The sequence below is a fragment of the Prosopis cineraria genome, unplaced genomic scaffold (assembly GCF_029017545.1).
Source record: "Prosopis cineraria cultivar Desert tree isolate PC_DT_omini unplaced genomic scaffold, ASM2901754v1 PC3, whole genome shotgun sequence".
Taxonomy (NCBI): Eukaryota; Viridiplantae; Streptophyta; class Magnoliopsida; order Fabales; family Fabaceae; genus Prosopis; species Prosopis cineraria.
The window spans coordinates 35,950,915-36,012,401 of NW_026555334.1; the positions used below are offsets into that span (position 1 = coordinate 35,950,915).

At 32.3% G+C, this 61,487-nt stretch overlaps 3 protein-coding genes and 1 pseudogene across 7 annotated transcripts; 1 reads left to right on the forward strand and 3 right to left on the reverse strand.

The window, feature by feature from the left end:
* Window positions 1-2,605: 2,605 nt before the first annotated feature.
* LOC129306155 (alpha-mannosidase At3g26720) lies at window positions 2,606-11,892 on the reverse strand. The gene is made up of 29 exons (XM_054946556.1): window positions 11,387-11,892; window positions 11,197-11,280; window positions 11,023-11,111; window positions 10,667-10,841; window positions 10,325-10,444; window positions 10,136-10,219; window positions 9,946-10,017; window positions 9,563-9,676; window positions 9,332-9,432; window positions 9,161-9,254; window positions 8,869-9,036; window positions 8,710-8,799; window positions 8,537-8,602; window positions 8,346-8,402; window positions 7,771-7,990; window positions 7,521-7,651; window positions 7,258-7,326; window positions 6,833-6,892; window positions 6,655-6,726; window positions 6,459-6,506; window positions 6,120-6,239; window positions 5,826-5,891; window positions 4,809-4,921; window positions 4,610-4,694; window positions 4,204-4,314; window positions 4,009-4,104; window positions 3,793-3,840; window positions 3,208-3,276; window positions 2,606-3,128 (listed from the first exon to the last, which is right to left on the reverse strand). Exons 1-29 carry the CDS (start codon window positions 11,582-11,584, stop codon window positions 2,886-2,888), a joined length of 3,063 nt encoding a protein of 1,020 aa, XP_054802531.1. The 5' UTR covers window positions 11,585-11,892; the 3' UTR covers window positions 2,606-2,885.
* A 2,051-nt stretch (window positions 11,893-13,943) lies between these two features.
* On the forward strand, window positions 13,944-16,366 carry LOC129306463 (uncharacterized; annotated as a pseudogene).
* Window positions 16,367-29,016: 12,650 nt separating this feature from the next.
* On the reverse strand, window positions 29,017-43,255 carry LOC129306820 (histone-lysine N-methyltransferase, H3 lysine-9 specific SUVH4-like). Of its 4 annotated transcripts, none has more exons than XM_054947571.1 (16): window positions 42,959-43,254; window positions 41,887-42,879; window positions 41,613-41,681; window positions 41,018-41,083; window positions 39,461-39,515; window positions 39,154-39,263; window positions 38,824-38,997; window positions 37,461-37,559; window positions 36,430-36,528; window positions 35,359-35,408; window positions 35,183-35,271; window positions 30,837-30,996; window positions 30,621-30,726; window positions 30,344-30,526; window positions 29,896-30,132; window positions 29,017-29,539 (listed from the first exon to the last, which is right to left on the reverse strand). In XM_054947571.1, exons 2-16 carry the CDS (start codon window positions 42,871-42,873, stop codon window positions 29,426-29,428), a joined length of 2,598 nt encoding a protein of 865 aa, XP_054803546.1. In that variant the 5' UTR covers window positions 42,874-42,879; window positions 42,959-43,254; the 3' UTR covers window positions 29,017-29,425. The 4 variants fall into 4 exon arrangements, with proteins under 4 accessions (XP_054803546.1, XP_054803545.1, XP_054803544.1 ...); XM_054947570.1 differs by having other exon boundaries at window positions 29,023-29,539; window positions 38,824-39,003; window positions 43,164-43,255; XM_054947569.1 differs by having other exon boundaries at window positions 29,023-29,539; window positions 38,824-39,003; window positions 43,052-43,254.
* Window positions 43,256-51,343: 8,088 nt separating this feature from the next.
* On the reverse strand, window positions 51,344-56,844 carry LOC129307360 (N-alpha-acetyltransferase MAK3). Of its 2 annotated transcripts, XR_008592343.1 has the most exons (6): window positions 56,536-56,844; window positions 56,324-56,444; window positions 56,147-56,202; window positions 52,713-53,086; window positions 52,416-52,615; window positions 51,344-51,690 (listed from the first exon to the last, which is right to left on the reverse strand). XR_008592343.1 is itself a non-coding variant. In XM_054948294.1 (4 exons), the coding sequence occupies exons 1-4, from the start codon at window positions 56,722-56,724 to the stop codon at window positions 52,865-52,867; spliced, it is 588 nt and encodes a 195-aa protein (XP_054804269.1). In that variant the 5' UTR covers window positions 56,725-56,844; the 3' UTR covers window positions 52,653-52,864. The 2 variants fall into 2 exon arrangements, 1 of the variants encoding a protein (XP_054804269.1); XM_054948294.1 differs by lacking the exons at window positions 51,344-51,690; window positions 52,416-52,615 and having other exon boundaries at window positions 52,653-53,086.
* Window positions 56,845-61,487: the final 4,643 nt, after the last annotated feature.

Genomic DNA, 61,487 nt, shown 5'->3' on the forward strand with positions numbered 1-61,487 from the left:
CAAACTCAGTCTTTATAGATTGCATAATGGCCAAACTCTTATAAACCTTGAATTACACTTACATCACTTCCATTATTATCACCAAAATGACAAAATGTATAACAACTATTATATAGTAAGTATCACCTTCAATTCATTAATTAGCATATTTTAGAAAAGGCCATGACCATTTATACGTTGTCCTATTATTAGTTTTCACAATGTACTTAGCCAAAAATTCTGCATTACAATAATTTTATTCAGCCACTAAACCTCATTCAAAAGGTTTTTATATCAATTACAAACATAAGCATATAATGATTGAATACCAACAAAAATAATGATAACAAAGAATAATAAGATAATGATCTCAAAATAAAAGAAGATGAATGACTATGCTAGAAAAACTTAGAAATATAACTGTCAAGAAAGTACACAAGAAACCAATAAAAAGGAAAATGAAATGAAAAACTCACACCACATGATATTATATTCATCTTCATTGCTATACTTTTATTTGGATCACAAGTATTAGACATTTTCTATACAAACCCTCATAAATGGTGAATATTATATGCCCATAAAGAGAGAGATAATGCATTTTGAAGTACAGAGAGTCATAGACATATAGTTCAATATATACCAAGGAATTGGCATGGCAAAGAGGCATCCTCTAATGGCTTTTAAAGCATTGGAAAGGCAAAATCAAGGATATGAAATTGGAAAGTGGAATCAAACGGGAAGTTACTGGTCAGATTCAATATTTATACTTGTATGCTATGATAAAAGAAAATAAAAAAGGATGTATAAGGAAAAATGCTAAAGATAGTTCATAATTGAGAGAAGGGAAATTTGCAGTACAAATGTCAATAGAGAGGATAAGTAAAAGAAACACTCCTCAGTGGCTTTGATGTTTTGGTGTGCAATTTCAAGCTTATCTTAGTGGCAATATTTTTCTTTGATAGTTCTGCACTGATTGAGACAATAACAAATTGCATGGTTTCACATTTGATGCAGTAGGCGAGGAGACGATGAAGGAAGGAGTTGCCAATCACCTTTAGTAGGTAGAGGTGGAGGCAATGACAATGGGAGGAGTCTTCGTTGCCAATTATCTTCAAGCTCAGTAGCTTCAAAGGTGTTCCGATGGTTCTCCGATTAGGGCGTGCGAAGAGAAGATTTTACACAAGGACATTTTGATTAACACTAAAAATTGTTCTATGAATATAATGATAGACTTAGGCCTTCAAATACATTTGGTCCCTTAGACCAATTTTGGTTACAACTAAGTCTTTTTGACTAATTTTTCCAAAAATATATGCATTAATTTTTTTGGTAATTTGAATATTTTTAGATAATATTTATATTTAAAGTAAAATGTAACTTAATGGTTAACTAATAGTTGGGTGGATGAAAATGAAATTTTAAAAATAGAGGGAATGTTTATGTTATGTAACTATTTATACTAGAAGAGCTTCCTATATGTTTAAAAATATAAAAAAGATATATGTCATTAAGGAAAAAATAGATGAGAGGCCAAAGTATTTTACTTAAAAATTATTTATTTATATATAACGATGTCAATTAATTTTGTCAATGTTATTCATAAATCATAAATAGCATAGGCCATTTCTTAATACAAGTATATATCTGGTTTATTAGAAATCACATCTTTTAAAATTATAAAAAAAAACGTGACCTACTATTTAAATTTTATATAGAGTTATAAATTTATAAGAGAGGTGTTAAAGAAAATGAGAACAAAAATTTTCAACCATACTTCTACATTTTTTAAAAAAATGATAAATTAGTAAATTACCTCCTAAAATTTAAGTCAAGTAACATTGTAGGTTTTGAATTTGTTTATTATATAAATTATTCTTTCAACTTTTGATAACAGTGCAATCTGGCTCCTGCCGTTAATAAAAGTTAACTTTAATCATTAGTTAATTAGATAATAACAGAAAAGGATAGAAAATGACCTAAAAAATTTATAATCCTTGTCTATAAATTTTTGGTCCTTTTGTATAATTTTTTATTTTCTTTTTTTAATCATATTTTGGTCAACTAACCGTCAAAGTTAATTTTTGTTAACGGTAGAGGTGAGAGTACACCGTTTTTAAAAGTTAAGAGAATAATTTACTTAATAAATGAATTTAAGTTCTATGATACTATTAGACTTAAAGTTCATAAGGTAATTTGATCATTTACCCAAAAGAACAACTTATTAAAATTTAAGATAAATGAACAAATTACCCCCTGAACTTTAAGTTTAATAGTACCATAGAACTAAACTTGTTTATTATACAAATTGTTTTTTCAACTTTTGAAAACCTTACAATCTATTTTTTTCCTCAATTAAAAAAGGACCTTCCTTTTTTGTCATTTTTTATTATTTTTGAGGTCCTTTTCCGCATTCTCTAATCAGCTAAAAGTTAAACTTAACTTCCATTAACAACAGAAGCCACATTATAGTATTTTTAAAAGTTAAAGGAACAATTTACATAATAAATGAATTCAAGATTTATGATGTTACTTGATTAAAAGTTCATAAGATAATTTAATTTCTCTCCTTTTTCCCCCACATTCCCTCCCAACCAAACAAGAGATCAATCCTACGAGAGTGAGGTAGAAAGAAAAATAGAATGAATCAATTAAATAACCTTGTTCCGCATTTCGCTGGAAAGTCTCCATTTGAACTTCTCAAACACTCGAATTAGAGATAATTACATACATAATGTCTATAAAATTAATTATGTATTTATCATTATTTTTTCATCTCAACATTAATCATACGCAGGAAGTATGGTTTTCAGTCTAGTTTGACAGAGCAAATCAAGAACTGTCATTTTCTGGTTCTCCTAGTCACTGCAATTCACCAGCTAAAAAGCTGTTCTCTTTCGAGTTTATTATTGGGAATAGACATCATCATCTCCTCGCTGAGTGACAGTTAGAAGGGGATAGAGGTCGAGAAGGAATGTTCGAATTTCCATGGGAGCAAGTTCAACCACCAACTTCGCAGGATCAACAGGGCCTCCCCTTACCACCTTATGTTCTTCAGAAGAGCCTTGAACCTTCCACTCCAACCTCGTCTTTTCCATTTCAGCTCTTTCTTGATTCGCAGACAAACTCATCTCAGTCACTTTAATTATCTGAAAAGTCAAGGAGTTGATATAAGTAGAAAATACATGAATATGTGGAAAAGTAGTTCGAAGTAGTTACCGTTCCTACCTTCCTTTCGGGAAACAGCTTCTTTAATTCTACGCTTGCCATTACTGAATAATCTTTGTCCTCTCCAATCTACATCAGCATTAATCACCCAACAAACAACATTTACCATAGGTAAGATAAATTGAGATCTCAATGAACACTAAATATTTGATAGCTGAAGATAGATTAAACTACGCATGCACCTCATGCATGACAAATATCATAATCACTTGCATCTAGTCTATAAAATCTCCTTACTTGTATGCTTCTATTCTATGGTTGTAATTCTGCGAACTTGCTACAGATCTCTGACAATTGATACTTAAACATAATGGCCAACATATATGAAGTAAGAAATGTGACTTGTTTAATGTTTATTTATGCTTTTATATTTTAGTTGCAATGCATATCTTAAATGCTTGCAGCAAAGGTCCGCAACAAAACTTTTATTAATCATGCTTGGAAGTGCCAGACAATAGTCCTGCACCGCGAACTATGAAAAGCAGATTTTTCTGTCCTATGCCCTAGAAGTAGCGATGGCAGTTTAAATTAGACAGGTGAGAAGAACTAGGATTTTTTCGCTGAATCAGGGTAAGCAATTACAACCTCATAAAGATGAGCCAATCTAACAAGTACTTTTCCATTGTCAAGTTCCTGCAAAATGTTCATAAAAAAGGAATAAATATACATGACAAGACTAAAGATGCAGGAAAGGTACCAAAAGGCATCCTAAAATCCAATCTTTTGTTTTTCCTTTCAAAATGCCCGGGGATCCCAATATTCTGAACCCAGAACGTACTTCAAAGGCACTTCCTCGCATACCTGGAGGGTTATAAGAGCAGTGTTGTTTGGTAAATTGTATGAAGAATCTGTGCCAGAAAATGTTGACGATGGGAAATGCAACCATTTATCCTCATCCTGCAGAAAAACCCCTCATTAACTTAGTCCAAAAAGAAGAAGAAGAAGAAGAAGAGCTAGCTCCAGCGGAACATACTGTATCTCCTTTCCCTCTTGTACCTGTTCTGTAAAGGCCAATAGCAGTGGTGAATATATTTCCTGGCCTACAGTACGACGCCACTTGGCACCTTCACTGATGTGGTCAATTCTAAGATACAATTTTCCTTGGATCTGAAATTTCATGATATAGTTAAGGCTTTAGTTGGTGATAACAGCGACATTTGCAACACAATTGATGTCTTGCAACATACACTAGAATCCAACAGTGAAGAATATATTTGATTGGAGGAGATCACCCATAATTGCGTACCATGTTTGTAGTTACAAATAGTCAACTTTACTAAAGAGAACTTCGTTAAACAAGTGAAAGATGTCCTCATATGGGTGGGAGAATAAATATCTCACAATATTTAGCAAGTGCTAGCCTGCTAGTAATAAATGAGTTGGTTCATAAATTATACTTAACAGTTAAACCTTCACACTGATCAACAATGCAAACTGTTTCATTGAGTGCCTCACCAACTCCTCTTGAATCATCATGAAGTAACCTCCTGAAAAAAAGCAAGGAAGAAAATCAGAGACCAAAAAGAAGCCAGTTATTATTCACTATATTATAATGTATTAAAGAAATTAGCATGCAGGAACGTATCAGAAATACAATCAACCTATGAAGCATCAGCTCTACTTGACCATCTACCAAGCTTGATCCTCCCACTGAGCGGTCCACCAACACTGAGAGTTCCATACTACGATCTTGCACATACATTCCTAAATTAACCTGCAAAAAAGGCAGGAGCCATGACTTGCATAAATGCATTAATGTCCATTTGAAACATAGAGCAGATAGTTCAAAATATAAGTAAAAGCAAGTATCAAACTTATTTGAAACATTTAGCCTTGTTTCAGATACATTGAAGTTTGAATTAGCAGAAATGTAAAAACCTTAGGAGTTCAATGGACTTGACATCTATTGCAACCCTACTGTTCAGCAAGTGAAAATGCAGAAATAATAACAGAAAAACAGCCAACAAATCCAAGGAAATACTAAGGTTTGCTATTAATACTTCCAAAATGCTAAATCAATGTTACGAAGCCTTCACTGATTCAGAACAAACCCTATTCCTACTACAACCAAAATACCCAAACAATAACTAAGGAACTAAAACACTGCAATGCTCAATGATCATGCCCTCTGGTTTTCGAGAGCCAGTCTCTCCTTTCACCAAAATACCAAAATATGACTTGATTTTTGCTAGGATACTCCAACCACTAATATAAGCCAAAAAGTAACATTCACAGTCTCCAATACTACCCTCAGGCATAGCCCAGACCTATAGCAACCCTACAGCAACTCTAATTGCTTGTTTCTTTCTCCTTAACGTTAGGAATCTCAAGGTCAATGCCCTGATCATCAAAAAGTTGCTTTCCCTTTTCTTGAATCTTCCTAAGTTTCCTCTCATAGGCCATTGCAGCAAAAGTGGTTCTATCAACATCCATCTATAGAAATCTCCACCACCCCCCCCCCAAAAAAAAAAACCCCACACACACCATGAGAAGAAAACCTATTTGCTTGCCAGCATGAAAGCTCAAGGCAATATAGTCTACAAGCTGAACATTGACATATAAGAAAGTCAGAAAGTAGATGTAGGAATTAGGAGGAGCAATTTATTTGAAGAGCATACAGGGTAATAATTTCCAGCAATTGGTTGATTTATTTCTAGATCCCAGTCTGTCCTAAAATCTCGAATCTGCAAAACAAAAGAAAATATCAGAATACAAAAGGGATGTAATCAATAAATCCATGTCTAAATTCAAGTTAACCTTTTCCTTATATATGAATTTTACAATTCTCACCAAAAGTCTCAAACTCCCAATTATAGCCGTTGCTTGGAAGATAAAGGCAACAAATAAACTACATATTCCAATATCAACAACCTATTTTTTTAATAGAAAGACAGCAGATAAAAATATCATACCCTTTTTATGAAATCCCGTCCATTAGAATCTGTGTAGAATGTTTTGTTGGTCTTCATTGCAGTTGTAATTTGAGTAATGATTTCTTTCCCAATGCCGTCATCCACAGGTATAGGCCCAACCTAGGCAAATATGAATATGTTTAATATGCATACCATGAACTGTTGTACAGCCACATAAAAAAAGAGAGAATTACATATAAATCCCACACAACAGTTGTCATTTTCCTTTGCTAAATTGTCAATGGACCTTATAGTATTTGATTGTGTTGTGTGGGACTTCAAAGTAATCCTCCCATAAAAAAAATTGGCTACATCAAATAGCAAGACAAGTTAACCTACTGTGAACTCAACTTCAGCATGCTCCTTTTCCTTGAATATCCTTGTAGTCTGCAGAAAAAAATATGAAAGCTTATGGCCAAAAACAGAGCTTTTACAATTGTTTTCAGGGAAGAGGAGTTGCTTTTTCTTTTTTTTTGGGCAGGGGTTGTTGGGATTTGAAATGAATAGTTGAATAGATGAACAAGAACTAAAATACCTGAGATATCCATGGGTTGAGCTGTTGATGTATTTCATCCAATACTGGACCACGCAGGACAGTTATAGGAGTCTGAGCTCACATAAACAAGCAAAATAAGCATGTTTAATTGTTCTTTGTATCTATCATGAATAAAAAATTAGCATCAAAGGTGAAAAATTTGTGAAGAGTTTGTAACCTGGGGATCAGGCTTTATGAGCACTGAACCATTTGGACGGAAGACATATGCCCCAGAAGCCTTCAACAAAAGATAAAGAAGTTGACAATTTAACAAATATTTTTGGATCATAAGAATGGCTGAAAGAAGTTGTAGATTAAATAAGTAAGAAGGAAGGGTCTTAAAAAGTAGATTGTTCATGTTATACACAACAAACTACAAGGAACTCAACAAAATGAAAAGTACAACTACAATCTAGCAGGACCAACAAGAGCAACATATATCCAGAATCAAGATGAAGGAAAAGTATTTCTTTCTTAATAAAATACAAACCTGCATGGGCACACTAAATGATGTGCCTGAAATTGCCAAATATATTGTATAACGCACAAAGGAATAACTGGGGATTATTGCAAGCGATACTTCAAAGATATAGAAATTAGTACCTGAGGATCTTTATCTGTCCCATCATTTCCAGAATAATAACTGTATGATTGTTCAACTGATGCTGTAACCTTTAGCCATAAACAAGATAAGAAGAAAAAATAAAAAATCTTATCATCACTGACATTATTTGTTCAGGATAAAAATTGAAGAGTGTTGGCTATTCTGATTTGGCCAGAAATCTCAAGTTTTGATATTCAAATTAGGAGCATGCAGGAACAAAAATAAAAGTAGGAAAACCATAATAAATGCGCCTTGATTTTACCAGATTTCTGCTGTTAATGTAATGAGTAAGTTTCCCTTCATCTGCAGAATAAATTAGCTTCAGATTCCCCTGTCCAACTTCGATACTATTATTTGTAAACCCAAATGCTTTTGAGATTATGGAACTTTGTCCTGCATTAATGAGTCAAGGAAATTTTTTCAATAACCCAGATGCAATATTGTGCAGCAGTCCAATTTTACAGAGGAAGAGGGATAGGGTGAGAATTAGGGTTGGAAGCAATATCTGTAACTTGTCTGTTTAGGCCTTGAAACTTTGTAGATGCTGAAACCAAGAGGAGGCACAGACACTGGAAATGCAAGCAAATACTTGGGCTCTAAAGAAGGAGCTTTTCCTATATGTGCTTTGACGTAATGTTTTCTTATCCTCATAGTGGCATTTGATAAAGGCAGAAGCTGAGACTCAATTTCTTTCCCAGCAAAGTCCTGGACAAAAACCTTTTCTATGGAAACCTGAGGCATGTTTGTTTTGGAGTCAGTCACATATAAATCAAGGTTTAAAGTTTCTCAATAGATATAAATAATACATTTGTCTATAAAAATGTTTTTAAGTGTTTAAACAAATCACATCACATCCATGATTTGTTTCAATGTACAATTTCTGCTAGTATGTTTATTGGTTGTGTGCACTGTGCAATTATCCATACACGCATGAGTAGGGGGCGCACACAATAGGATAGAAGCAAACAAACAAATAGAGCTTTTGTAATTAGTTCATTTTAGTCAAACTTGAAAGAACTATCATAATAAGAAACATACAATGTCAGGAAAAATAAAAGAATAAGGAAAAACAATTGAGAGAACATACAGGAATTCGAATTACTTCCTCTCTCTCCCATGCAAGAGGATTATACACAACGACCACCTACAAGAGACCCCCAGATATTGAGAAAAAAATTTTCATAAGAAAGAATCATGTCTCATCAAAGATCAGAGGGATATAATTTTTTTTTTTTAATGGTTGGCAGTTACTAAAATATGATACAATCATAAACTTACCAAGCTTTTCCCGTCAGACAAGTTAAGTTCTGAGGGAGGGCAGTAACTTATATTAAGAAGAGGACACTGCCAACAGATCCACCATAAAGAATTCAGTAGATGATCACAAAAGGTGCAATAACGGATATCACATTTAAACGAAAGGAAATTCTGCAACAAGTATAATGTCTTGCCTGATGGAAGTCTGTCACTTGATTCCCTCCATGCAAACTTAGTCTTTGGTTTACAAAAAAACTAAGAGCAGATGCAACCAACTTCTCTGTCTGGAAATTAAAAGAATTTAAAATAGAAGTTTATGATGTCAAAATTTAAACGAAAAAATAATTAAGCACCTCTGCATAACCCATTGAGATTCGCTTTGCATAATCAGAAGCAACATGCTGTCTTTCTGTACCACTAACTGCATCATGATGCTGAGCAATCGCCAAAGCATCTGCTAATGCATCAGTATTTGGCCCTGATTTGCTCCTTCCTTTAAGGAATTCGAGCTGTCTTGCTGCCTAGAAGCCAACATAAGAAGTAATAGATTTTCCCCAAAGACGAATAAAAAATGATTTTGATTTATGAGAGCTCATGAGGGCATAACAAATTACCCTAGAAAGTAAAAGAAGCCTTAGACTTTACCTGATAGTAACCACTCATCACCCTAACATAACCCTTTAAAGCTGGCCTACTTGTAAAATAGCCAGTCCAATATGCATTTGGATGATCAGCATACCTGGAAATTTGTATCATATTCAAAATTGAGCTCTGTGAAGTCTAAATCTAACAATAAAATATCCAAGAGAAACTCACGGGAAGAAATCATCCAATTTGAGTGGCCATTCCTCATTTGCTGCATATTTTGCGTCAGTATATATAGATGGCGTTGAATATAATGCATTGACACGCCCATCCTGAGAGTATGCCCCAAAAAAGTACCATAGTCATAAGTCAAAAGAAGAAGCCGAACCTATGAATATCACCAGAGATAGGAAAAATGTCCTTGAGAGAATATTTTATGCAATAGCAGTAAAGATAGATTACCAGATTGACATAATGGATAAACTTGTCCATCTGTCTGAACCATGAATTCGCATATTGATAACGGAAGTCAGTTCCCATCGTCCACATGATGTGATTTGTCCTAGTGACATTAGCCTGGAAACAGGCAGACAACTACTTTTAAACCACAATTCCAATGATTTTCAAAAATCCTATCACTAACAAGATAAAACATAACTAAGGACTTAATAATTAATTTACAGTCTCATGGAGAGATGGTGTTTCTGTTGCATCATCAGTCCGCATCCACAGGTTACACTATTAAACTTTAACTTGCTTCTTATACCTCTTATATGCATTTAAGTTGAAATGAGAAACACATTTGATCCAACAAAATGGCAGCTCAAGAGTCAGCCAGATCTTACCTGAGCTAAAGCTGCAGATACAAAGTCATTGACTCGTTCTTGAACATTATAGTCAAACAGGAGAATGTCATCCTTCAATTCACAGAATGGAGAATCTTAGCAAATGTAAGAACAGGGTATTAAATGAATGGCCAAAGAAAAAATGATCAAGGCATTAAACGTTTCCTCTTACTATAAAATAAAATCCTACCTGAATAGGAGGGGAAACATCATTTATCTCAAATGTAAAACCATCAGGAGGATCATAATGCCTAGGAAATATCCCAGTAAATATCTGCAATGAAGTTAGCCACGAAAGTAACTCATGTGAATTGATTTGCAAACAAGTTTTTACAGGAAAATGAAGAAACAAAATTCATTTTTAAGTTAGATAACTCACTTGTGAAGAGGATCCAAGGGACCTGGAACCCCTCCACACAACCTCGAGAGTCTTCTCCTTCAATCGCTTGGCTCTATCTTGGTAATCAATTCTTGCGAAAAAGAGTGAATCAAATCCTAGCTGCAGCAGAAACAGTCACATATTATTTAGAGATTGTATACAAATAAAGACATAGCAAAATGGAAGTCATTTTAGAAAAATATTAAAATTCCAAACCTAAATACAGTCACCTAAATTAATAGTTATAGGAATTGTACAGATATCATTCGATAAGAACCGGTACAGATATAACTTATCTTAAAAAAATTGTACACATATTTCTACAGGTTAATAAAGACATACCTCGGCACCAAGCATATAAGCCTGAACTGCAGAATGGCCAAAAGGATCAATCTGCCAGCCAACTCTTGGAATCTTGCCAAATTCATCTTTGATGAATTGATGCCCCAGAGTTGTCTGATCAATTAGATCAATATAATGCGGGGTGGCCTCATCATGCATACACATGCCCCCATTTCTTCAAAAACAAACCAAAGAAAAGAAAGAAAGGTAGAAAGCAAGACTACTATCAGTCATCGATTAATGTATAATGTAAGAAAGGTTCCATTCTAGAAGTAGAAAGAAACAATAGAACTAATCTTTGATGTCCAAGATAATCAGTAGCTACTGACAGAAGAAATAAAGCATTAGATGATTACATGAATTCCAGCTGACCCGAGTTGACCAGCTCTTTCACCTTAGTTTTCATCGCTTTGCTTTGCTGTCTCCACCACCTCTGGAAAAATGCCTGAAATGGGAAAAGTTAAAATTTACCTTTCAAAACTTCCAACATTTTGAATTAAACAATTATGCCAGTCCCAAAAGTGTTTTACCATCTCAACATAGATGAACTTGCGATTCTTATCGTCCAGTAACGCAGATATCACGGAATCCAATACGTTCTGTACACATGCACCCTGTCCAGCAAACCAAAACCACATTCAAACATGCGAGAAATCCTTCGGTAATCAGCTAAGTAATTTATTTATCCTTTTTCCCTCATCGAAGTAAAAGAGTACAAACCCGAATGGAATTATTGCCTCCAACATAGTATTGATCAACAGTCTTGAGCCAGCCCACATCATCGTGAGAGTGAGGCACCAAATGGACATTAATTTTGTCAGGGACGATACTTTTTGTGGTATTGTACTCTATATACTCTGACTTCCCACCCACAAATCCCACCACTAATACCGCAAATAACACCGCTGCGATCGCCATGGCTGCTACCTACGGAGCTCAGAATGTCCCCGTCAAGGCACTGAGTTAGAAATTACCACATTTCTGAGCCAAGTTGCCAGCGAAACATTCAAGTTTCATTACTTATAAGATCAGCGATCTTTCACGCTGTCAACAGTCAAGATTCCGAAACTTTGGGTGGTCAAAGGAAAGGAGACAAATAAATCCGTAAGAATTGTTCGATCTTGCAGCTCTGATGAAGTTGATATCATTGACCATTAATAATGTTCCCAATACTTTGAGAGTAATTAATGGTGATAAACTGACGATCCTACTCAAAGCTGCGGAAGCAGTATATTTAAGCATACCCAAGAAAATAACTTGCTGGATATTGGATACTAATTCTCTCTCTGTTTTTTTTTAATAACTCGCTGGATACTAATTTAAGCTGAGCAGTTCTGAGCTGATAATTTAGCTCTTCTGGTCATTTCTGATTTTTTTCTTTATTAAAAAAAAAATCTGTGTGTCTAAACGAGGAAAGAAAGTTACAACATGCTAAATAATTTTGAACATTGACTAAGTTACTGAATCCTAGTTTATTGGCCTTTTAACTAAAAGAAAACAAGCTGGATGATTTTGAACAATGAGATAAAATGCATAGTTTAATCGTAACTGTTTTGTAACACCAAAATTGTTTCTGATAACAGAAATTGGTATATCAAACAAAGTAATAAAAAATATTTACCTGGCTCAACATTACATATATATATTAAAATAATTTTCAGATCATAAAATTAAATATTATATATTTTCGCACATATATCAATATGATTTAGCATCTATTTTATGAGAAAATATAATAAAACCCCACCAAAAATATATAAATGATAATTAAACCTCTTAAAATATCATAATTATGCTAAAATTTTTATGTGCTTCTCTAACATTAATAATTTTAGATTAAATGATTAAATTATCTTTTATTTAAAATAAAAAAATAGCATATTTACATGGAAAGTTGTGATATTTTATTCAGTTTTGTAATTTATAAAATAAAAGTTGTAATTAGTTATTTTTATAATTAAAATTTTAATGGTAAAAGAAATTTCATTTGAGAAGTTAAGATTTTTTGTTCAATTTTTGTAATTAACAAAATAAAAATTGTGATTACTTAAATAAAAATTATTTTTGATTATTTTCAAAACTTGAATTTCAACAATAAAAGAAATTTTATGTGAAAAGTTGTAATTTTTTATTCAATTTTTATAATTTATAAAATTAAAGTTGTGATTATTTAAATAAAAATTTTGATCGAGACTTGATTATTTTCATAACTTATTTATCAATCATAAAAAATTTTATTTGAAAAGTTATAATTTTTTATTTAATTTTTACAATTCACAAAATAAAAGTTATAATTACTTAAATAAAAGTTGTAATTGAAAAAATAGAGTCAAACCCGTTATTTTTATTTTAAACAAAGGGTAATTTAATCTTTAACCTAAAATCATTAATGCTAGAAAAGTATATAAAAATTTTAAAAAAATTATGACATTTTAAAAAATTTGATTACATTTATATATTGTGGTGTAATTTTATTGTCATTTTTCCAAATTCTCCTAGACTCTAAAAGATGGTTTTGAATTTTGATACATATTAAACCAAAACGAAAATAATTGGCTAAGTATGTGTCTGGTTTTTAGTTTACATATGACAAAAGTTCATTTAGAGGGTCTAATTGTTTGTTGGATTTGGCAAAAATACATCTTATATATAATTTGAATGTACTTTTAAGAATTATCCAAACATGTTTTAATATTAATAATAAGGAAAATTTGTAACTTTTTTATCTTCTTTCTTGTGTTTTTTTTGTTTTTGCTTTTACACTTGATATCTTAAAGTATTTGGGTATGTTGAGTTAATTGTCCCTTCAATCCATTTCAAACTAATTCAGCTCTCCACTTATTAGTGAGACATATTTCGCATATTCAATTGCACTACTGCATTTTTTGAGACTAAACTGTCTGGATTCCTAACTACTAAAATAAGTGCGGGTTGGTTCTTCCTTTTTCTGTTGAATGACCGTAGTTTCCCCCTCCCTCCAAAAAAAAAAAAACAAAGTGGCCCCTGAGTCTCATGACTTAGCCCATAAACAGTGATACTTGCTCCCTGCAACTTTTGGGTAATAGAGGCTCTCTCTCACAGGTCTCTTCGTTTAATTAATCGAGAGCCAATAGCCGGGCCTGATCGTTACCAAGGGGCCACTATTTCAACTAGTTGTGGCTTGTAATATGGGTCTTTCTTTACAAAAAACAAAGTCGGTGATTCAAATTCAAAACAAACCCAAAGAATTTTATCAAAAAAAAAAAAAAACGCAAGGACAATATAAGGACATACGGTAATCGAATCCCCTTGTTGCTCGGAAGTAGTGAAAAGCACGAATTTTCTTCCCTCACAAATAGTTCGATTATCTGAAACCCTATTTCCTTCACCATCGTTGTCATGGAAGATAGTTTCAGGGTGCGAGTGGACAGGGTGTTTGGTTCTCTGGCTTCGTCTTCGAATTCGACTTCGTCTACTGAGGCGACGTCTCTCAGCTCTCTGTGGTCTCTCTCCGACGACGAGATCCTGAAGAGAGAATGGAATCGAAGCAGGGGCAGCCCCGAGCCCGAACCGGAACCCTTCCCGTCGTTATTCAATGATCGAGCAAGAGCAGCCCGGAAAAGCTCTTCCAGTTTTCGAGATGAGCTGGAGAAGGACCTGGAAGATCTCGACGAGGATGAAGATGTCGAACCGAGGTCTCGTGGGCCTTCGAAGCCAGACGATTATGACGACGAAGAGTGGGAAATAAAGTCCGCCATTGGCCGTGATTGTACTCTGGATTACGAGGTAATTCACTCCTGCGTTTATTAGTATCATCATGATCATTATAATGAAAATGAATGTTACCAGAGCGCACTATGAAGCTTTAAGAATTCTGAGTTATCTTTTCTTTGTGATTATTATGGAGGAACGCCAATTCATGGTCTTGGGGAAAGGGACATAGACAAGGCGCAAAAAAAAAAAAAAAAGCGTACTTCTAATAGAAACAATACTCTAAAACACAGAAAATGCTACAAGAAGGCTATATAGACAAATAAATTGATGTACGGCAAATTTTGACAGATAATAATAAAAAACATAATAATCGGCGAATGTATTAGTCACTAAGATCACTATGTTATCTTATCCTTCAACATCTAAGGCTAGGTCGGATATTATATTTTTAGTACATCCAGTGACTGTTTTGAAACATTTGGACTAGGCTTCAAAGGTGACTCTTAACCTTCAATTCTCACCAAGGCGCCTCAGTTGGATGCCTTGACTGATGCTAGAGGGACTCGAGGCACTTCCAGTTAAGCAACTAGCTGAAGCCAGTGCCTCATAGTGTGAGAGGCTCTGAGCTTCTTGAGTGCCTTAGTGCCTGGGTGAGCGCCTATAGTATAGCTGCATGGTCTTCAAAGTTAGGACCACTTTTCATCCCAAACTCTTTTAAATTAACTATAGCTGTTGCTCAGTTGTTATTTGTTTCAAAGTTCCAGGTCGAAATTTATCTTTTAGAATTTGACTCAATGACCTTGGTGGTAAATTCATGCAGGAAGAGGAAGATCAATATGACAAGCAGGCTGTTGGGAAAGAGAACTCTGGTGACCGCTTGTTTATGAAGGATATAAATGACGATGGGATAGAAATAGATTCTTGCAATGTTCTTCCTGCTTCATTTGGTGACTTTGTGAGAGACCCACGCGCTAATCACTTGGCTGCCAAAATTAGGCTGAAGGAAGATGCTGAAGCAGCTAAAAAGATTGATACACTGCAGGTCTCTGAGAAATCTGCGCCAGGCAGTGATGATCCACATGGAAACACATCTCTAGAGAGAAATAACCCAAAATCAATTTTGAAGAGGAAAGATTATCCTTCAGAGTCCAAACCCCAGAAACGTGTTCGATTTGATTCTCAATATGATGATAGAAGTAATGATGAATCTGAGGGAGCCAGAGACATCTGCATGAAGACTTCTTCAGTGCAAGAGGTCACAGCTTTTAATCGGTTATCACACACTGAAGAGTTCACATCAGCAGTCCCAGATTATATTCGTAACCCGTCAAGATACACACATTATACTTTTGACTCTTCAGGTGACATGGACGACAGTTCTAATAAGCAAGCTTATATGGATTTTCTTTCTCAGCTGAAGAGATCAAAGCCTGCTACTGAATCGCAGGCAGATGATAGATTGGAAGATCTTCCAGCAGTCACATTTATATCAAAGAAGAAATCAGGAGGTGCCACAATGGTAGAGACTGATGCCATGTCAAAGCAAAATATTGATGGAGCAAAAGAGTTGATGCATATAAGGGGCATGCCACTTGGCATAGCTGCTGGTGACACTGAAAATAATGATGTTTGTGCAATGGAGGAGGATGAGCCAGAAGTAATAGATGATACGAAAAAGAGCTCTCAAAAAATGAATCGCCAGTACAGAAGGAAACCCCAGGAACTGGACGTGCCTACTGTTTAGCAGCGTTGATAAATTCCGGAGTTGAGAATGCCAATGTATCATATCACGCGTCAGGATTTTCACGTGGCAATGATGTTGAGCAACTAAGCGGTAAATTCAATGTACTTGAATTTTCCACATCGCTTTTAATTAAGGTTCATGTATTTCGGAACTTTGATTGGAATACATTTGCTGTACATGTTATCCTAACTATTGAATTACCTGTTTGCCTTTTTATATAGTATTTTGAAGTGAGGAGCTCCGTTTCTCAAATTCAGGAAATCTGAATTTTGTACCTGGAGCGACAGTTTCTATTCGTACAAGCTTGTCAACCCAAAAAAAAATAAAAAAATAAAACAGAAATCAAGGTGTGTGATGCTGGGGCTGGTCGAGTTTTGACCCTTGCCCGGCGTCCGCATGGGTTTGGCCGTATACTAAAAACTAAGTGAGGAAAAATGTCACAAGTTTTAATCCGGTTATAATTTAATTCTTAAATTTTAACTTTTACAATTTAAATATTATAGTTTCCATATATTTTAAAAATAAAATTATATAAATTAAAATTATGGTAACATTTATATCTAATATTTTATATTACTAAATCTTTTTAATCTTTATAAATATTATAAATATTAAAGTTTAAATATTTTTAATTTTGATAATTTTATTTTTTATAATATAAGGATTAATATTTAAGTATTTAAAATTATAGAAATTGATTTGTAAGAGATAAAATTAAAAAATTAAAGTATAATTGAGTTAGAATTATAAAATTTGAACTATAATGAGTTAAAAGTTAAAAATTAAATTATAATTAAGTTAAAAATAAAGGAATTAAATGATTATTTTTTTAAAAAAATAAAGTTATTGTTATGAAATTAGAGGAGAGAAGAGCAAAAGTAGAAAGAGAGCGAGAGAATGGAGGAAGCTTTTGATTGATGATATATGAAATACAGGTGAGGTATATTTTATTTAGAGGCATAAGTTTACAATTGAAAATTTTACAAAATAATGATAATAAAGATAATATGAGATATTATTAAAATTTTATTAGGAAAAATTTAATGAGGCAAAATCCTAATAAAGGAAAAGGAGTACTTAATATGTTCATGACACTGCCTCATTAAAAATTGGAAAAAAATATCGTTAAGGAAAAAAAGTGTAGTGTATACTCCCTCCGATCCTATTTATAAGTCATTTCTACCAACCTTATCAATACCAATACAATAAAAATACAAGGAATAAAAGTAAGTAAAATTCCAAACATGCCCCTATATAACAAATCTAAAAAGTAATGTCCTGTTACTTCTTCTCTCTCATGAAGGGTAATTTGGAAATACCTCTCAAATATTACCTAAAAAGACGCACCGTGACTTATAAATGGGACCAAATACACCTTCTAAAATTGGACTTATAAATGAGACCGGAGGGAGTATAACTTTCCCTCAAGACAAATTAATTGATAGTTCTTAGTTTGCGAATTCCAACGCTTTAAACGAACTTATCAAATGTTGTGGTAGGAAGACACTTAGTCAAGATCTGTTGATTATCACTCAAACGTTGAAGCTATCTCATTAAAATCTTTATCAAAAATATTTAGTGGGATAAAATTTTGGTTAAGAAAAAAATAGTATAGCATAACTCTTGCTTTTCCCAACGATGATGTCACTTCTTGATCTTAAGTTGTTGTAAACCAAGCTTGCATGTCATTTAAAAGTGTTCAAAATCAATACACTTTAATTACACCAAATCAACATGAATTGATTAAAATCGATTATAAATGAGGTTTTTTTTTTGGCAAAATTGATTGATTTGGTTTGAATTAGGTTTTTGTTTTTAAAAATTTGAATTAAACTGAATCAAGTCTTATTATATTTATTAAATATATTTTTATAAATTTGTCAAAGTTTTTTCCTTTTTTTCAAGTTTAGTTATTTGTAAATCATTAGTAAAAATGAGTTACAATTAGCTAAATATTATTTATAATTTTTTAATTTTATAATCAAGTGTTTTGAAGATAATACATCAATTTTTGAAAGTTAAATATGCTAATTAATTGTTAAAAATATTTTTTTTGTGATGAAGAGATTTTTTATTGCAAATAATAATTAATAGGTAAAAAATATCAATAAAATATATATATATATATATATTGGTGTTTATGAAAAATATCTCACTAAAAAAGTTTAAATTTAATCTAGACCTAAATCAAACAGTTCAAAAACCAAACTAAATCAATTAGAGAAAAAAATTGAATAGGTTTTTTATTATAGTAAACTAATTGGTTTGGTTCGATTTGATTTTTTTTTAAAACCACACCAAACTGAAACCTATGAATACCTTTTTGTCAACTTCTTGAATGTTGTTGTTGTCATATGCCTTTGTAAGATGATATTCTTTTATGGCTAGACTAGACATGAACTATTGCTTTTATATAGCATTTTGAAACATTTTCTCTATGCATATCTTTTGAATATAAATATATTTTTCTTTTGCCATTTATTTTGTGAAAGCAACAAGAAAAATTATTTAACACATTATCTTATTGAAGATGCGATTTAATTTCACATATGAATAACCTCTTAGAAGTCAATTCACATGGACCAAATTAAACATGTATGTCACACTCAATCCTAATAAAGTACTCATATATACTGATTCTTCAAACATATTATATCAAATGTATAACTTTATTATAAACCAATGCAATATTAGAAATTGCTTTATGATAGCGCTACATATGGTGCTTCAAGACTATGTTTCATTATTCTCTTAAAGAAAAATGATCTTCATTCACATCTAATCATCTTGCATCTTTCCATCTTTCTTTAACAACCAAATGCTTCATATAAAATTTTCAACACATTCAATAATGCTAAATCAACAAGTTTTATTATGCAATATCAATATGTATATAAGCATATATAGGAAAATTTAGTAGCAACCAAAATTTCTTGAGAATTTTGATAGCTTTAGCCATCTTAAACCCTTCTGGGCTTTCATGCAAATATCACTATAAAATTAGCCATATAATAAGCTATAATATTTTATTTCACACATAATAAATTTGTATACTACTAGATAGATAATAGATTTGCAATAGTTTCATCCACCACAACATAATATGTCAATATATATATTAGATCCTTACAGAAAATCCTCATATTAAAAGTTAAACTTTGCATATGACATTTCTCATTTTTCCTGCATAAAAACTCATGTATAATATTGCACTTCATGTGATTGAACTCTAAATTCATAAGCTTCACATGAACAAGTCAATGTAATTCTACTTGCCTTGCATCTTTTTCTTAGCTGATCAATTATCTATCAATCTATCAAGATCCTTGTTTTATTATAATATTTAATTCTTATTGAAAGTGTTTTTGAAAGCTTAATCTTTTTCAGTTCCATTATTTTTTATAATGACATAACTTATTGAAATCTTTTCATTGCTTTCAAGTATTTGAACCTTTTCTAGAGTTTCAAAATCAGTTATTGTAACCTCCATGAGGTTATATCACACTTAATTTTAAATTATGGTAATCCAGTGCTTAACTCACAAAAATTACCAAATTGTAGGATTTATAAATGAATTTCTCAAAATCTATTTCAAGAAATCCCAATTTTCAATCATTCAAATCTCAAACATGTTTTAAGGACTCCAAATTAGAGTTTTGAAAATAAAGCGAAAGCTTAAAAATTAATTGAGACTCAAAAATGAGTTTTAAAACTCAAAATAGATTTTTACACAGAATTAGACACGTGTGCCATGGCTAACGGTTCGTGCACCACAACATGTCTCCTCTGTGCCATGCGCCACAACGCATTGCATGAAATTTGACATATCAGTGCTATCATTTGACAGCACAAGGAGCAAACTTTCATCGCGTACCAAATTTCCATCCGATGTTCGATTAAGATAGTTTTGGTGTTTACACAGAGCTTTCTCTTAGATCTAGTTAATGGCACCAGTTTCACACTCAAATTTATTTTTTATCAAAAGTTGGATACTAAAACCTATTTTGATACATTTTCACAAAATTTCTTAAATGAGGTATCCCAACTCAACCACACGTGCCACTAGCCTACACCAACCCTCCGACCACACTTAATGGACTCTTACAGACTCATGCAACATACCATACTCAAATAAATATACTTATTTTACAAAATCACCACTCAACCTCAATTTTTACAAAACATAAAGGGGAGGAAAAGTTGCACAAAATCAATCATTTCATTCATATTTCTCAAAAATATATATGTTCTTACTTGCACAAGTATTTTGGCCCTATCCACGGGTTCACAACAAAAATTCACTAACCTAGGGCACAAAATACACTAGTTAAACACAAAATCATGCAAGTAGTACACCAATCATGACAATTGCTCTTAGTTGGCAAATACATTAACAATTACACATGTAAATAACTAAAGAGAGACATAAAGATGATTTACTCCACAAATCCTAAGTCTCTGTGTGTTTGTCCCTACTCAGATCTAATGAGCTAGTCCCTAAAAATATTGAGAATTAAGGAGTGAGTATAACTACTCAGTAACCAAGTTTCACTTAACCCTTACAATTGTATATTAATTGTAAATAGATACAAATAGGGCACATAACACATATATCACATAATATTAGGCCACAGTTCACAAAACTAACAATCATGTGACCGGACTTGTCACAAAATATTATATCATGATGTTTTTAAAAACATAACTCAAGGTCGCAAAAATAACAACAATGCACCCTTAACACACGCTGGACCATAATACTAATAACTATGTGGCCGAACTTATATACATGATCATATGCCAACCTTATATCTTTCTGTTACCTTCGACACGAAACCGGTAGCTATCATATGGCTATGTCCTTCACAGACTAGCCCAGCCTTTCACTTATGAGAAGCTACCGGGCCAGGGTTAACTCACTCACTTATGTAATCCGATTTCTCCCAATACTAACAATCATGGGTGTTGTACCCCTAATCTAGTCTCTTCATGAATCGGTGGAGACTAATTAGGTTTGATTCCCTCATAGAACAAGTAGGACAGTCTTGAATCAACCATGGGACAAGGGTCAGTGCCAAGGCTAGTTTTTGATTCTAATGATTACTGTCAATACCACGTGGATTTCAACCAATCTACTCCTCTCCCTAGGCGAACTTCCGCCAATGATCATGCTATGCACATTTCACACATAATATGCATTTAACATTCTTTTCTCAACACTTACACTCACATAACACAAATACCTTACAATTTAACACTTAATTCATCATAATTTTCCACCCATAATAATAAATCATTAGTAATTTTACAAAACATGAAAGGTGGTAGAATCAAAGTTTTCTCTTCTCCAAAACCATTTCACAATCAAGCACTTGTCAATATGCATCATCAAATTAAACTCATAAATTACATTTCACAAACAATTAACATTCAACTATAAAAATTAAGTTTCTCCCGATTACCTCAAACCTTTGAGAGGTCAAAAGTTTACCCCTCACTCTATCAACTTTTTAAAGTTTCAACAAGCTTGAAAGGTTCTAAGACAAACTTATCTACAACCAAATCATAAAGATATCATCATCATTTAGCTCTTTAAGCTCTATCAATATAAAACTCCTCATACACTATTTTACCAACTCATAACCATTACCCATTCATACCCAATGAGCTCATTTGATTTCATTTATGCATATTATTATTAATAACACCTTAAACCATCATTAATGCACATTAACCTCTCCCAACTACTTTATAATACCAATTTTGGATATTAAATGCTCTTATGGACCAACCACTTCTAAAATAATCAATGTAGTGTTCCAATATATTAAATCACTCCCATTAGTCTCATTTTAATCAATGAAATTAGACCCATACTTCTATGGACTAAAAATCCATTTGCCAACTCAAACCCGATTATAAATAATCATAAATGAGAGAGGGAAGGGAAAAAGAAAACACCATAATCTTACCTTGAGTGTTTGGGAGCTTCAACTTATCTAAAATGGGGCTAAAAATTGTGCCCTAACAGTGCCAAAACTAAGCTCTTCGTTCTCCTCCTCTTTCTCTCTTCTGTTTTCATGCAGCTCACGAGCTGATTTATCAAATTTTTGATTGTGCGCCGTGATGCACAATACCTTCCGCCACAGCAGAGGAGCTCGTTACGTTTAAATTGTGTCCATGCACTGTGGTGGACCAACCATACGCCGTGGCGTATGGCACAGAACACAACTCTTCACTTTTTCATCCTCTTTCCTTGCCTGGGTGGCTCGTTATCAATTTGGACTCATTTTTAGGGCTGAAATCACATCAATTATGCCAAATTAAGCCCTTCTAGCCATACACCTCATTAACTTACTAATTACCCTAATTAAGTTAATAAATTAGATTTAAAATTTTTTAGATGTTACAGTTATGTTTTGGCTTCTTCTAGAGTGCCAACTTCCTTAATATCTTAATTATATACTCCTTTTTCTTTCTATAAGATTTTCTTTCTTTAGAACTAATTGGCCTTCTATGCTTCAAGTGTAATTTATTTTTATTTATACAGTTGGAGCATTATTAGCTGAAGCATGAATTTGAATTTTTTTTCTTTCTATCAATATTTACATATCTGGCAGTTATTTTATTTCATGAATGTAACATTATATGAACTTTCGATTCATATATGAGGATCTATACAAGATATTAATAATGCATTCATTTATTTTCATTTTCAACTTTTCATCATCTTTCCCTCATTTTGGAATTACAAACCATATAGTATAAGCTTTTTACATCCATTTGTTTCCTTTAGAAACATCTTGTGTTTCATTTAAAAACAAACAACAAGAAGAAGATTCTTAACCAACATTTATTCCCAACTTCCTTTGAAAGTCTATTTCATACATAGTGGTGGGGTTCATCACAAAATCACAATCTTTGACTCTTGATAAAAATTAAATTGTAGTAGGAGAAATTCACAATACTTTATCGACTTGATACATTTAAGTGGTGCAATCGCAAACTTGAATATTTAAATGAAAAATATTGTCGTCAAAAATTTAGTTTAATCATATAGGAGGTAGCAATAACTTTTCGTAGGCTTTTCTTCATCTCATAATTATTGAGAGCCTAAGATATGAAACCATGTGCTAGCATTTTCAAGTGATTCATCTTGATCACTAAATTGGAAATTAGTTCTTTCTCCTTTACAAACTCCTAATTGTGAATTGATACATACGTGTAATCATTTTATAGATATATCTATCAATCTTATTAAATATTTATATGGTTTATATGGTATCTAAATGGTCCCATTTTAACTCAATATACTCCATAAATATCTAAGACCCAACCCTCATCATTGCTAGTGATAATATCATAATTTTTCCTAAGCAGCACATTAAAGTTCTTAAAGCATATAATGTGTTAGCTATTCAGGAAAGACCTTCTAGTTCTTCCATGAATTTTATTGTGAATTCTCAATAATTTTTGCATCAATATTGATTCAAGATAATTTAATTAGTCAAGCCAAATAATGTCAGGATACCAAACCAAAGTAACAATAAACTTTCAGTTTATTAAAACATGTTTGTTAATTATTATAAACTTATGGTTACAATCTCAATATGACAAATAGTCTTAAACTTAATAACTTATTTGAAACTCATGTAAATAATGTATCACAAATAAATTTTGCTTCATAGTTATGAGAAATCTTTAAAAGACACTATTAGTTTTGTACTATCTAATATAACATAAACAATAACACTATTTATTTCAAAATAAAGGATTATTAATCCTCTTCTTTACACATTATGCAAAGAAATTTTTTTCATATTAAGTTTTCGAGGAAACAAAACATGAATAGTTCTAAATTCATAATATTTTGTAATTACCCTAAAACTCTTGTTTCTTTCTAGCCCTTACAATCAATAAACTCTATAGTATTGATATTTTTAATAATTAAGAGGATCTCAAATATTTCATTCCTTATATATTGATAATAATTTATCTAGTGAGATCTAAATTTTACAATCATTGGCCATAAAAATTATCATATGTTATCATTCTAATTAGAAGTCAACAAGTTAACTACAAAGACTTAGAAGAAAACAAATATGTGTACTTGCTTCTAGAGAGTCCTTTTGAAAGAAGATTATTTTCATCAAAATTTTCTCTAGAATTGATCTTCAAGGACTCCTAAAATAATTCATAAAAATTTCTTTAAAAAGAACTCACTCAACAATGTAACAAGAATTATGCACATACAGTCACATTCATAAATTCATGATTTTAATGGCTTTACATCTTGTATGAGTAACATACCTCTAATGAATGATTTTATTTCAATCCAATTGCAACCATTAACACATATATAAATAGTTTCAAAGAGAACCTTGTCATCAATCAAAATGCATCATATATATTATATTTTGCATGTATATGTCTATGTAAGAGTAATCAAATAGATATTTGTGTACCATGAGAAAAAAAAAATTAATATCCAATATGTTTTCAAATTTAAAACATGCAGATGCATAGAAAGAGGAAAATAACTTGCTCATTCTTGTGAGTATTTACAAATCATCAATGCTTGCTTCAATATGCATACACAACAACATTTGAATATTTGATTGTAACACTTTGTGAATAAATTTCTTTAAACTAGCATAATCACTCTTTGACATTTTACTCAATAGATCATAATCCTTCAAGGCATAGTGGTCATTGATGGCATTTACTTTGAAGGGAGTATTAATTTTCTGTATCATGAATTCTATATATTATAATCCTCAGGATTATAAGAAGAGAATCTCTTAATGCCAACAAAGCATTTTGAACAATGACACTTTGAATCATTAGCTCAGTCAGGGCTATGATATTTATCAAATGATTAACATGCCAAACAAAAATGCCACAAAGTTCATATAATCCACAAAGACCATAAAATGATCTTTACCTTAGTAACGTGGCTTGAGGCCATCTAATCACACAATCTAAAAAATAATAGTTATGGGCCATATAAATGGAACAAGTAATACTTCTTTAAATACCTCTTATATTCTAAATTTATCTTACACAGCTTGGATTAGGTAGAGGATAAATAACTAGACCAAACTATTAGGTTTTGGTGTCAACATTCTATATCATTTTATAGAAGCAAAAGAAATAGAATTTATAGTAGGTAAACATCTTCATCATAAGAACAAAAAAATCACTTAATAAAAACTCAATATTCAGTGGTTCTCAAATTAATTGAAAATTTTGATTTTTCCCATTTAGAAAGAAGGAAAACAATTATACATGATATCCGCATTGTCTATATATTAATTACAAGTTAGTAAAGTATGCACGGCTATATCATCGGATATATAAATTGTTGAAACTCCCATTAATTTTTTTTAAATTTCAAACATCATGTGCAATGGACAAACAAAGGAATAGCAGAGGACAAAAATGATAATCAATGATAATCACAACATAAATGTGATATGTGCTAATTTAGCGTGATTTCATGTGAGTTAGGCTTAGAACAATAATAGCAAACATATAAAATAAGAAATAAATAAATAAACAAATAAATTTAAATGTAGATACTCTTAATATCTACTTTCTTCATTCTATGTAGATAGCTTCAGGATCCATCTTATATAAAGTAGCCATTCATGATCTACTTTATACTCTATGTGGATAGTTTCAAGATCCATCTTATATAATATAAATCTTCATAATCTATTTTGTACTCTACATATATGGATATTTTTATGATTCACTTTATAAAATTTAAATGTAAATATCTGAATCTGCAATATATGCTTTAGATTTTTTTTGTGAATAACTTCAAAATCCATTTTACTAGGTGGTTCCTCATACTTTTGGATATGAAAAACCTTTTCAATAATTAATTCAAAAGAAATGATAAAGTAATTAAAAGATGAGAGTAAGAAAATTACCATATGAATGCAAGTAAAAGCAACTTAGCAAAGAAATAATTAATGAACAAAATAATGAAGATTTGCTCAATTGTTTAATTTAGGATGCCTCCCTTCTTATTAAAGATATTCCTTGACATGAGCAATAGTCTTCAATCTCATAAAGCTAGGTGTATGAACAATTAAGAATAAAGTCACACACATGATTGCCAGAGTTATCTGATAATACGTTATGAAATTAGAGAAGTAAGAGAAGAGAGAAACGTAGAGAGAGTGAGAGAAGGGAGGAAGCTTTTTGATTTATTGATATGTGAAATATAACTGAGAAGCCTCCTATTTATAGGCACATGTTTACAATTGAAAAATTCACAAAAAAATAAAAATAATAATAATAATAAAGATAATACGAGATATTATAGAATAACCAAAAGATATATGAAATTATGAATAACCACTATAATGTATTATTCATAACAGTTATATTTATTTATTATCAGAATATAATACTCCATATTTTTCCTTGAGTTTAATTGTTCGTTGTGTTTGAACAACAAAAATATCAAATGTGTTAAAGATGTAGAGTCTCAAAATGATAAAAGGGTCCAAGAGCTCCCTACCTCTATTTACCTGATGCAAAGCTAATGATGTAAAAGTAATTTGATTAATAAAAATGAAGTACAAAGTTACAGTAATTACAAATGTAAAATGAAAAATAACAAGGTACAAACCTAAGTCCAAAGTAAATTTAAATTGAAACTAAGTAGAGTTTTTGATATGCATGTGTATGTGTGTTTGATTTCGTTAGTTGGGCTCCTTTTATATTGGAATGCTTGAGACTATTGTGCTTGAAGAATCAGGAGCTCGCCTACAAAATATCCATGATTGCTAGACACGGTCTAGCAAGATTTGGCGCACGTCAAACAACTATTCCACATCTTCTTAATGGCCTTCCACCCCTAATCACTTTGAGTTTTAAGGGTCATGCCCCTTGCCTTAGTATGTATTTAGCACGGAACCTTGTACGGAAACAAATTGACCATTGTGTTTGTTTGAGTATTAGGCTTGACATTTCGTTTTTCTTTATCATTGTTATTTTGGGCTTGACGCTTCATTTTAAGCCTAAACAATAATAAATATAACATTTAATTTATTCAAACAATCTCATTAATTACTCAATAGAGTAACAGAATAATTGGGGGGGTGTATGACACATACTCAATACTTTATATTCTGAACTAAACAAAATTTCTAGAAAAAGACTTTTATTTTTGTACTGAAGGAATATATTCGTCAAAAATATTTTTTAAAAAAATAAGGAATTTATTTAAAATTTGTATGTTTGATATTATTTCAATAACAAGTATTCTTTTTTTTAGATCAAATAATTTTATTTAGAATTTTGAGAACAAAAAAGGCCCAACCAAGTTAATACCTAGCCAGGCTGAAAAAAATTTTTATTCCTTATTCTATAGTTTATAAATAGAATATAGAATATTATTCTATTATAATCTTAATAATACATTTTCTTTCGCAGAATGTTAAGAATTCAATTTAAAATTAAATAAAATTTTAAGATTAAAACATCTAGAAGTTTCAGTGTAATAATAAAATTAATTTGTTATATATAAGATATTTCGAGAAAAATAATCTTACGAAATTAGTTGAATTAAAAAGTTGAAAAAAAAAACATGCATTGACTCTCGATAAGAGAAATATTCGGACTAATGTGTAAAAAATTACTTGATGCGACAAAAAAAAAAGTATTCTCATCATAAACATTTCCATCAATTCAAACTTTCTTTGAAACATCGTTTTTTTTTTTCCTTTTGGAACATGCAAAATAAGCTTTAAAAGTCGTGACAATGTGCTGGCCATTTGGCAATAGAGCCCAGTGTGACCTGAGTAACTGGGTTGTTTGGTCCTCATATTCTGGGGTCCTCACTGCCATTCTCCCATATAGGGGTAAATAAAATCGAATTGAAATTAAAAATTAAATTGAATCGAATCGAATTTTATCTATTTAATTTAGTCTATTTGATTTTTCAGTTCGATTCGATTTTTTTATTTTAAATATTTCGGTTGATTGGTTCGATTCGGTTAGTAAAATTTAAAATCGAATAGACTGAACCGACCGAATTACATATAATTTATTAATTTATAAATTATATTTAATTTATAAATTATTTTATTTTTATTTTTATTTTTTATTTTAATAAAGAATAAAAATAATAACATCACTTGAAACCCTATTTCAGTTAATCACTCTCATTAAGAGGTATTGTGACTGAATTATGGAACCATTATTTGATCATCGGTATTTATTTGTGATTGTTTATTTGATTATCTATACCTTTATAATATTTGGGCTTTATGTCATATGGATGTAATTAGAATGGACTCATTGAAAAAAATGAATAGAAAAAAAGGCCCAATTTTATAGTATTATTTGTTTTAATATTTAAAAAATAGGCTCAATTTTAACAGCCAAATATGAAACCGAAAAACCGAATTAACCGACCGAACCGAATTATCAAATTTCAGTTCGATTCAGTTTTCATTTTCAGTGTTATTCAATCGATCGATTCTGCATATTTTAAAACCGAACCGACCGATGCTCACTCCTATTCCCATGTAAAAACCCCACCTTTACAATGCTGATGTCTCAGAAACTAAAGCCATCAGCCCTTGGAGGGATTGCCCTGGTGTTACCAGTGATTATTAGAAAACATCAACACCCACACGTGAAACTGTATAGGACCATTCCTTTTTTTTTTTTTAATCAACTGAAGATACATCAATCCAAAGGATTACACGTGGTACATATGGGTAAGACCCTAACCTGTCCTCATCCACAATCTGTCTACAGTAAGATGGTTGACAGTCAAAGAGAAAAACTGTCAACATTAGTCGGTCCGCTCGTAGCAAGGAAGTGGGCACAATGGTTATCCCCCCTAAAATTAAAACGCAGAAAGATAAAACCTGTTACAAAAATTAACAAACGAGCATGCTCAATATCATCCCTGCATAGGTGCTGAGACACATCAACTCTACTGTAATAGGAACGTCTTTCAAAGTCACAATAAGTGCGCAAATACATTAGATCAATCACAGGCAAAATACCAAATAAATGGAAAAGTGATTGTGCGTCAAATATCTGTAAGTTACATCCATTAGATAAGGGCAAAAAAGGGTGCAAGAGTAAGAAAAAACGGGGTTTGATATTTTCATCTTTCCAAAAAAATACATCTCATTCGTTAACAGATTTCAATCAAAAGAATGATATATCATATTTTTCTTGATTTACATGAAATATTGCATAATTTTCCCCCTTTCATACAAATAAAAAATACATGATGCAGATATGTGCAATGGCAAAAAGAAAATGCATGCACCAAGAAGCATATATTAGAACAGTCGCTTCCTGCAGTCAGCAGCTCCACAATAACACGTCATTTTCTTTACTTTCCCGTCAGGGCTCAAGACACTATCCAGGGCATAACCATAGTCATATGTAAGCTCCTGCGAGCAGTGAAGGTAGATTTGTCAGGTGCACAATATTGATCCCTAGCATAAATTCAACTAATAACATAGAAGAGCATTATTGTTGACCATTGATTGAAAATACACTTCAAAGCAGTGTCTAATTTTAATAAATAAAATCATTACAAATTACACATCAACGTTGCCGCAGCTGCCCATTCAGCTCACCGAAATAATTATAGCATAAAGCAATTTCAAAGCCAAGGATCAGACAAAAAAAAAAAAGCCAAAAATAATTGAGTTCGATAAAAGAGTGAATATAAATACTTCATCCATTTATCTGTTCTATTGTTCAAAGCATTATCATCACAAATGCAAAAGAATAAACAGCTAACCTGCAAAGGTGGTATGTTGTCTGCAGCAAATAACATCACTCGTGCAAGCCTTAAATCATGGTGTGAACTCAAAACACATTGAACAAATAAATTTGGTTCACAACTATGGTTTATAAATCGAGCAATATTTCCAATTGATCCAGCATCAATACAAAATTCTGGTGCGGATTCAGAGGCATCATTTGCATAGTTGTCCAAAAGTTTAACTGCTGCAGATGTTTCATTTTGTGATCGCCTCTGTAAGCAAATAAGATACGGAGACATCTCAGATAGGCTTCAGGTGGAATCTCCTCCACGTGACTAGTTTGTTTTGACCTCAAGTTTTCACTTGCCAGTTGTATAATAATAATTGTAAGAAACAAAACAGAGAGATATGGAAAGACAAATATAATCTTATACTAAACTAGCTGGCGAAAACATAAAAGGAAGACAAAATAGGAACTCAAACCTCTCTTCCACCAATGCCCTTCATCGTTTGCAAACAATCTATCTCAAAAATATAATTGTTCTCGAGTGTATTCTCTACATCTTCTGTCCTCCTGATTAATCCTGTGTATTCACAAACTGGTGCTCCCGAAGGTATGAAATCCCAAGATCTAACAGCCCATCCTTTCTTTGCAGTTCGAAAAACCTGTCACAATTTGGTTGCATGTATAAATTAAAATACACAATATTGGTAGTTTAATCTAAGAACTTTAAGATGACTAAAAAAAAAAAAGTACAACCTCAAGACGATATCGTGGCCCTCTCTGAGAAGTTCTATTAACACAACCAGGACCACATCCACAATTTGGTCCACATTCAAAGACAACATCTTTGGCTTCAATTAACCTAGCAGGTGAAAAATTATAGACTACTGTCAATATACTCCTAAAAACAACAATAGCTACACCAACAACCAGCATAGCCAGCTCTCAGCTAACTCATTTCGATGATCTAACCTCCCTCCATTACGAGATACATAGGGAAAATCAGAGCCATTTCGTAAAGCACATTCACAGGATGTGGGATCCACACATAAGCCTTTGCACTTGCATCCAGTGACAGCAGGGGGGAGCTTTACATTCTTTGAAAGCGAAATTGATTTTTTATATTTAAAACCTATAATATTCAAAAATCCAAGTCAGTTAACTAGATCACCATAGGGATGCACAATGCTAAACTTAGGTTTAGGAAAACATTAGTGACAACTCAGTTTCAGAAACATTGCATAGCAAATATACAAGAGTAAATACTAATTTTTGCAGATGAGAAGAAAATAGAATAAGTCAATAATGTCAAGAAATTTTGAATCTGCTTCCTCCTGTTGACTGGTGCTTAGAAAGCTGTACTTGCATGTTATTGCGGAAGCAAAGCTAATTTCCAAAGCCAATAAATACATTCTTACTGAGAAACCATACCCCCTCCCCCCAGCAACTAGGGACGAACAAGGAATGCAGCAGCACAAACTAAGGGCCTGCTTGGTTATTAGAAAAGATGGAAATGGAATGGATTAAAAAAAACAAAAAAGAATTAAATCACCCACATGTGAACATGATAAAATTTAACATCACATAACACAAATGTGGAAATCACCACACCTTTCACAATCCTCATGAATCATGACCCCTAACTTCATGAACTAAATTATCATTCTCCCTCATAAACATGATTGACCTATCTCCCCTCCTCATTTTGATTATTTTATTTTTGCCTTAATTTTTTTAATCCATTCCATTTCCATCCTTTCTAGCAACCAAACAGGTCCTAAGGTTTGGAGTCACTCCCTTATATCCTCAAGGCCTTTTTACAAGCAAAAGTCCCAACAGCCCACTAATATTCAAGACCTACTCTAGAGGATTAGAGAAGTAAAGGAATTGAGCTTTGTTGGTGGTTATTATGATAGAACACTTCCAGGGTTTGTGGCCTGATATTTGCAGGACATGTTAACCTAATGAAGCAATGCTTTGGCACTATAAGGTTGGTGGTAATAAAAGATGTGAATTCCAAAATTGTTGAGAAAAGTGAAATTTCTTCGTAATGCAAAGCTTGTAATTTATCCCAAACTGTTTAACCCAATACCCTGTTCATTAATACCAACCTTCCCACCCATTTGACTTAATGCATTTATCACTAGTCCAAACAAATCAAAGCCCATTAATGTTTATGGTGCAAGATGATATAGAATATTTATTAATTCTTGATGATTTCACCAGATTCACTTGGGTTTCTCAAGAGATAAGAGTCTGAAGCTTCTCAAATTTTCAAAGATTTCACCACCATGATCCAAAACCAATTTCAAAGTAACATCTAAGTCATCAAAACAGAATTGATCCACCACCAACATGGATCAGACACCAAAATTCATGTCAATACGCCTTAATAAAATGGAAAATGGAAAACAAGACGTATATTGCAAGTTGTCATGGCCATTGTGGCGTCTACAGATGTTCCTAAACACTCGTGTGAGAAAAGCAAACCTTACTGCAACCTACTTGATTAAAATATCCAAAACCTTGAATTTTAGGGCCATTATGTCATATAATTGTAATATTGAAATATTACTTACTGATAGTTAAGTTAGTTGTGGGAAATAGCTGTTGGGTAGTTACTGTTATATAATTGTAATATTCAAAAATATTACAATTGTATAACACATTAGGTACATAAAATGGAAAGGAAAATTACTTTTGCATCGCTACCATGAAAAAATTTGTGCAAAAGGCATAATATTTTTGCGTAATGGTAACAATTTAATAAATATTGCGTATCTCATATTTTGTAAATCGAAAACAGATTTCCTTCCCTCAAACATACCAAACAAGCTGTCAATACTCCCCATGAACAACTTCTGTTGATTCCTACCATTAGTAAATTTGATCCATGTCAAAAAAAAAAAGAGTGCATATTTCTTGAGCACACCTCCCATAAAAAGGACTAGAAATGTTATTAAACAGTTCTATATCACCTTAGATGCTGAGAATTTCTTTAAAAACTAGCCCTGCTACTCCACAAAACTCTTCTCATGGGGCGACTCGAAACATTCGAGAAGATTAGGATTGTTTAAAACCAGGGCATCCCTAGCCTTATAATTGATATGTGACCATTCAAAACATGCCTAATCTACTTGCCCCGCCTAATCTCAACACTCATATCCTTGCCCAAAAACCCATAAATTCATATCTTTCAAAACCCCAAAACTCAATTTGATTCTAAAGTCCATAAGGACTCTAGTGCCAAGGCATCTGAGAGTGAGATGAAAGGTACACAGTAAAAAATAGTCAAGTGTACTGCAGGAAAAAGAACATCGAAATTGTAGAACCTTGGCATGTCACTAAGGTTCTATCATGGCTCCAAATCGAGACCAGTACGAATACTTCTAATACGTGGCACCAAAATGGAAGTATTTCAAAACTAGTCTTTGTCTAAAAATGGCACCTTCAAGTGTCAATTAGGCTCTAAGTACACCAAAACAAAGACAAGCATAAATGTGGGGACGCTTTGATTCCTAGGCTTAGGAAATTTAGATGATAAGAAATATGGAAAATATTGCTTTAGAAGAAAATAATTAATAGCTTTGTGTTACTTTTAATTACTTCTGATTGTTAGTTTCTTTTTCAACAAGTGGGAATATTTGATAATTTTGTTTTAGCAAGGGGGTAGAGGTTTCCTCATACAGAAGGAAACCCCGTGCTTATAAATAGGATACTTCATGTAACTTGGAGCCAGATTTGAATGAATGAATTTTTGAGTTATGTGAATGCTCTCTGTGTCTGTCTCACTCTACTCCCCCTCCCTATCAGATTTGTATTTTCCCTCTTTCTTCCCACTCTCTTTGTTTCTGTCTTTCTTCTCCCCCAATATCCCATTCTTGTCCCTTTCCCTACCACTCTCTGTTTCTACTTCTTCTCCCATTCTCCCCCTGTTTAAATCTTTGCAAGTGTGTGAGTGTGTTACATCATTAGATCTGCCTCTCTCACTTGGAGATCCGTGACTGAAGTTTAGGGTGATTTTGAAGGAGGACTCGGCAAGATCAACAATGGAATTTCCATGAAGTGTTGGTGGGATCTATGGAGTCCTCTAGATAAGACACTTGAGTATGTTATCCAACCTAGATTAATCAATGCCCGTGAAAGCATTCATGATCATGTCCTTCCTAGTGGCCAATGGAATGCTAAGGGGCAGAGGAAATCTTACCATCTTGGACAATCCCAATTCTTTTGAAAACTCAGACACCAGTTTCTCATGAAGAGGATTGTGTTAGATGGCATCCTATGGCAGATGGTGGTTTTACGGTCAACAGTGCTTATCATTTTCTTTCCCAGTCTGGAGATTGAAGAGGGTCCCCGCTGTGGTGCAAGTTATGGAAGTGGCAGGTGCTAGAAAAAGTCAAGTTTTTCATGTGGCAAGTTTCCTGTGAGAGACTAATAACAAACTCACTCAAAGTTAAGAGAGGATTGTCAAACACTTGTCTTTCTTCCTTTGAGCGCAACTATAAGGAGTCCATATTACATATCTTGAGAAATTGTGAGTGTGGTACCATGTCTTGAAAACTATAAGTGCAGGTATGACCAAATTGGAACTTGTCTCATCGACCAGCAAAGGAAAGATACAAATCCTGGGCTTGCATGAGGATTTTTGCAATTGTTTGCTGGTAACTCTGGACATCACAGTGCAAGTTTATCTTCGAAGATTCCACTTTCACCGCAGCAGATATCATCCACAGATGCAGCTTTATGCTTATGAAAAATACTGTCAACAATGAGCTTAAACATCAGATGCTCCATAATTTCCAGACCCACAAACAGTTAGGGACAGCCCCCTCACTGGACTGTGTTCGCTTTGACGTTGATGGTTCAGCTCAATGTAATCATCATGCTTTGTGTGGAGGAGTGCTCCGGGATCACAAGGGCGATTGGATCATGGTTTTCAACATGCTTTGGGCTTATGCTCTATTATTGATGCAGGATTAAGGGCAATCAAAGCAGGGCTGTTGCCTCAAGTGATGAAGGCCCTGACTTTGTGACACAATGCAAAGGAGCATTTGAAATGCTAGAATGAAATGAATTGCTCTTTTCAGGGCAACTCAAATGATTCCAGCAATCCAGACAAATGATCCTAGAACTTTCATCTTCAAATCAATGCAATCAATGCCATTTTAAATCACAAGAATCGCATGCTTGTAATTTATGTGATAAATAAAGCTCATGGGTCTTGAAAGTAACACCAAGCATCAAATTCCAGTTTCTATATCTAAGTGGGGAATCTGAATGATCTTCAGAAAATGTTAGAACTTAACTCAACTTACCTTTGGGTGCAACTGGGGGGTCGTCAATCAGGTTAGTGGCAGGAATAGGCACATCTTCTTCACCTTTGGTGATGTCCTCACACACAAGCCTAAAGTAAATAATAACAAAAGGATTCAGGCCATAATAGTCGAGCTGAATCTTATGGATATTCAACTTATGGTAGCTTTTTCTTTACCCTCGTATTTCAGCAATGGACTGAGGGGCACGTCCATTAATGAAATACACCTGCAATTACAACAAAATAAATAAATAAAATCATTTAAACATTCTTCACTACTTCATTATTCGGCATTAAAAAAAAAAATTCAAACTTGACCCATGATCAGTCACAGAAAATCTAGGAAAAGAATTGCAATGACAGCAGTCAACTCCACAATTCAACAAATTATCTAGATAAGAAAACAAGTCAATTTATACAATGGAACCTCGATGAGAATAATTTTATTCAGACAAATTATAATAAAACCCTATTTGTTAACCTTTGACATGAATAAATAAACAAGAAATCACAAAAATGAACACAAAATGTCTAATGTGGCGTTTGCCACAAATGATAGTAGTCACAACATAATTGCTTTTCCAATTCTAATAGTAAATATCGCATTGGTTGTATTATGTATGGCGCATGTCATACACCGTACATAGACATTAAGAACTTGCTCCTCACTGAAGTTAGGAATAAAGCTTAATCTAAGGATACCCTGACAACTGAAGTTTATAATAAAATATCATGAAGCATTTATGTCATCTATGAAGCATTAGTCATAAGAGACCAATAGGATTGATGTAAAATTGTTTAATTATTTAATGTTTAGAAAGTGTTCTTACGTTTATCATTCACGTAGGGCTTTAGCTTGGTTGTCAATTATCCTAGTAGGCTAGAGAGTTTCTTACTTCTAGTTGTCCTTATCCTAGCAGGAGGCAACCCTTGATTAGATATCCAAAGCACCTTTATTTGAGCAACAGTTAGCTTGAAAGGCTCAAAAACCTACGAATGTCTTTTTCAATAACTCTGCACATCAAACAAGCAAAACTCCCTCAAAGAGGTAGGGACGAAACACCAAAATTAAACCAGAGGACAGCCATATCCCATCATACACGCAAGAGGTAAGGAAATGCACTAGAAAATGCATATTAAGTGGACCAATGACCAAACTTTCCGCAGATAGATAGTGAAACAAAACTATCATAACTTCACAAGACATGAATATTCTTCACAATGAAATTAAAAAACAAATATACGGACCTGCTTAGTTGTCAAGGTTGGCTGCCCATCAAGCCTCCTGAGCCGAAACTTAAAGACCGTAAACCCAGATATTCCTTTTTCTGCCCAATAGTTAACAACCTATACAAAACAGAAAATAATTTGAACCCTAAAAACTTAACCTTGCATTACTATGACCTTCAAGAGACAAGCAATAAATCAAGAAGAATTACTTTTGAAGTTTTAAGGGAAAAAAATGCACTAAACACACATATAATTTCACAAACAAGATCGCAAAGCTCAATCAACCAGTCAACCTTGTTCATTTGGCATTTGTCTATCTAGGTTTGAAGATTGATCATCTATGAATCAGATTTTGAAACCTTTGAAAAAAAAGGAAGAAAATAATAATAATAATAATAATAATAATAACAACAACAACAACAACAATAATAATAATCACAAACAAATGTCCACATATTGAACTCAAAATACTGAGTCATAAGTTCTATCACTAATCACTGATCAAATCAGTACCTTACCGAAAACAGAAAACTTTAATAATAAGTTAAAAAACGAATTGCATTCAAACATAATTAGCTAAAACTTCCAAGTTTAGTAATCATTTTCCTACATTTGTCGCTACTTTTAAATTTTCAAACCTGAAGGCAGCTTAAAGTTCTCAATGATAGGGCATAAAAAATTAAAAACAATTGACACTAATAAGCAATCTGCCCTGGTTTGTTTCCTGCTAAGAAGGATTGTAGCCTGAAATTCCCCAGTGCACTATGCTGTAATTTTATGAGCACAATACAATTTGCCCAGTTTATAGGTCCATATCAACCCAATTTAGTGGACATTCTACTCACCAGCTTTCTGATCCAATCCAGTACACCACAAATCATGCTAACAGTTTCATATTACACATTATTTTGTGATAGTATAACTAAAGGGGTAATAATTTAGTATTTAGATTACAGGGCTCCAAGCTTGCTAAATATAATCCCTTACAAGGAATAAAGGATAAATTATTAGAGAAAAAACAGATTCCAATGAGCATATGGGAATACTACCTTATACAAGCCATCATATGTGTAAACTTTGCCGCTGTAACTGTTTGAAGATTCATGTCCGCGAACCACCCTTACAGACACACATTGCTCCATGCAGTTCTAAAATGGAGTGCAAAGTAAGTTAGATTCACTTATGTACTTCTAAAATGGAGTACAAAGCAAGTTAGATTCATGTCCACAACCCACCCTTACAGACCACAGTGCTGGGTGTTTTCTGTAGCCTTCAAATCTATGGTGTCAGCTAAAAGATATTCTAGAAAACTGGGTGGAAAAGGAATGAAGGTGATATGTAATTTGTAATGTGTTATTAACTAAATAAGCCAGATAGTTAATTAGTTTGGGATTTAGTTGGTTAGTTGATGTCAAGAATAAATAACTTCGGAACCTATATAAGGGATCCTAATTTGTAATCAAAGGTTATGCCTAATTGCTTAATGAAATTCAGAATATTATTCAGAACTTCTTGTCTCTCTCTCCATCCGTTCTTCTCTCTCTCCTCTCTTCTTCCTATTCCTTTCTTTTCTCTTCTCACCACTATTCATCAGAAGGCATCCACAATAGTAACACCACAGCAGGGGCAGCAAAGCAAACCAGAGTTGCACAAGAAATTATGTGCAAAACAATACTACAAATATGTGAAAGCATATTAATGACTGATGCAATCTCCTTTCTTTAATTCCTTTGAATTTATGTTTCATGGACAAGAGATTTTAGGCTTTTGTACAAGAATGAATTTTCATTGAGAATTTTACATAAGTAAATTACTGTGATGAATTTTCAATGCAAACAAATTGAAGCAATGAGCACTCACAATCTTGTAAATTTTAGGTAATAACTAAACTAAATATAGCCTTAGGCCGTTGCCTTATCAAAAGCATAACCACACAATTCACTTGAATTTAGTAACATAAGTCATTCATTAATATTGAAAGTTCCAGTAAATTAAGTTGGCAACCAAGTACCAACTAGATAATAAAGAAACTTATGCTTGGTAACAACAACCAAACACTCCGAACACAAAAACTGTACATATCCAAGAATAAATAACACACTTCAGAAGCAAGACTACCGCACACTTTATAATTTCAAAAATATACAAATAAAAGTCCAGCAAAATCAAAGAACAACAATCAACGGCCAGCTAGTTCCACTAAAATCTTATAGACCATGAGATATAACCTTACTCCACCATAGCATTGTAATTTGCAAATATTATTTAAGCAATGGCATTAATCTTCACAACTAGTTTAAAATATTTGTCTTTTAGTAATGTGGACAGCAAAATTGGTTAACAGCTATTGCACAAAGAAGCAAGATATTTATTATCTAATGGATTAAAAAGATCTATGCAGTAGGTGCGCACCTTCAGAGCCAGATTACCACGCTCTAACACCTGATCCCGAATTTGACGCTTATCACCAGTCAAATTATGCCCACCTTGACCAGTATATACAACATCCTCAGCATTATCAAGATCATCCTCATACATCCCCGACAAAACAATGGCCACAGCAAGTGGAAATTCATAGTGACTGTACTGTGACTTTCAAGAGGGAATAGAGAAAGAGAGACATTTGATTAGATGGAGCACTTAATTAAGAATTGTGTCATTTGACTGTCAGGCATATTCAAGATCTTATATACTTTAAATCATAATGCAATTTAAAAATCACGGTAAAGACAATGGCATTACCACTTTGGAATAAGCTTGACCCATATAATCTATGCCATTTAGCCAATGGCTATGAAACCCAACAGCAACCATTTCAGCACGCGAATAGAATTGATGTCCAACCTTAATACCTGCCATTAAGAGCAAACTTATACAGATTTAACATGGGTTACACAGAACATGGCACAATTCATTTTAACATTATAGATATAATTGTACATATAAATATAATCTTGCTAGGTTGAGAAGGAACAAATAGAAAATTTCTATCAGTTTAATAAGCCCAAATAGGTAAACAGAAGAAGCAATGCGAGATGAAGCCACCAACCTGGAATATCACCAATTCTTTTCTCAGGATACAATGTCTCCTTGTTTTCCATCATCTGCCAAATGTCTCCGATTTAAAATGTTAGGGAAGAAAAATCTACAACCCTCTTGTATCACAATTAAAGCCACTTAATTTTAACTAGGTAAGAAATGATAATTTTATACAGAGGTGAAATTTTATATAATAATGACTCTGAAATTTCTCATGTTATTCAAGGTGGGAGACTAAATTATAGAGGTGACAGGAAGCATAAGGCAACAAATCAGCATCCTCCCGAAAAAATGCCACCATTAAGGCACCAAAATCAAAAAACCTCAATATATGGGGGAAAAGGGTTGACAATCTACTCTGATGCAAAGTGTAGGTTTTCAGTTTCCTCACTTCACTTTTTAGCAAGTCTTTTTCCTCCTGTCACTTTGATGTGCAGTTTTTTTTTTTTTTAACTTTATAACTTTTACTCTCTCACCTTACCTTGTAGCAAGGGTCTTGGTTTCAGACATCCTCACCTCACTTTTTGTGGTGTATATGTTTTAGGAGCTGTTTTGAAACTGTTTTTATTTTATTGTTTTGAGAACTGGTGTTTTATAAAAACATATTCTGAGAATAAAAAAATAATGAAAATAAGAATTTTTCTCATTTTTCCTTGTTCTCTAGAACAATAATCTCAAAACACTTGAAAGTTGTTTTCATTTTTCTGCTCTCGAGAACAATATTTTGTTTTTTTGCTCTCTAAAACACTTTTTAAAAACACATTACCAAACATATTTTTTTGTTCTTTTGTCCTAGAGAACAAAAAACTATTCCTAGATCAGGTTGCCAAACAGCCCTTAGTTTCCCTATGCTAACTATCAAAGTGTATTTTCTGATGCTAACCAATAATGCATTCAAACTTTGTAAGTTCACAAACCATTAAGAATTTCAAAAAATAACAATTCTAAAATTTCTTATCTTATTCCTGGTGGGAGATTAAATTGTAGTGCAGCAAATGGCAACAAAATTGCCATGCAGCAAAATCCAAGGATATAAGAAAAGGGAAAAATTGACAATCCACACTAAATATCTAACCAAACAACAAATAAGATATATAAAAACATGGAAACAAAAGCGTAATTAAAAAACAATAGAAGGAAATAAGTAACTTGGCTCTGATGCTAAATCACATGTGATTTACAAGACTAACTAAAAAAAGAATAAGCCCATAATTATAGGATTCCAACAATAATTAACTATATCAATCACTAGATAATCCTCCAAATTTTGGCTATCATAGTTATGGCTCACTTTGGTTAAGGATATAGCTAGCTAACATGTTAAAAGAGAATAATTAAACAACTAACACATTTAGAAAAATGCAAGGCATCAATGATTACTTAATCATTTAATAAAAAAAAGAGAGATACGATTAAGATGAGAAGAGAGTAAAATAGATATATATTGCATGCAACAAACTAAAATAGGGAAAACAAAAACCCCCGCCAGAAACTCAAGCAGGAAAACAACAATGAAGACATAATAACAAAATTACACTAATGGTTAGCCTGATGAATTTCCATTCACCTTGGATAATGCTTTCAAATCAGGTCGCTTAGCCATTGTCTTTTCAACTTCAATTGTTGCATTTTTCTGCAGAAGTTAAAACATTGAGATTTTTCTGTTAATTGATAATAATAGGGGGGAAATCTGTCAGGCAACTCAAATTTAAATTTCACTCAGCAATGAAGCCCAATTTGAAGATCCTGACAGACTTTGAGAATCACTACTGACAAACACCAATTTCTTGGTTTCAACTGAAGAAACGTTAGGGCTTAAGCCATAAAGGACGACAACAAGAAGTCTGGTCCCAATAATGTAAACCATAAAAGACAACCAAAAAAAAAAAAAAAGAGTGGGGGTACATCAAGGGGCTCAGAAATAAGTCTGAAGACCTTTGAGCGTATAAAAATATAGCATGTTCACCATGTAGGAAAAAATATGCAGACAGCGCCAGGTATGCTATGGGAGGGGGGGGGAATAAAGCAGTATAAAATGAAAGGAATGAAATATGAATCTCACTCTTCAACCCAGCCAAACCCTTAAGGCAATTAGGCAAAGAAGATGGATGTAGAATTGTGTTATTGAGAAGAATGTAACAGATGGTGAATCCAAGACCAACCTTAGATTTTGAACCTCTTTTAGACACTTTGAGGGAAGAGGCCACTTTGTTGCACCTATTCTCCTCCTCCTATATATGCAAAGATGTTAAAATCAAAATTCCAAATTAAACAAAGCTAAAAATGGTTAGACCAAAGAGATAGATAGACGTAATAAGGCCTAAGTCTGGCCTATCTCGCGTTGCAATTTGCAAATTAGAGTGGATGCAGACATTGTACCTTAGAAAACCAAACTGCCTAGTTACAAATTATCACTAAATGGTCATTAAAACTAACCTGAACAAAATGAAGATAATGCTTGTTAAACAACCTCAGCGTTTCCTTCACCCTGACAAAGTCACTTTTATCTGCCAAATTCCCTGCCCCATTTGCTTTTGAACCCGCAGATGTCTGTTTGTTATGAACCACGGTGGCCTCTTTAAGCTTCTTTACTCTAGGTGGCTTACCTACTCCCCCTTCCTTATCCCCATGTTCATCCCCATTTTCATCATTGCAACTTCTTTTGAAACATTTACTTTTCTTATCATTACCAGCCTTATCTCGGTCCTCTAACAATTCTACTCTACGTCGCACTAGAAATTCCTTATTTTGAACTCGAGAGTTAGCCATCCTTTGACCTGACGATTCATTGTCATCATTTGGCTCTTCAGTAATTGACTCGTTCAACTTTTTAGCTTTCTGTTGGTCCTCCACAACATTTTCCTCACACACATTTTCGTCATTGCGACTTCTTTTGCAGGCTGTATTCTTCTTCACATCACTAGCATTGTCTCGGTCACCGGACAACTGCACTGCAAGTGCCTTATCCACCTTTTGTTTGGCTCGGATTCGGGGGCTAGTTCTTCTCTGTATTAAAGACTTCTTAAACTCTAGTGGTTCCACAGTTGTTGAATTATCCAAATTTTTAGTTCTCTTTGGTCCTCCCACTGTTTGTTGCTTATCAGCATTTTCGCACTTAACACTTGTTTTACAGGCGCTCATCTTCGCATCACTAGTTTTATGGGGCAGCTCATCTCTGCGGCACACGGGAGGTTCCATGTCCACTTTATGCTTGGCTTGGATTCGAGGACTGGTTCTTCTCTGAATTGACGAATTTTTTGAACCATTTGGTTCTTCAGTCTTGTCACATTTATGACCATTCGGTATAATATTACGCCTAGGGGTCGAAACCACGGAATGACGACGACCCATTCCAGCACCCAGCTCACTGTTAGCGATCGGACTCTGATTCGGACTAGTACGGTTCAACGATTGAGCCCCCATAGTAGTCTACAAAAAAAAAATGAAGAAAACCTGAGAAAAATAGAATAAACGAGTACGCGAAGTAATCAGATAAAAATGCACTAACTGGTCCGAAATCCTCCGGTAACAGATAAGTTGGGTTACTAGCTAAAAAATTGGAAGGAAAATGAGAAAGACTTCAGCACAAGTAGATTGTAACTTTTAGGGTTTTGGGGAGAACAGCATTGGGGGAAATGCGAAACAAATCGAAGGAGAGTGAAGCAGTAAAGGGCAAAGGGTGGGCATGGGTTCATCCCTTATATATCTCCCACCTCGGGAGAATGTACGGACACACAGCCATTGTATTTCCTTCTCGGCCTTTTTTCTCTTTTTTGGCTCTTTCCTCTCTTTCTCCGACCTCTTCCCGCTTGAATACTTTGGTGGAGCCCTTGCGCTGTAGCTTGCTGACGTGTTAAGAGCTTGTTGCACAATATTTCGATTCTGATGAAATTATCTGTAATTGTAAGTACACTACAGAGTATTTAAATTTGCAATCCACAATATTTATGTTATAGATCATATAACTTATTAGTGCTCAAATTCTAAGATATGGTTATAATTATTTATTATTTATGACTTTTTTAATAAAGGCATGTAAGTGATACATAATGAAAAAAAAAAGGGGAGAGGATTTTCTCTTCTTTCCCACCCTCTTTCCTTCTTTTCCCTTCCAGTATATTAAGATATAAATAATTCAGATTTCATTTATAAAAATATTATTAAAATATTAAATTATAAAAAAATAAATACTAAAATTCAAAATACTAAAATTTAATATAAACAGTTAAAAACATTGTAAAAACAAAATAAAATAAAATATTTTATAAGAATATAAAGCTGGAGCGTGCAAATCTTTATTTAATAGTTATAAATTAAAAAGAAGAGGGGAACTGGATGGGAAGGGATTGGAAAGAATCCTCTCCAATAAAATTTACATGTTTTAATTTAATTAAAAAAATAGGTATTAAGAAAAACAATTTGGTAAGTGAAATTTATGTATTTAAACGTCAAGTGGATCCCTTGCACCATTTTTCAATTATTTAAACGTCAAGTGGATCCTTTGCACCATTTTTCAATTTAAAAACATGTATTCAAAAACATTTGGTGAGAATTTCAATTAAGGACTATGAATATGACTCAATTATTAATAGGCTTTTAAAAATTTTAAAATTTCAGTTTAATTTAGAAAAATTAAAGTGAAAATAATTTTAATAGAGAAAATATCAAAGTACTCTTCACTTATTAATTTGTTATGCAAAATCATTGATTATTTATTTTATTACTTCACTCGTTAATTTATCAACATGAGTTATAAATTACATAAATTAACATGTCAATAATTATACAAAATTTGATATCAGTTGTTCAATCACAAGCAACATCAGTTGTTAAATTGAAAACTTTATTTGTAATTTTCTAATATCAGTTGTAAATTATTAATAAATCTTATAATTTACAGCTGATGTTAGTAAATTAATAAGTAAAGTTAATAAATTAATAATTGATGTTGCTGCTTATTTGACAAACTAATATAATTTATAACTCATATTAATAAATTAATAAGTGAAGTAAAAAAAATAACAAGTTATGATTCTGCATAATGAGTAAATGGTACTTTAATCTTTTTACTGTTAAAATTATTTACACTTCAATCCTTCTGGATTGAACTAAAATTTTAATTTTTTTAAACCCACTAATAATTAAATTATATCCCTAGTTCTTAGTTAAAATTCTCTCAAACATTTTTTATGTTATTCATGTCATTAATCATTAGCACTTCCTCCATTCTTAATATAGTTGATATCTTGATCACAATGACCACGTCCGACATCCGATGAAATTGAAATGTATCCAAACACATCGTGAGTAGGGAAAATCAAAATTAAATAGCAATCATTCTTCTCTAACTTGAAGCATTTTCGGTGAATTGAACACAAGGACTGAAAATGGATTCTGTACTTAGAACCAAGTAAAAAATGTAATATATTAAAGGCATGAGAGAATAATAGTTAACATCAACATTTTGTTATAATTGACATTATCCAAATATAAGTCATATTTTAAAAATTTCTTGCATACCAATGAAAGAATTAAATAGTTGAATGAATCTTTAAATTTGTATACTTTCATGCATATCCAAATATAAGTCATGTTCTCACCACTGTCCCTATTAAATGTGTTAATTTTTTAATTAAAACCAGCGCAATATAGGAAGAAAATTACTAATATGGCCACCAATACTTGAACATGACTTAAATTTTGGGTCAAGAAAATTTTTTGTAATGTTACTTATATTTTTAAACAAATGGAGTAATAATCCAAACTAGGCATGAATAAATGTAGGTGAGTTTAGGCTAATTCATTTACACAAACTTAGCCCTATTTGAATAGTCAATCCACAGATTTAGTCAATGGTATAAGGAGGAAATAATGAGTGGTTTGATCATGCATTCTTTTTATCATAAGACATGATATTGTGATGTGCACTTCATTGACTTTAAATATCTATTTTGTATGTCTTAATTGATTTGACTTGAATCTTCATGATTTAAAATTTTTTCAATTACTGAATAACCGTAATCACTCTTATTTAACATTTTACAGGCATAAGTTTTAGGAAAGACAGGAGAAAGGTATTAAAGGCTTAGAAATTTGCATTCTTTCCGTATGCCTCCATTTTGATTATCATATGTGTAATTTGATAGTAAAATTGCCAATCAGGACAATTATTTTGATTAATCGCACCGTTCCATGTCTGTGTGCTTAATGGATTTTATTATATGCTATGTTGCATGAGCTATTAATGTTCAATTAGGGACAAAATAGTGGCACAAGTATGTTTATAGTAATTTTAATGGCTGTAAATGACTATCTGGAGATTTGATGTAATTTTTCACCCCTTATGCTTTTTGCAGCACCCTAAATTTTTTTTAAAATTATCAACTCAACCATGGTAAAGAGAAGTGAACTATTCTTATATTTTTTTTTAAAATAATTCTATAATTTAAAATACTACCATGGTAAGAAATGATAAAATATAATTTTATAAAACATTTCACATTTTAAAATAATTATCATGATAGAAAAGATTAATATAGATAAATAAATATTATTATGGTAAGTAGAATTTAAACTTTTTAAACTGTCATTTTCAAATTTTGAGATCCCAAATAATTAAAAACAAAATAAGTGTGAAAGACCCAAAAGATTCCTTTTAAAATTGAGAACATGATAAACATAATAGATTAGGAAAAATATAAATAGTTATGTATTTTAAAATCTTATAACCACCTGTCAATCTTTTCAAATAAAACAAAACTATTTTTGATACTACTAATACACATTTACAATTATAATTAGATTACAACCACTTAATACAATTTATATTAATAAATCAAATATAAAAGTAGCTAACAATTGGTTTAGATTTGCACAATACAATATTTTAAGTAAATTTTTAACCTCCTACATGCCATTAGGCTAAAATCACACATTCCAAACATTATGCTCCCAACAAATGCAAACTATAAACTAACAACCAAACTAGATAACTCAAATAATTTCTAAAACAAACCAATTATATGCCCCTATAATCATGCTATTCTAAACATCCAAAATAAATCAAACGTCAAAGTTACAGTCATCTAAACAAGTAAAAATAGTTTAAAGGGCATAATTATATATAATTGTACACATTAAATGTAACATCCCAATTAAGCCTCAACATTCATATAATTGTCAATAAATAAAAAAGCCTCAACATTGATAATAGAACACATTAAAAATTATAAATTAAAAATACTTAAAAGAGACAATGAATCTATACCATTAAGTCTTAGGCTCCTCCACCTGTCACTCATGGCTCCTCTTTTAAAAATTATTAACCATATAATGAAACTCAAAAATCCTAATAACCAATGCCAATTTATGATAATGTATGTAAATAATTAAATGTGTACTTGCTAAGCAAGGAAACAACAATCATATAAACAAAAATACTAAAGATATTGTAATACATGGCAAACAATTATCCTTATCTCTCTCCATTAACCTCGAGCGGTAGCTCTCACTTAGTGTTAAATTACATAATAAAAGGTAGTTTACTCTAAACCCTTACAAGCCACCTATTGGATCTCCAATAGGGGCATACCATGTAGAAAAAAAATATAATAACAATAACAAATCTTCCAATACCTCCCACAAGAATTACATAATTACATATAAATATTGTATAATTCTACAACATTATAGTCTTCAAAAATTTCTCATTTTTAACAAGGATTAATGAGCAAATAAGATCCTAAACCATTGCTCGAAAGTTGCCTTAAACCCTAAACTCTTAAAACATGCAAAATAAACTTTATATTTTTAAGTTCACAATAAAATAAACCCTGATCGTTAATTTTTTAACACTGTTACTATTCATGCAAGTATTGTTCAGGGTTTATTTTTCTATGAATTTAACTCTGACTATTACAGTACCCGAGTGGACAATAATGGTGTTAAAAAAATTAATGGTCAAGGTTTATTTTTCTATAAATTTAAAAATTTAGAATTTATTTTGCATATTTTAAGAATTTAGGATTTAAGGTGATTTTCGAGCAAGAGTTCAGGGTTCTATTTGCTCATTGACCCTTTTAACAATATTACAACATGACATCCCAATTGGCAAAAATACTTCAAAATACATATTCACAATTTAATAATTTTTTCATAAACATAACAAAATAATTTCTTGACAATAATTCACAATTTTCTCAATAATCACATAATTAAGATGAAACAACAATAATCACAAATTAAAGCATAGTTACTTCATGACTTTTTTAATAAATTATTCATTACAATTTATTTTCCACCACAACCTTCACTAAAAACACAATCTACACCTAATATATTATTTATAAATATTAATTTTAATTATTAAAACTAACAAAATAATTTTAATAATAGAATTGGAGAGTATAACATAATTTTTAATCTCATTGTTAATATAAGCCTATAGTTAGTACCCTTAAGCAAAATTTATAACTCCTCTTTTAATAGCCAATGAACATTAATAAGTTAAAACTAACCTTTAACCCATTTTTTATTATTAAAATTTCCAATTTTTATTCAATAAATCCACACCTAAAAATATTCAAAAATTACAAACTTAGTCTCAAGCTTAAAATCATCATTCTATAGCTACAATAATACATTTCTTATCCTAAATAATTATCTAAATATCAATAAATCAACTTATATTTTTAGATTTAACAAAAGTCTACCCATAAAGATATAAGGTTTAACCTAGAAGCATCAAATTCAAATTTTATCAACAAATTAATACTCTATAATATTTATTATACTGCTAACAATCTCAACAATCAAATTTATTTATCATAAATTCATCTCTCTTTCAAACTTTATATTTTCTACCATCACCAAATTAGAAACTAAAAGGGATGGATGATTGAGAAAAAATTTCAAAACACCTATCTAGTCTTAAAAAACTTGAATTCTCACCCAAAATATCCCATTATGAAGTTTGGAATCAAATCTCTCACCCCATCTCACGTATGCTCCATGTTTTTCCCCCTGTTCTTCTCTTTTGTGCATGGAGAGCAATTGAGAAAGGGATGAGAAAATGAATAGGAAATTGGTTGTGTCTTGTTTTCAAAAAGGTGTGGGTCCTACATTTTCTCTCCCTCTCCTTACTTTCCTTTTTTTAATCTCTATACTAGGAATTTGTAAGAAGCCCGAAAGCTCAAAATGCTTAACCCAACCTGATGGTTTTTTGCCCTACTAATGCCTTAAAAAAGCTGCCCGAAAAGAAATGGGCATGGTCAAGCTGAGCTTGAACCCCGATTTGGGTAGGGTTTAGAGTTGGAGTGTCCAACTAATTAACCCTACTTGACCTGAGCTACATATTATTTTTTTAAAAAAATATAAAATAACATCATTTTGTTAGCTAGCAACACAAGTGGCAAATTGAAATGAAATGAAACCCTAGCTTTCTACTTAGTCATCACTCTCTTTGACTTTTCTCAATCGTCTCCTTCTCCTCTCGTTTCTTCTCTTCTGCTTGCATCATAGCTCACAACCTCATACTCACAATCTAGGCGCGCCATTCACCACACTACTCACCCGTTTACCATGTAAGACTCGATAGTGTTGTTCCTCCATCTGTCTCACTATCTCGGCACCTTCCTTTAACGATTTTGTGGTGAGTGAGAGCTTCGCCTATTCTGACGACTCTGTCTTGTGGTCTCAAACTCTTAGTATGCTTCAGAGCTTGGGTTCACTTGGGTTAGTTGCTATAAAGCTTGGATTGGTTTCTTTGGACCTTAAGTAAGCAATCTTTAAATCTTTGCTCTACCCTATTCTCTTCTCTTTCACTCTCTTAGATCTTCAACAGCACTGATGAATACAAGTAGGCACAATGAGTCTATTGCAAGTTTTGATCTTTATTTGTGGCTCCTTGATTTTGAATGTCTGTTGTTGTTTGAGTTTTTATTCTTAATTGTCAATAACCTTAATTTTAAAAAATGTATTTGTTCTTAATTATGAGCATCTAATATTGGCCTTAAAAGAAAGTGTTTGTCCTTAAATAAACTCAATGCTCTTTTGGAAATTTGTATGATTGTCAAATTCATGCATGCCTTGCCAATGAAATGGATACAATTATTTTTTTTCTTCTTATTGTTATATTTTAGATTGTTGATGGTGGAATGAAAGCCTTAAAGGGAGGGTATTGGACACTTGCAATACAGTCATTGTCTCCTTTATGTTTCTCTTTTATTGTTTAGGAGGACTTCTTTTTAAAGTAGACTTTATGTAACATGGTAATGTCTTCTTTTGAACTTTAAATTTGCTGTTCGAGATGTTTTCTTTTGCCTCTGTTCATATTTGTTTTCACGTTATTAATCCTGATATTTTCTATTCGAAATGTCTTCGTTTGTGGCTAATTTGAGCCTAAAATTTTTTTAATTCATCTTGATTTTTAGGAGTTGTTGGATCATCTATATTGTTGCTCGAATTTTTTTAGGAGCCTAATATTCATATTAAGGTCCAACAAACAAGCTTTTATATGTTAAACAACATAAAAAAAGATAAGTAGGACTAGACATTCAGCCCGACTTGCCCGATCTATGCTCAACGTTACCCGCCAACTCGTACATTGATAGGCATCTTTCAGGTAGGGTTAGCTTCAAACAAGGTTTTTTTGCCGAAGAGATTTAGGGTAAGGCAACAGGCTAGTTGTTTGCCCTACTCGACCCTGCCCATACACAAGCCTATTCTATACACCCAGTACATGCACAGCCAACGGATAGAAATTTGTTCCCCACTTTATTTATTCATTTTTTATTCTTTCTCCATTTTTTAATGGTAATAGTAATAGTAATAGTAATAATTATTATATTTTCTAAGAATCTTAACATAGAATTTTATTTTAAATTAATCCAATAATTATCTCTTAAATAATTTACTTACCTTTAAATATTTTTTAAAATTTCTATTAACTAAATAGACTATTAAAATTTAAATTGAAATGTTACACTTTTTAATGAAATTGAGATTAAGGAGTGAAAATATGAACTATGTTGTATATTTGTATCGTGGTGCATTGTATAAGTTGTCCTGGGTCTCTTGAGTTTGGTCTAAATGGTTGTATACTTTAGTTTGATTTTAGACACTTTAGAAGTTTAAAAGTGTGAAAAATGAGTGGTTTTGGTTTCAGGCATCTAACTTTTCTTATATAATATAATTTGGAAATACAAGTAGTTCCATTATCTAATTCACTGAATTTACTTTCTATAAATACCTAATTCATCTCAATTGGACGTTAGACAGAGAACCAAGATATGTTGGAAGTTTAGCCCCAAGGTTGATTTATGATAGCGAACTGTTGCCACATATTTTGTGTAGTGTGCCATAGTGCACGACATAGAAGAGATTTGGCCGTGGTGCACAAAGATCTAACCATGATAGATACTCCAAAAAATCCAAAAAATCTAAAATTGATGTTCTTGACTATTTTTTCTTCTTGCTTTAAACATTATTTTATGTTCCATGCTCCCATGTGCTTTTGTACTAGGATTTATGCATGTTTGGGCCTTGAAAAGATTTAAATTACTTGTTCAAAACTTGAGATCCCAATAATTTAAAATGATTTTATAATACCAATTATGGGCTTCAAACTTTTATAGTATACTAGTACTCACTACTTGGTTTTAAACCTTTGTACCATGATAAGGCCTAATGTTATAGATTTTATTTGACTTAAATATGTAATTTTAATTCTATTAATCACTGTATACCTTCAACTTTAGTCTTTTTTTTTTTCAATATAGCTAGGCTCTTTAATGGCAATTAAATCCTTTTTCTCATGGTAAGGTGATTAAGGTGGTTATTCCCTAATTATTATGGTACTGTATGGTATTATGATTAAGTATTTGGATTAAATTAAGTCACTTTACAACTCTTCTGATACTAATTTTTTTATCAAATTACTATGCTACCCTTAATTTAAATTCCAAAAGAAATCTGTCTCGGTCCCATTTCCCCTCTCCTAATGCGCTCCCTCTTCATCTTCCTCTTTCTCTCTCATTGCTCCCACTTTGACCCTTCTCACCTGTTCTTCATGTTCCTCCTCTGTGGCTAGTCATTGATCCTTCTCCAATGGAGGGATTTGCGCAACTCTCTTGCGTTGCTTGCGAACCATTTGTGCCCGATGCTTTTCCGTGAAGATTGCTAGATTGAGGACGCTACCTCCACTCCCGTCAACCCTTGGGGCTGTCGTTATGTGCAGCTCAACTGCAAAAACCTTTGTTAGAAGGACTGACAGGACGTGGCTAATGCTGTCAACGCTCACCATGTTTATACTAAGAAGACGCATTGGCCATTTTTATTTTCCATCATTGTTTTAATTTTCATACTTTTTTTGGATCCATTTTTTCCTTCTTCAATCATACTCTTGCTCACCACTCATCATCGCCTCTCCTCTCATCTTGCCTTCACTAGCCTTCTCTTCATCATATAAAAAAATATATAATTGACACACACATTCACATTCGAACCTCCAACATTAAGAAGTACAAGGTTGAGAGGAATGGAGAAGTAGAATGGAAAGAGAAAATAAGTGGAAATGACATGGCGAGTAAAAAGGGGATTAAGAGACTAGAATTTGAGATAGAATTTTTTTAAAATTTTAAATTAAGGGTAATATAATAATTTGATCAAAAAAATTAATGTTAAAAGAATCCCTTAAGACTTCGGTATAATTAGACTATTTTGTAAGACTTATTTGCCATTCTCTCTAAAAAAATATGGAACAACCCGAAAAAGTGGCTGGAGTATTTCTAGTCTTGACCATATGCATGGAATTTTTGCAATATACAAAGACCTATCCAACTGAGATAATCATGTTACTTCACGTGGATTTCACAAATAGAAATTGCAAGCAAATTGCATTAAAATTTTTACTTTGATAAATATAATATAAAATGAATTTTGATTGTTGGAAAACTAAAAACAATCACCTTTAATGTAATGAATCTTCTATGGAAAGGCCAGTATGCGGAATCAGTTTATGCGTTCCAACGCCATCCTTGAAGCTGAATGACGTTAGCCATTTCGCACAAACGCAGTTCCCCCCTCTATGCGTTTTGAACAGGCACATTTCAGTTTCACCATCAATCGCTCGATTACACAGACAATCTAGATTCTGTTTGGAGAAGATCTGTGCCGATAAATTGAGATGATTGCTTAGTCTTAAATGTTTAATAGTCACACTAGAAAAATAATGATCATATGATAAAAAACAAATATCAAACCACCGGAATTTTTTTTGAAATATAGATGCTCATTTCCCTCAGGCGACTTTAGTTACAGAAAGGCTCTCAGACTTGCTCCCTAAAAATATTTGCATGTCAACATGCTGCTGCATATCAATGTGCTTCCATAACATTACAACCTTGATGAAGTCAGATCATTCTGACAAATGTCTATGGTCACTATGCCCCTGGCTATCATCTTTGTCTACAATCATAGACAGAGATGGATGTAATTCCGGTTGGGGGAACAAAAGTTTCAGACGGAAAGCATCAACTCCATTCAAATAGTAGTGAAAAAGCCGCTTAGCCCTTATAAAGCCAAGGCGACCGTATAATGCCAGTGCGCCTTTGTTTGTGACTTCTGCTTCCAGTGTAACCTAGAAAATTGCCAAAAACAACAATAACGTGAATCAGCATACCAGCATACTCCCTCTTTCAACCTCACTTCACTTCACATTGTAGAGTGGGACACCTCTAGCCATTGAGTTTGGCCTCTAGAATCCAGTTAAAACAAAATAACGTAACTATAAGCACCAGCAACGGTAACTTAGGCTTCCTGGTGTGCAACTTTTCTTCACTAACCAGAACTAATAGTAAGTTCTAACTATTCTTGGTATCCTATGTGAGAAGAATCTATAAGAAGTTAAGAACGAATAACAAGGGCTGTAATAAAAGTCATAATGTCCGATGACGCATTTAAGAAAGCAAATAAAAGTAACGGGACATAAATCAAGAACAGAAACCATGTTTTAAAATTAATAGGCAAACAACAAAGGATCACTTATAATCCAGAATTTGTCAACGCAAAACCATCAGAAAAGGCAGGTCGCCACAGTATAACTTGACCTACTTCTAAATCTGGCACCATAAATGCAGTAGGCAAAACACAGATGATTTCCGACAAACATCTTAAATTGAATTTCCATTAATAACTTTAGAAAGCATGAATCGGTTTTAGTTTTGAAATATTAACCACACCTCCCTCTACTCTATACCCCCCCCTAAATTACTGCTGAACATTCACGTACTACAAATAAATTATATATTATTTATGAGTTTTCTGTCTTCTTCCATTTCACACCGTCCAAGTCAGCAATAATCAAGTCAACTTCCTCGCATATGTCTCTAGTTTCACTATAAGCAATTTCATAAGTGCAACTTATTGATAATATTAAGATAAGTATATTAAACTGACCTCCCATAAATTTCGTTAAAATTACAAATATCTCTCCTTATTAATTTTCTTTTTTCACTAAAATTCTCCCTATCAACCTGTCCAACATATTAATTTTTTAATAAATACTCTCCTTCAAAAGTGGTCAAACAAAAGATTTTCCTATAAAGATTGGACTACATTAGGGATCATCTCTGAGTCCTTATTTATTCAACTTGATCTTAAATGTTTTGACGAAACATATTCAAGGGGAAATTCCGAAATGTATGCTCTTCGCGAATGATATAGTTCTTATAGCAGAGACAAGATAAGAGGTTAATTGCAAACTTGAGTTATGGAGGAGGACATTTGAGTTGAAAGGTTTTCGTCTGAGTAGAAGTAAGACGAAATATTTATATTGTAAATTTGGTAAAGGACTATTCGACAATAATTTGGAAGTGAAATTGGGAGATCAAATTATACCTCAAGTGGAAAAATTTAGATATTTGGGAGCCATTATTCAAAATGATGGCGAAATCAGTGGAGATATTTCACATAGAATTCAAGCTGGGTGGTTTAATTGGAGAAAAGCTAAATGAGTTATTTGCGACTGTAAGGTGCCTAATAAACTTAAAGAAAAGTTTTATTGCACTGTTATCAGATCAGCAATATTATATAGTAGTGAATGCTGGGCTCTAACGGGACAGCAAGAGCATAAAGTTGGAGTAGCAGAGATGAGAATGTTACGATGGATATGTGGACATACACGTAAAGATAAAATTCGAAATGAGCACATACGCGAAAAAGTGAGGGTGGCACCTATTGAGGAAAAAATGGTAGAAAATCGGTTGAGATGGTTTGGGCATGTACAAAGAAGACCAAGGGAGGCATCAGTGAGAAGAGTAAAACATATAACTTTGAGTCCGATTAAGAGAAGTAGAGGAAGGCCTAAGAGAACACTCTTGTAAGTTGTTGAACGCGATCTCTTAATTAATAATATTCCTAAAAGCTTGATAAATGATAGAGCACAATGGCGTCTTGCAATCCATGTAGCCGACCCCACCTAGTGGGATAAAGGCTTGTTGTTGTTACTCTCCTTCAAAAGTGATCAAAAGGTACCTAATAAATTTAAAGAGAAGTTTCATTGAATTGCTATAAAACCAATTATGTTATATGATAGTAAATGTTGGGTTTTAAAGGGACAGTAGGAACACGAATTTAGAATAGCAGAGATGAGAATGTTGAGATGGATGTACAAACATATGTGAAAAAATAAAATCTGAAATGAGCATATAGGAGAAAAGGTAAGAGTGACATCTATTAAGAGGAAAGTGGTATAAAATTATTTAAGATGGCTTAGATATGTACAGAGAAGGCTATGGGAGATTGGAAGGCACCGGTAAGGAGAGCAAAATAGATAATTTTGAGCCCTGTATAAGAGGAGTAGAGAAATATTGAAGATAACACTTATGAAAGTTGTTGAACAAGACCTCATAGTCAATAACATTCCTAAAAAATTGATTAATGATAGAGCATGTCGTGCAATCCATATAGCCGACCTTCCCGAGTGAAATAAGGCTTTTTGTTGTTGTACTCTCTTTTGGAAGTATCAACTTAGAGTTTGGACTTAGGAGAGAAGATATGGAGATAAGAAAATTAACCATCGGAAGACACAATTATATTTCAAACTAACCTAAAAAAAACAGTTCGCTAATAAGTCAAGCATAAACAAATGCATGAAAAAATTATACAGCGTTGGGAATTTTGATTCACAACAACTGACCATAAGTTAGTCAATTTCCATAAAACAGAAAATGGAACATTAAAAATAACATCTCTTTGCATGGAAGACATATGTCATACTAATTGTTGTTGATAGATGATAATTAGCTTTAAGACTTCTATTGACAGAGTAAATTATATTGGGGAGAGTTTGCCAATTTAACTCCATTTCTATGGAAATCACTTGCTAAAAAAAGGCAACACTAGAACTTTTACAAAATTAACATTTCTTTGCTTTAAATAATTAAATTCTTACCAAATAGCTTGAGATAACATAATATGTTTGATCTAACCAGAGCACATATAAGACCACGATCACAGTCCATTGAGTTTACGTTCAGTGGAGGAATCAAGGGAGGCAAAATCATATTTATCTTTCAGTTTTCCACACCAAATACCAGCCAATATGAAAACTAAAACCTGCCGCATGTCCCCCCTCCCAAAAAAAAAATCCTTCCGACATGCCTAAATTTCAACTCGACATTAAGCAATAGCTACATACCTCTTCACAACCTGATTCCATCATCACTTTAATTGATCTAGTTACAAGTTCCGTAGCTGCGAAAGAAAGTCAAAACCTGGTAAGTAAACGCACAGCACTAATAATTCCATATATTCCCTAAATCCTAAAGCAGCACATGGACAGTAAGCTTTTGAAGATAAACAAGACAACACTTACCAATGCCTCTTCCTCTGTAGGGTTTGATCACAACCAGCATCGCAATGTAGCCCCTGAATGTGCTGCGATGTTCCCCCATCTTACAAACCACAGTGCCCACGCATTTACCTTTGTGAAATGCCTAAAACCCAAAACAGAAAGGTCAACACATGATCGAATGCAAAAAAAAGATACCCGAACAATAATAAGATGTAAAGTAAAAGTTTCGGAACCAGGAAAGAAAGCTGAGGCCAGAGATAAACGAAGTAACGGTACGTGAAGATAGAATAAGGCTCGCTGAGCTCTTGGTCGACGAGGTTCATAATCAAGGGGAGGTGGTGTTCGCCGCCATAACTAACGTATTCAATCTCCGAAGCATCAAATTCGACTTTCTCAACTTCCCTCCTCGCGCTCGTCTCCATTGATCCTCCTGCGTTGGCCTCTTGCTGCACTAAAGCGCGCGCCGCCTTTGTGACCGATGTCGGCCTTTCTTCGATGGGGAATTGATCAGTGAGACACCAGAGTCGGGATCTTCTGGGAGACGCTGCTTGTAGTTCCGAGGCTATGGACTTTAGGCCCGCAATGGCCTGGATCAAAAATAAATCAAAAAGGGTTTTTTGCCCCCTTCAGGCCGAAAAGGTCTTTTCGTTGTATTTAAATCCAGTATTATGAAGCCCATAAAAATGTTTCATCTTGAGACTAGGTGCTCTCTAGTATCTTTCTTGTTCTATTTATAAATTAACATGTTTTATCAACATCAAAAAAAATTTTAAAATTTATTAACTTCATCTTAAAATTTAATAAATTTTTAATTTTATCTCTATTAAATATATACACTTGAATAATATATTTTCTCTCTTCAACAATGGAGGGTAAAAAAAAGCTTTATGACATGACTTATAAATAAAAGTAAAAAAAATTTTCTCTCTCTACTTTATAAATAAGATTAGAGAGAGTAACTTTTACCTTCTCTCTTACCCAAAAGGGAAAAAAAACTCATTCCTCTTCAACCAATGGCAAAAAAATTAATTATGATTATTTGGATTGTAGTGACATAAATCAACCAAAAATCAATATTTCTCATAATTAGTAAAAAGTCTCATTTTTTAGTAGACTTGAATATATTTACTTCTAAATATTTGAAGAGTTTTACAATAATCATAAGATAAAAAATGGAGAACAAAAAATTTATAAAATTGTTAAGAATCAGGAAAGAAAATCAAGAGACTTTGAACATATAAGGTACATAAAAGATGAAAAGGAAAGAGTTTTAGTTAGAGATGGTGATATTAAAGATAAATGAGAGACTTAATTTTTCAAACTTTTCAACGATAGAAGGGATTCTTCTAATAACTTTGAGGATTTATTAACTTGTAAAAGAGAACAAAATTTATCATTTTATCAAAGGAGATGTGATAAAAAAGTAAAGGAAGCTCTTAAAAAAATAACAAATGGTAGAGCTAATGGACCTAATTATATCTTTATTAAAGTGTAAAAATGTTTAGATGAAAAAGAAGTGTGGTGGCTAACTAAATTGTTTAATGAAATCCTATAGTCCAAAAAATGTCGGACAATTGTAGAAGAGGCACCTTAATTCTTATTTACAAAAATAAAGGAAAAATTCACAATGTTGCTAATAATAGAGGGATTAAACTTATGAGTTATATAATAAAATTGTGAAAATGATTAATGATAGATTGAAATTAGATACTGGTATTTCTAAGAATTAATTTGGCTTTTAAGTGGAGTAACTATAGAAGCCATTTATCTACCAAGGAAGTTAATGAAAAAATATCAATCAAGGGTAAATATTTACATGTGATTTTCATTGATTTGGAAAAAATTTATGACTAGGTATCAAGATAATACTTTAAAAATCTTTGGAAAATAAGGGAGTCCAGGTTGCTTATATTAGAGTTATATAAAATATGTATGAAAAGGCAATGACTAGTATAAGAATGCTTGGTGGTAAAACAAATGACTTTCTTATAAAGATTGGATTATATCAGAAATTATATTTGAGTCTTTATTTATTTAACTCAATCCTAGATATTTTGATTGAGCATATTTAGGAGGAAATCCCTAAATGCATGTTTTTTACGGATGATATAATTTTTATTGTGGAGATAAGATAATAAATTAATTGTAAACTTGAGTCATGGAGGAGGACATTAGAATCAAATGGTTTTTACTTGAGTAGGAATAAGACAAAATATTTACACTATAATTTTGATAAAATGTTAGCCAGTAGTAATTTGGAAATGAAATTGAGGGATCAAATTATACCTTAGGTGAAAAAGTTTTGATATTTGAGAACTATTATTCAACATGATAGGAATATTACACATAGAATACAAGCTAGATGGTTTAAATGGAGAAAGTATAAAGGAGTTAATTATTTGCAATCATAAGATACCTAATAAACTTAAAAGGGAGTTTTATTGAATTATTATAAGACCATCTATGTTATACAGGAATAAATATTGAGCTTTAATGGGACAGTAAGGGCATAAAATTGGAATAGTAAAAAGGATAATGTTAAAATAGATGTGTGAGTATATATGTAAATATAAAATTCGAATTGAGTACATACAAGAAAAAATGGGTGTAGCACCTACTAAGAAAACAATGATAGAAAATCATTTGGGATGATTTAAAACTGTATAAAGAAGGCAGCGGGAGTGAGGCACCAGTGAAGAGAGTAGAACGAATAATTTTGAGTCTTGTTATAGAGGATAAATTAAGGTAAAAAAGAATATTTATGAGAGTTATTGTTTGAGACGTTTTAGTTAATAACATTCCTAAAAACTTAATAAATAATAGGACATAATGATATTGATGGTATAGTTGATGCATCTAACCCTACTAGGTGGGACAATAAGGCTTATTATTATTGTTATATTTTTACTACTAGACGGAAACTTGCAACAAAGCAGCCAATGGCAAATTTTTTTTTTTTTTTACCAATGCCAATGGCAGAATAAAAACAGAAAAAATTAACAACAACAATCCTTCATCAACCACCACCTCTTGTCAAATAAATATGGAAAAACAAGTTTCTGTTATGATTATATAAAAATATAGAATGTGGTAGTTTTTTTTATTTGACCAACTGATTAAATGTTTAAATTAAATGTTACAATTTGTTTATATTTTACTTCAGCTGTTAACTGTTTTAGAATTGCAAAGTATCGTATTCAGGGTTAAAGACTGAAGAGCTTGCGAAGACTTTTTTTTTTTTGGCATCTGAAAAAGACTTTGTGAATAATTAATTAATTAGTGCCAAGCTTTACGCAACAATTTTCTTTTCTTTATTTTTTTTTAATAGCTGTACAGGAGCAATATTGGCCCTGGAAGAAAGGTTCAGTGTTTGACAGGGAATGACAATGTCAGTATTCTCACGCAAGCCTGCGATAAACTGATTAACATAAATAAATCAACAGAGTGTCATACTATATCATAATCAAACATTTTAGCAAACACTATTGGATGAGTCAGAAATGTTTATGATGGTCAAAGTTTTATAACTTGCTATGTTCTTCAAAAAATAATTTTTTAACTATTTTATTAAATTAAATGTGTATATTTTTATATATTTAAATGCAAGCAATAAAAAATATTGTACGTCATTTTTATCTATATTGTTACTCATTTTATCTTGTTTATTTATTGTGACTTATTTATTTATCTCACTTTTGTTGCATTATATAAAATTATATAAAATATTTGCAATCATGTTATGAGGCTGGCAATCAACATGCCAGGCTAGAAATTGGATTATTATTTGCATGCGTATGTCATTTGACTAACGTTACTTTGCAATCGGGATTTTATTATTTTATTATTGTTGGCATGAAGCTTATCATAAAGGCATTTTTAATAGTATAGGCTTGTAGCTTCAAAAAATTAAAAGCGTGAGCAATTGATCTGATGTGTGTTTTTTTTTTAATAAGATCTGATGTTTAAAATAACACAGTTTTGCATTGACTGCTGGCATTCAAACATTGAAATTCAATGCATGAAAGAATGCGGGTTCTAAACTTAAAATATGTCATACCAATATGAAATGTTCCTTGGTCTTGAGTACCGTGCATGTTCTGTTATGAATATTGTGCAATATTGTAAAAGAAGGGACAGTTTTTTTTCCCCTTTTTCTTTTAAAAAAAATATAATTTCAATGGAAGTGTAAACTGGATTGAAAATATATTTACCTTATCTCATATAGTAAGTAATATAAGAAAAATAATTTCATAAAATTTTAACTTCTCTGCTATCGGATTTAGAATGGAAGCTTGAATTGTATTATTAGTGTTTGCAAATATATATACACGTGTACATTGCATAGCTGATAAGATACAACAAGATATTAAATTAAAATATACATAATATTGGCAGCAAATATCACAGAGGCATATTATCATCCACAAATATCATGTAGGCGTATTCTCTTACGTAACTATTGCAATTTGTGGTTCTCTCTTGGTTTAAGATATGAAGAAGTTAAGCTTTGAGTTAGTAAGAGATTATTTTCTAGCCCAATAATAGTAAAAGGATTATTGAAAGTTAAACTAAGATTTTATAACTAGTTTAGTGATTCATCGAGGAGTTTTAAGACTTTGGTTTAGTTTTAGCCTTAAGAGAAAATGTTTGAAGGGTGTAACATGGGGTTAGTAGGAATGGTAGGAAGTCTGCGAAGGGTGTATCTGACTTAAAATTGCCTAATGAAAGAGATTAGGAATTTAAGCTAGTTTAATTATATTAATAAATACTTGTATTTAATTTGAATTTGATATATATTGCTTAATCTTGTAGATTACGTAGCTCGTGGGTGTTTTGAGCAATTATTGGTGCAAAGAACAAAAAGTATCACGACTAACCTTTTTTGTAATAGAAGAATTTAAATAATTGAATAATTAATGATATTAATTATATATATCTTTAATCAAAACCTCAATTTTTACAATTAATTTATAGCCTAAAAATTTGGATGTTACAGTGTGCCTTATCTTTCAGCAATGGCAACACTTTGGCCTTTCTTTCTTGTAGTCTGTGAACACTATATTTTGTCCGAGTATTTTTTATTAATTTAACAAAAATAATCATAAATAACTAAAAAATTATATATAAAAATATAAAAAATAAAATTTAATGCTTTTTAGGATCATATTTTCATAAAATAAAAAAA

Bases quoted from the DNA above. Each gene is read 5' to 3' on its own strand.
- LOC129306155 (XM_054946556.1), bottom strand. From the start codon at position 11,584: ATGGCGATCGCAGCGGTGTTATTTGCGGTATTAGTGGTGGGATTTGTG. The intron at 4,315-4,609 runs GTTAAGTATAAT...ATGAAATTTCAG, and splicing joins ATCAGTGTGAAGGTTTAACT to ATCCAAGGAAAATTGTATCT. The intron at 3,129-3,207 runs GTAGGAACGGTA...TTGACTTTTCAG, and splicing joins AGCTGTTTCCCGAAAGGAAG to ATAATTAAAGTGACTGAGAT.
- LOC129306820 (XM_054947570.1), bottom strand. From the start codon at position 42,873: ATGGGGGCTCAATCGTTGAACCGTACTAGTCCGAATCAGAGTCCGATC. The intron at 37,560-38,823 runs GTGCGCACCTAC...ACTCCATTTTAG, and splicing joins GTGGTAATCTGGCTCTGAAG to AACTGCATGGAGCAATGTGT. The intron at 36,529-37,460 runs GTAGTATTCCCA...TGTTTTGTATAG, and splicing joins CATATGATGGCTTGTATAAG to GTTGTTAACTATTGGGCAGA.
- LOC129307360 (XM_054948294.1), bottom strand. From the start codon at position 56,724: ATGGAGACGAGCGCGAGGAGGGAAGTTGAGAAAGTCGAATTTGATGCT. The intron at 56,203-56,323 runs GTAAGTGTTGTC...TTTCTTTCGCAG, and splicing joins CTACAGAGGAAGAGGCATTG to CTACGGAACTTGTAACTAGA. The intron at 53,087-56,146 runs GTATGTAGCTAT...GCAATTTTCTAG, and splicing joins TGGAATCAGGTTGTGAAGAG to GTTACACTGGAAGCAGAAGT.